The sequence below is a fragment of the Lactuca serriola genome, chromosome 9 (genome assembly GCF_051521515.1).
Source record: "Lactuca serriola cultivar US96UC23 chromosome 9, Lser_US96UC23_V15, whole genome shotgun sequence".
Classification (NCBI taxonomy): domain Eukaryota; kingdom Viridiplantae; phylum Streptophyta; class Magnoliopsida; order Asterales; family Asteraceae; genus Lactuca; species Lactuca serriola.
The window spans coordinates 143432745-143504833 of record NC_136416.1 but is presented as its reverse complement, the minus strand read 5'-3'; the positions used below and the strand labels follow the sequence as shown (position 1 = coordinate 143504833).

The following is a 72089-nucleotide window of genomic DNA, read 5'->3' as shown; positions in this document are numbered from 1 at the left end:
GCTAAGTTGAAACTTAGAAAAATCATAACTTCCTCATACGAAGTCAGATTTGGGCGTTCCTTTTATGCACGCTCTCAGTTTAACGAAATCTACGACTTTCGTTTAGATCGCTAAGGCTAAATATCGCTCTAACATAAATTCACTTTTTACGTCATTCAGCGTCGTGTCGGTTCTGTCGCGAAACTTCGACAGGTCATAACTTCTTCGTTATGATTCGGATTTCGACGTTCTTTATATGTGCGGAATTCTTGTAACATATACTGTAACCTAGTTAAGATTATTCATTCTAAATAATCTTCTATCAGAAACTCATTTTTGACGCTTATCGTCTTTAAATTGACTAGCCCTGATCTACGGGCGTTACAATTATCTCCCCCTTAGGATGATTACGTCCCGGAATCATCAACGAAATAGGGCTTGTATAATGATTCCATATGTCATCCTTCCATCCTAAGTAATCACCGTGATGCTCAATCTTGCACTTGCTCTTCGTACTATGTTGGCTTTCAATCGTAACCTTTGAGTTACAAAATAGGTCCTTATTGAGGACTCCTTTTTCTTCTCAGGATAAATACTTTCCTTTATCTGTTGTAACAGACCGATGGGTCGTGCTCTACTAACCTCTCATCGCATGATGTAATGCTTAAACTTTGGTCTCTTAGAGTTAAATTCCAAAATGGAATATACCTTCCTTCATATTCTAATGTGATATAATCACATTTCAGCACGTAGCATTTCTGCCTACAAACTTCTTTTAACAACGAGCGCGACACTATCAATCGCATTAACTTCAACCTTCTGACTTAAGTCAGATGTTACATCTAACTTGGTCCTCTAGACCACGTAACATACTCCTCGTAGTCGAACTCAAATTTAAACATGACCACTAGGTTCGGAACAAGAACCATCTTACTAGTCATTACCGAAACAATGGTAATGACATACCAGAATAAAATGGAATCAATCACTAGCTTCTTGGTAACCTTGTGACTTTCCCTGATCCAAGTGCGAGTCCTGTGCTTCCGGTAGTATATGCATCTACTACCTTTCACACCTACTCATACTCGTCCCAAGTATTGTCCCGTAGTCGACCAAGTCACCATACAAGAAAATCACAAAACAATTTAACACATACGAATGCGTCCAAGTAATCATAAACAATTTCCCTAGACTCTACTAGGACTTCTTCACTGCTCAATCTTCAATCATCAACTCTACTTCAACTCGATTGGTGATGAAAATATCAGACGATGAGACAACTTCAAGTACTTCACCAATCGTTCCATCATCATGCCAATCGAAGGTGTACTTTAGACGTACCGTACTCCTCTAAACGTACTGTTATTTCATAAGACATACTCTAAAGGCAGGATACCACTCTTATGATATCTTCCGATAGGTGTCATTCACTATCATAAGCCTTCTTTATTTCTTCCATTTACTCAATTCTCTACAAGTCTTCACCATGACCTTTTGTACATCCAAGCAGACATTCGGTGTACCAAGCGAGAATTTTAAGATAAGAAAGCTTTAATTACGATAAACGTATAAGTCTCCTTATCACCCCGAAACGTTTACATGCTAGTTCTAATATCGTAGCCATACGCTTAGAATCCTAAACACATAAGGTTTCCAGATCCGGTCGGCAACAGACCATAGATCCGAACAAATAATAGCATCAATATAGCTATCACACAAAACATTTAGCACATAAAAGCGTTTTAGGCATCATTCCTAAAATAAACTAGTGCTTGTGTCAATCTAGGTGTCTACCTAACATATTTTAGACACACTCCTTACAATCATTACTTAGCATTCTAAGTTTAAGTCTAGAAATTTCCTACAAATTCCTAGTTCGCTTAAACTAATGCTCTGATACCAACTGTGACATCCCCATTTTCACGGCCAGAAAAGACCGACTTTGTTTATGCTTTATAAAAATCAGAGTACTTCTTTAATAAAAGTGTTGCGGAATTTGTCCCCAGAAGAACATGATAAATACGTTATTAAAACATTTTCGAAGAAACGTATTTTATTCATTTTAAAACGTTTGGGATGTCATCGTCAATACAGGAACATAAGCATAAACAGAACTTACATTTATTTACACTAATGATTTACATCTCCTTTATTCTCTCAGTGAATTATGTCTTCGTATTGATACCTGTGATACAAAGAAAACTGAGTGGGTCAGGCTTGGGAGCCTGGTGAGCATATAGGGTTTTCAACCCACAATAACACATTTATTATATTCAATTATCAACAATCAACCCAAATACCCATCCCCATTATCTTCTTTAAGGTTTTACCCTAAGAATCGATTATACTTTCTTCATTCATTCCTAAGGGTTTACCTAAGGAACTGGCACACAGTCCATTTGCTACCACAGTTTATACAATAGGCACTACGTCGCATAGTCACCAGGGTTCATACAATTGGCACTACGTCTCATAGTCACCAGGGTTTACACAATTGGCACTACGTCTCATAGTCACCAGGGCTTACACAATAGGCACTACGTCTCATAGTCACCTGGGTTCATACAATTGGCACTACGTCTCATAGTCACCAGGGCTTACACAATAGACACTACGTCTCATAGTCACCTGGGTTCATACAATTGGCACTACGTCTCATAGTCACCAGGGTTTACACAATAGGCACTACGTCTCATAGTCACCTGGGTTCATACAATTGGCACTACGTCTCATAGTCACCAGGGCTTACACAATAGGCACTACGTCTCATAGTCACCTGGGTTCATACAATTGGCACTACGTCTCATAGTCACCAGGGCTTACAGAATAGGCACTACGTCTCATAGTCACCTGGGTTCATACAATTGGCACTACGTCTCATAGTCACCAGGGCTTACACAATAGGCACTACGTCTCATAGTCACCTGGGTTCATACAATTGGCACTACGTCTCATAGTCACCAGGGTTTACACAATAGGCACTACGTCTCATAGTCACCTGGGCTTACTCAATAGGCACGAAGTCGCATCGTCACCAACTATTCCATCTACCCATGTTCTACCCAACATTTTTGTAGATATAAATACAAACACAATTTAAATCATTTAACACCCGTATAAAAACATCAATTCCAAATCCATCTCAAATAGATAATTAATATACAACACATAGCACGTATTTCATAGCTAATACTTTATATTTATGTATTAGAAGAAAGTAACTATGCACTCATGCATCTAAACAACAATATATATAAATATACACATAACACGTATTTTATAAAATACTTCATATTTATGTGTAAGATGAAAGTGACTATACACTCACCTGATCAGAAGATGATCTGACAGCACTACGTCTTGCAGAAGTAGTGTCTCTTCGTAGATCTGGAAGATCTTCACATAAACCGGCTCCTCGCGGGCAGGGCTTCGGCTCGGGAATAACGCTCTTCGGGATTCTCGGGGCTTCGGATCTCGCTTCGGGGCTCGGGAATGATACCGGGGCTTTGGGATATGATTGACACGCAAATCGAGGCAAAACTTAGAGAGAGGGAAGAGTTTGAACAAGAGAAAATGGCTGATTTCGAGTTCTATTTATAGGCTGAGGGTCTGGGATTATGCGGGGCGTAATCTCAAATTACGCAGGGCGTACTCAGTACGCGGGGCGTACTCGGTTACGCGGGGCGTACTTTGACGTCACTGCATGCGTCGATATGTGGCACTCGACTATCGGTCAGGCAACTTGCATCCGCCTGAGTACGCGGGGCGTACTCAAATTACGCGGGGCGTAATTGACTCGTCGAACTTCTAAATTGCGTAACTTTCGCATACGAGCTCCGTTTTCGACGTTCTTTATATCCACGCGAAGGTCAGACCATACTCTATAACTTTCATTTAGACTCCGTCGGCTAATTTTGACTTTTATTTTTATTATTTATTTTTAGAAGGCTGGGACAGAAAAACTTCGTTATAAATTCATAACTTCTTCGTTTGACGTCCGTTCTCGCCTAACTTTTCATCGTTTCGCTACTAACAACGAGATCTTCGATTCTCATTTAGATTGTTTCGGCTAAAAACCGCTCGATCTCAAATCGAGTATTCGGGCTGCATACCGCTAAGTTGAAACTTAGAAAAATCATAACTTCCTCATACGAAGTCAGATTTGGGCGTTCCTTTTATGCACGCTCTCGGTTTAACGAAATCTACGACTTTCGTTTAGATCGCTAAGGCTAAATATCGCTCTAACATAAATTCACTTTTTACGTCATTCAGCGTCGTGCCGGTTATGTCGCGAAACTTCGACAGGTCATAACTTCTTCGTTATGATTCGGATTTCGACGTTCTTTATATGTGCGGAATTCTTGTAACATATACTATAACCTAGTTAAGATTATTCATTCTAAATAATCTTCTATCAGAAACTCATTTTTGACGCTTATCGTCTTTAAATTGACTAGCCCTGATCTACGGGCGTTACACTGACCCAGAGTTGGAACCACTCGTCCTAATGAAGCACTCAACTCATGACTCATGACCCGCAACCCACGCGTATACCACTTCTCCACTTCCCTTTGGTTGCAACAACCACAACTCAATTCAGAATATAACGATTCCCGAAAAATATGGAGACCCCAGTCTCGCCCCTGGTTCGACCACCAGGCTCCCAAAAACTCAATTATTAGGGCTACCCAAGCCTAAAACTCTTCTGTGTCATGCTCTGAACAGAGAATACTCCATCACAACACTCTCCCGCTGACTAGTGAGCACTACGGCTCCCTACAGCATCACAACAACCTCTCACTAAATAGTGATTACTACGGCTCGCCACAGCATCACAACAACTTCTCACTGACAAGTGAGTACTACGGCTCCCCACAGCATCACAACAACCTCTCATTGACTAGTGTGTACTACAGCTGCCTGTAGCACCACAACAACCTCTCACTGACTAGTGAGTAATACGGCTCCCTGTAGCACCACAACAACCTATCACTAACTAGTGAGTACTACGGCTCCCCGTAGCATCACAACACCCTACTGCGTCCACTAACTCATGCTCCGCGGACCAACATAGATAGTTGCTCACACTTATTCAATTATGCATCACAATTCCTAATGGCAACCGTCACGACCAAATCCCTTTTTCTCGTTGCAATCCATTTTCTTAAATAACCTCACTTGCTACCATTAGCCGAAGGGCTCCCACTGGAACCATAGATACTTGATACACGACTTTCCGCCTCAAACTTAAGACCCGAAATAATCCGAGATTCAAGGAATTAAACTCAGATACCTCGGTACACCATCACCGAGCCTCATTCTTGCCTCAACCACTGATCTCCTATTAACGTTATCATACTCTGATACGCAACACATCCCTACATAATTCCTTTCACCACTGATCTTCGTGTCACACAACCCGAAATTTCGGAATATTCCAATTCTCAATTTGAAACACGGAGAGATGGTCAATGACTCAGAAAATGTTGACGACACTTCGAAACTCCCTCCTATAATGCTCAAAACCCATGCAAGCATACTCATAACGAACCAGAAGTTGGTTGCCTAATCAACTTCTGCCCTTCCCAACTGCATATACCAGCCCATACATTGCACCAGAAATTCTCTACCGCCGAACTAACCTTACGAGTCAACCCCCTTGAATTCACCATTATAACCTTGATGAATTCCTAAACACCACAAGGTCTTCGACTAATAGCCACCTACTATGGAGACACTCATCCTTTCTCGAACACACACAACATGCATTACCTTGCTCTGCACCTCGCCTTGACCACCAATAACCCAGGTCTCATGAATCCATTCTGCAGGTCTCTATATCCAGTTCTCCAACTGCTCTTGAACAAATCTCTGACCCCTTCAATAAAATACCCAGTTCTCCCCCACTTGTCGTTCGACCCATCACCGATTGGCGCATTAGCAATCTATCCCACAGACTATTTCTACCAGTAACATCGCACCTACCCTTGGAAGGTGCTGCGCAACGCTCAATGATCTCCCCGCTAGAGATCAAGCAACTCCAAATACCCCGAATCTTAGATGAAATCCTTAGAAACTTCTCATCATGATTGCCTCTAGTCATTCAGAATCTCATACCATCCCATTACCGGACATCTCAATTGTCCAGTAGTAACCTTGACTCTCAGTATGGAAATAATGAACTATCATACTCCTCATCCTCGACTCCTCAACCAATGTTCCATCACACGAATTATCATAAGAACGAAGACCTCATTACCACACTCGATACCCATCATAGACAATAAGAGTCACCGCCCAGATATACTCCTCTTGATCGTCCGACGCTGCAGCTAATACATGCCCTACTATACTCAATAGAGTGCATCCTTGTCCTTAACTATCTCAGTCCCCACTGACAACATGCTCATGCTATATCGTTACCATGCGGCAGACATACTGCCCAAATACTCTGGTGGAAGATCGCCCTCAATGCTAACCCTCAGGGTTTACCCCCAAGCTCAGAAACCGAAATCTCAACACCTCTTATGTTTTCCCACTGGAAACGGAAATAACACCACTCAGGTCACAAAAGGTGACATCTCCACTATCGGCTAATTGCTCAACTCAGTCCGCAATCCTCCATAAATGCCATCTCTACTCATCCTTGAGTCTTGCGACTTTATCTGACATCTCACCAAAAATACCTTGGAATCATCTAGACTTCCCTCACAAGGGGTGCTTCGCTGAAACTTGTTCAACATGGCCCTCTGGCCTTGTTGGGTCAAAAATATGGTTTATACTTTGCTTTTCTGGGCAATTAGACTTTTCTGTAATATTTTTGGAGTTTACGATCATGTTTACGGTTGAGTTTACGGCCTGAAACCCATTTACGGACCATGTCCACCAAGCCCATATTCTCTAAGTATAAATATAGGTGTAAGGTGTGAGGAGTAGATTGATAAACACAAGAGAGTTTACGGCCTAGCGAGAGAGAAACGAGTGTGTCTGAATCTTGTATTTGGATCTACATTCTAATCATCAAATAAAACAGAGATTCATATTATTCTTCTTCTCCTTCTCTTCTATTTGATCTGACATCATCCATTTGATTGGGATTCCGCACCATCAAACGGATCTAATTGATACACATGTAGATTAGGGACTTACAATTGGTATCAGAGCTAGGTTGTATCACTCATTTTTGTCAGATCTGGAGCCGATTTTATCTTATTTTGAAGAGATTTTTGCGTTTTTGGATAGATCTCGCAAAAATAAGGGGGTTTGTTGTTTGTGATTTTCCTAAAAACGAGTTTTTGATCGAGTTTTGGAGCAAAAAAGGTGAAAAAACGATGTTTTTCGTCAAGAACCGCGATTTCTGAAGAGTTTACAGTCTTTGAAGGGTTTATGGTCAGGAGTTTATGACCGGAAACGAATTTACGGTCCGGAGTTTACGGACGGAAACAGGTCGTCGGAGTTTACGGTCGAAAACTGGTCGCCAGAGTTTACGGCCGTAAACAGGTCGCCGGAGTTTGCGGCCTCGGCTTGGATCGCCGCTTGGAGAACGGCTCGGCTCGGCTCAGCAGCATCAGTGGACTACAGGCGCGCTTCAAATAAAAAATGGGACGCGAAGCTTGGGGGAGACGGGGATCGAACCCACGACCTTTCATTCTTCAGTCATTGTGCTTAGCCAACTCGACCAACCGTCACTTGTTTCAATCCTCCGAAATATTAAACTTCACCACTCCCAGTCGCACCAAATTTCGCATTTTAACACTTTTAACCCCAAAAATCATTGTCTTTCATTTTTAAATTTCTTTTTCAACCAAAAAATTTAATTTTTAATTTTTGAATTTTATTTTTGACTTTTTACTTAATTTTTTGACTTTGACTTTTAAAATTTGACCGTTGACCTTAAGCTTCGACTTTCTCATTTAACTTTTAAATTTTCAAATTTAGTTTTTTGGTTTGACTTTTAAGTTTGACTTTTGAGTTTGGCTTTTTAAATTTGAATTTTAAGGTTGACTTTTGAGGTTTATAGTCAAAGGACATTTTTTTTGTTTGACTTTTAAGTTTGAGTTTAAGTTCTAGTTGTGCTTTTAATAGTTTTTGAAGTTTACGAGGGAATTGAAGACATGAAAGAGAGTCGTCAAGAGATGTTAAGACAAAACATCAACATGTTCGATTATATCCCTGGAGAAACCCTCGAAACTCAGTTGCAACGATTTACTACACTTACTACTGAGATGAATATAGCTGGGATCTTCTTGTCTAAGTTTGAGATAAACAAAAAGCTACTGAATTCACTTCCGAAATCGTGGGATATGAACGTGGCTATCATCAGGAAGACAAAAGATCTCAATCATCTTAGTCTTGCTGATGTAATTCAAGAACTTGATGCTTTGAAGTGTAGACAAAGAATGAGTTCTGAAAACATTCCGGTCATTGAAGTTACATGTACTCCAGCTTGTGAAGCTAGGATTAAATTTCTTCGGGAACAAATTGATTTATTAAAAAGAGAAATTGAGGACCTGAGATATGAAGGATATCAACTTAGGAAAGGACAGAAACCCCTGAAGGCTGAATTAGAAGCAAAAACCAAGGACTTTAGGAAGCTTCAGGAAGAGTATAGCAACAAGTGTGAAAATTATGACTATATTAAGAGGCAACTTGTTGCTGTAACTAAAGAACTTGACACTTTCAAAATTAAGTGTGGAAAAACAAATGTTAGTTTCAAAAATTATAATGTGTCAAGTCAGATAGTCGAGTCATTATTTGAAACCCAATTAAAGTTCAAACAAAACCAACAAAAGGGTTTAGGATACGATAATATACCTCCGCTTTTCAATCATGCATATCAGTATCACTCGTTGACCAAAGAGGAGATTGCCAACGAACCATTCATGGTTTATGGCAAACCAGCGGGATTTGTGTCAAGAGGAGTTATTAATATTGAAGATACTACTGTTGCTACTTCATGTGCAGGTAAAGTAGCAGAAGATGAGAACAAGGAGAAAACCATTGAACAAACCAACATCTCCTTGAACTCTGAATCTGTTGTTTCGAACTCAACTGCTTCTGATCAACCTGCCGTTGAGAAATACAGGCCACCAATTCCAACGCAACAGAGTTCTTGTGGCAAGTGTGCATGTCGAAACAACAAGAGAAAAGCCAAGGATACGCCACCAGGGGCAAGAAGAAACAATTTCCCAGTGAAGAAAAGGACTTGTTTTCATTGTGGAACACCTGGACACATTGCCAGAAATTGTCCTAATCGCGCATATGTTCCCTACTGCGCACAAGGATGGCAGAACGCACCAAGAGGGAGGTTTTTCAAAAGAAACCCCTCAAAGTCACGTTCAGACAATGCCGACTGGAATGCCATGAAGGCCAAGAATTCAAATCCCATGGCTAAGCATCCAACTCCCAAGGTCAAGCATCCAACTCCCAAGAACAAGAAGGGAATGTTGGCCCAAAAGTCTAGTTCAAGAGATGCTCCTGTGAAAGCAAGACCGGTTAGGTCAAAGTCATCTCGGCAGCTGGCTTCAAGTTCCAAGGCAAGTGCCGAGCCACCCATCGGATCGAACAAGAAATGGGTTAAACTCGAATATAGATGGGTACCAAAGGTGAAAACTCCCAAATCTTCTAATGACCCTAATATTTCATCGTCTTCTGTTTGTGATAAACATGATATGTCATGGGAGAGAGTACCCTGCAAGGATGAAAAAGGTCAACCCAGTTTCAAAATGGAGTGGGTTCCAAAGACCAACTGATCCTGCTCTATGCTGGAGCAGCTATGGAGGCATATCATCAGACTTCGGTTTGTTGGTAGTGGCTGCTCCTGGCATATGATTGGGGACATCTCTCAACTGTACAACATTCAGACCTTTGTTGAGAGTATGTGTCCTTTTGCGGGAAAGGAAGAAAAGAAGAGATCACAAATGGGGTTAGTGCTTAATGATATGAAGAATTTTCGTATCTGTTTTGAGATTATGCTTGCTGTTCTCAGACCTTCTGAATGCAGATTCAATCGGTGAATTACGGTTTGCATTTTCTTCTCTATACTCCTGAGTTTTTCTTAAGCTGATTCGCTTTAAAGACTAATTTTTGTTTTAGGATAGTTTAAATTTTCACATTTACTTTCGTTTCTCTCCTATGCACAAATTTAGGGGGAGAAATAAAAACAAATCAAAAATTTAAAAATTTAATTTTAAAAAAATCCAAAAACATAAGAAAACAGAAAATAAAAAAATTATGGTGTTAATGGAATGTGCTTACAGGAGATGTTTTGGGAAATGAAATTAGCAAGTGATAACGGGCAATCTGAATCGGCTTAACGTACCTAAGTTGAATTGTCTACGCTCTGTGCTTGATGCGCTGGTACGCACGAAAAATTTTAAATGGACTTGACTAGGGAAAGTTGAACCTAATGAATTTAAGGACTTGACAAACTTTGACCTAGTTAGATCCGTTTAACCTGATTTCACGACGCTCGAATAGGTTGAGCAGGGAGATATACATGGGAATCTACCGGTCACGTTAAATAACCCGTATCTAGAACTGTGGATTCACTTTTCCTCGATGTGCGGATTCTGTCCTTAATTCCGGTTGGATGGGGCGACTGATAAATTTTGATAAATTAGGTCTGTAGAATATCATTTTCTTTCTTTCCGTCTGTTAGTCATATGTTGTCTCCTTTGCGTGACTTCCAATCCGACCTGGTACACAACATTTGCAACTCTATTTCTCTGCATGTTATATATATGAAATTCCTCTCATCTGTTAGCCATATGCTATCTCCTTTTCGTGACTTCTAATCCGACCTGGTACACAGCATATGCAACCTTCTACTTCTCAACCCCTCTGAAACAATAAGTAATAGAGTTCTGAATCTATCCTCTCTCTGAATGGTTGTCTGCTCACCCGGTGTAAGGAGTACTCTGGAAGTTCTTGATGGCTGGGGCATATCAGGAAGCGGCAAACATGTTCTGGTACACTTAAAATTGAACACATACAGATTGTCTGTAGATCTCACTGCTCGATTTAGGTGGACAACAATATCCCTGGTTGTAGTCAGTTAAAAAGGTCATAAGAAAATCTTATTTAAGAATTAGGGCCAATCATGATAATAAAAAATTATAATCACCTATATAAGTATGTGTCATGTCATTGGTAAATTGTCCTATTGTCACAAATTTTTCGTGTTTAAGTGGACCACAATACTGGCGATCGATCAGACGAACATGTGAAGATAAGGGTACCGACAAGTGGAATAAGACTGTCCAACAACTTTGATCCCAAATCACTCTTAAAGTTAGCTATTATTTTTGTTTTTGTTAAGTTTATTCATAGTGTTCCTCTAATTTAAATATTAGGGGAGAATTAAAAATTTTAAAAACCAAACAAAAATCAGAAAATTAAAAAAAAAAGTTTTATTTCTTGTTCAGAAAAATCAAAAAAAAATCCAAAAATATTTTTGTTTCTGTTTTAATTTGTTCTAAGTTTTCGTTTAGTTTTGTTTTGTCTTGAAAAGTGATTTTAGGTGAAGATGAAATTTATGGAGTTTGTGTCGAAGATTTCTGAGCCAAAGGTTTCGTCCGTGAGCATCGAAGAATTCTCATTCAAAGGAGCAAGAAATGAAGATTATTCTTTCAAATTCAATCTTTCAACCCCAGAAGCAAGGTGAAGCTGAAATTGAAGATTATGTGACGGATTGCATTGAAGCCTCCTCAATCAGTCTGCTGCTGTCGTGGTACCTGCTGAAGTGATCCAGAAGATTTGTTATCTCTGAAGATTCTCAAGCTGAAAGCGCTATCTTTCAAGAATCAGTACGTCAAGCCTCCTCACCCAATGTGCGTTCAGAGTCAAATCTTGAAGAAAAGTTCAAGTGGTCAAGATGAAGTCATTCATTGAAGATTCATATGTTCATCCTGATGCTGTGAAGAAATCAAATATTAAAGCTGAAGCCAAAGCTCCCATTGAAGATTGACAAGAAGAGCCAGCTACTTTTTAGGGGGGAGCTTGTTGGGTCATTTAAGAAAAGAAAGCTATAAACCAAGGGGGAGATTGTTGGGTCAAAAATATTGTTTATACATTGCTTTTCTAAGCAATTATATTTTTCTGTAATATTTTTGGAGTTTACGGTCATGTTTACAGTTGAGTTTACGGCCGTAAACACCTTACGGCCTTAAACCCATTTACGGCCCATGTCCACCAAGCCCATATTCTCCAAGTATAAATTTAGGTATAAGGTGTGAGGAGTAGATTGATGAACACAAGAGAGATTACGGCCTAGCGATAGAGAAACGAGTGTGTGTGAATCTTGTATTTGGATCTACATTCTAATCATCAAATAAAATAGAGATTCATATTATTCTTCTTCTCCTTCTCTTCTATTTGATCTGACATCATCCGTTTGATTGGGATTCCGCACCATCAAACAGATTTGATTGATACACAAGCAGATTAGGGACTTACATGCCTCATACTCTATCGTATCCGATCTCCACCTAATCAATCACGATGAAATAACTGGAAAAACACATGCATTATCTGCTACGAATCATGGTACTCAAACCACGACATCACCTCTCAATCTACTACAAAGCATGGTACTCGAACCATGACATCACCTCTCAATCTGCTACATAGCATGGTACTCGAACCATGACATCACCTCTCAATCTGCTACTTAGAACCTTCGGAATACCCCCTGTTGCGAGTATGGGTCCTCTGATTTCGGTAGTACGGGCCCATACTACTTGCCACATCTACCCACAATTTCTACACGGTCCATCCCAGAGTTTCTAAGTAGCTGCTCAACCTTCTTGACCACCAATCCCATCACACTTCTCCGCCATCAACTGCTGAGAAACTCCTTATGATGCCAGTCATCTACCTCCTGAATATCATCACATTCACTTGGTAGTTGACTCCCATCATCGGAAGTTCCACAAAGCACAAAGCAAGCAGCATCCGGGCATCGAATAAACACGTAAAACCCACTGTAGGTTACAACCCTATTTGCTCTACTCATACTCAACATGTGTCGCAGAGCTCAAGCAACTCTACCCCACACGGGCATCTAACTAATCTCTTAGTAGGCTCCTCCAATGCCCATCTAGGTGTCTCTCCTAGATTACTCCTATACTCGAAACTTTATCTCTGTAATATTCCTGTTGGATACTCTTACTCAGCACATACTTGAAAGCTCATCACAGATAACAGCAACTCCTAGGCTAAAGCATCACAAATCAGGCCACTCTACTCCTAAAATATGAAATACCTAGCCTATCCTCTAGCATGCAGAATACACAAAATATCTCATAACACAAAAAATAAGGTATTTTCGGAAATCACTGTTCGGGCTCTGGCTGATTGTACACACTGTTCCTTCTCGTTTTCTCTCAGAAACTCTTGCTCGTTTTAGAAAAATCATTTCTTTGCAAATTTTCTCAAATCCTCAGTTTGAGTCCAAATTTACCCGAAGGTGCATCCGAATTCCTCAAACTAGGGCTCTAATACCAACTTGTAACGACGTAAATTTTCAAAAAAAAAATTCATTTTTAATCATATAATCTTCATAACACATTTCATAAAACATAATTTATTTAGTTTACATAACATAACCCCGAGTTTAATTAGTTAATAATCCAGGATCCTCGGAACTTAATTCTTTCTCTGGTGTGTACAATCAAGCCGGTGCCGTCCCGTGATCCTAAGAAAACCTGAAACACATAACACATAACACGGTAAGCACGAAGCTTAGTGAGTTCCCCAAAATACCACGAACAAGTAGTTAGCCACTCGAGGCTATAGCTCTGTAAGACCTTCCGGTCAATATGTCTTAGTGGAACCCTCTAGTCCCATAGCTCGTTGGACCCTCCGGTCAGGTCTAGCTCATTGGACCCTCCGGTCTGGTCTGGTTGGGAGCCTTTCGGCCTCATAGTTTGTTGGTCCCTCCGGTCCAGTCTATATAGCACATAGCAAAAGATCACACAAACAAAATGCATAACTCAAGCAAGCACATAAGACCCTATGGTCACACATAATTACCACTCTAGGTAAAGTATAGTGAGAAGACTCACCTCGGCTAGCAGGTGAACAAATAACCTCACGCTCGGATCTCGAACTAGCCTCCTCCTAACACAAAGGATGAATATCTCTAATTAATACGCTTTTCACGACTCGGATAATGGAAGGCAATTCTTTCTCTTTCTAACTCTTTGAAGTGGGTAAAAGACCATGTTACCCCTCCAAGGTCTTTATTATTTATGTTGACCAAAACCCCAAAGTCAACAGAAGTCAAACTCGAGTCAATAGTCCATATTTGACCCAACTCGTCGAGTCCCCTCGCATCTTCTGAATTCTTCCTAGAACTCACTCAGCTCGTCGAGTTGACTCCCAACTCGGTGAGTCAACACTAGGACAAGGCTACTCAGACAAATTCGCTACGACTCGTCGAGTCATCCCATGGACTCGGCGAGTCGGCTCCATCGGATTTCCCATCCAGCCACCTGAGGTTAGATCTGTAACTCCAACTCGTAGATCTAACCTCCTAATACTCAAAATTAACGTAAAGCTTCGATCTTGATACCCATCCATAGTGTATTTTGCTCTATATACCATTATGACTCAATTAAATCTTCATAGCTTCAAAGCTCTAAGGTTGCTCAACCATGGCTTCCTACTATCAGACTCTCTGGACCTTACAAGGACCATATCTATGGCATAACTCAGAAGGGGGGGTTCGATGCACCCAAAACCTCACCAAAATGGAGATTAAGTAGATCTGCAAGCTCTCTTCTTGATCCTTGCAACACCCTTGATCTTCTTCCTATGGAATGACCTCAAATGAGCCTCTTTCCCTCTCTTGCTCACCAATGACTCTAGGGTTTCTCTCAAGTGACGAATGACACTGATGGGGGTGTCAAGGAGGCTATAAGTGCCTTTAAATAGGCCCAGGCCCGAGAGAATTAGGGTTTCTGCCAACAACGCTGACTCGGCGAGTCATGTCTCCGACTCGTCGAGTCCATTCATTATCCACATCACCAAGTCGCGACCCTACTGGACGAGTTGAGGCACCAACTCGTCGAGTCCCTCCAAAATCCTTAAATTAAATAATTAGAACAATATACCTGGAAAAACGGATGTTACAATGCTTGTGCCTTAGCTTCTCTTCGTAACAAGCTTCCGGACGTTGACTTTAGTAGTTTTACTACTAAGGACACCACCCCCCCTAAATCCCATAATACACTAGCGAGTGCCCTTGTTAGTTTTCCCAAGATATGGAAGTGCATTTCAACATGATGGCTCGGTAGAAAGCAATTTCTCAGTGTTTACGTGCACCACATGCTAAAGATTTTCTTCTAGTTATCCCTATAAATGAGCTTGGCCAACATATGTCTTATGTGGAGTATCCTACCATCCTCAAATATTGACTCATGATTCCAATATTCCCAAACGAAGAGATATGTCCGGTGTGCCGCGAGGCATGTCTAGACTCTTTTGGAGAGCATGCAGTTCATTGCAAAAGAACTCCCGGGGTTCAAATACATGCACAATATGGTTAGGGATATTTTAGTCGACATATTTGAACGTGTCGAGGTTTCCAATAAGAAAAAGGCTCCTGTGAATTTCCTGACTGACCCAACATAAGGAACAGGGTCGGCCCAAGGCAAGTTCAAGGAGTGCTTATGAACAGGGCCCATCCTCCACCAGGGGACTAATATTTTTAGGCTTAAATAGTAGTACACCGGTAGGTATGGCCTAATTTATTGTTTAGGTTTAAAACCAGAATACATTTTCTTCCAAATCAAAATGACTGAAAACAAAATTGAAAGCGAGAATTGAAATCGATATTGCTTCAGCCTCGTTTTCAATCATAACCATTGATGGCAAGAAACGATTCAATTCTTGGTAAAGATATCATAATCTCTAGGATATCTTTGGATTTAAAAATTCGCATCCTTCAAGGTTTAAAAAAGACAACATTTTCTCCCATCTTGGTTCTTCTGTTCTTAAAAAAATTCAGTATTCAACGACCTTCTTGTTCATCAAACGCAACCTTTAACTACGACAACACCTCTCTCTTCAGAAATTGCGACCTTCAGCCTTGAACCACGACCTTCGACCTTGAAGCGCAACCTTCAAGTAACTGTGTATGCTTTGATTTTCAACAGAGTATGTTTCTGATTTAGATATTCAAAGTAATACATTTGGATTCTCAATAGTTGAAAATTTCTGATATTCTTTCTAAACAATAGAGGTATTATACGTTTTTTAATCGTTTATGCTTTATGTTTTTATTTTATAAGAGATAAATGTTGTATATGATTATGATTTTAATATGTCTTCTAATTTTAATATTTACAGAATATTGGTTTTAATCGGATAGTTATACTAAATCCAAACTACAAATAAGGTTAGTAGTGATGGATTTTACAAATTTGAAAAGGTAATCAACAATAATGATATAAAAACTACCAAATAATTAGTTTTGGATTTTAAATTTCAATCAACCATATTTTTATTTGTTGTCTTTCTTTTTCATAATTTTTCATTTCAATTTTCAGATTGATTTTTCATGGGCATGAAAAGAGAATTGCAATAAGGTAATTTCTTAATACATCTATTTTAGAGAAATAGTGAAGTTAGGTTTATATATTAAAAGGATGACAGTTTTTAAGCAGAAACGAATTTAGATTTTTGTATACTTTTTTGAATGAAATTTTGTTTTTTATAACTATTTTAAAAGAATGATATTTAGAATTTTTTGAGCCATTTTTTTACTAAATTGCATAGGGCCTACAATTTCTCGGGGCTGGCCCAGAGAAGGAAGGCCAACCCTTAGACCGGCTGATATTTTGATTTTTGGATGGGTTGGAGGGAAACATCCATGTGTGGACCTTACAGGGGTATCCCCTTGCTGGATTAGTGTCTAAGTTCATAACTATTTTGGTATGTACTTGACCCGATGGTGCATGGTCGTTTTGGGTTGCCTTCACCAAAGCAACTTGATAGGATGAATTATGGAGAGAAAGGATTAAATATGATTTATTAATATATTATGAGAATAATATATTAAAGGAGAAATCATATTGTTTAATTGATATTAGTCAAGAATTAATAAGAATTAAGTTTGTGGCTAAAAGAGATTAATTAAACTTAAGGGACTGGAATTGTAATTATAAGATAATTGCAATTGGGCTATGGATTACCTTATAATATAAGGTTGGACGAATTCTATGGGGAAACCCATTAGAAATCGTCCAAGGCTTATTAAAAAGAGGTTCATGGGTTGTTTAGGGCCTAAGCATCCAAATTAGGGTTTCCTTGTTAGATAACCCTAATAGCCTCACTATTTAAAGAACCCTTAAGCCCCAAAAACATGGTGAACTTGTTCTCTAGGGTTTCCACACGTTTTGTGCAGCCTCCTTCTCTTCTCCTCTTCATCCTCTTCCTCTTGGTGTTTGTGAACCATTAGAGGAGTGACATTTGTGACTCTAAGCTTTCTAAAGTCAATACAAGAAGGATTTGATATTGTTATTGCTACATAACAATCAAGGTATGATCTAAACACTAATTCATATGTTATATTGATTATCATATATTAGATCTAGGGTTTGAAGTCTTGGATGAATTGCATGTACAATAGAGAAATCTACATCCAAGCATTAGGGCTTGTATGAGCACATAGGATGTTCTTATGGCTAAAACCCATCAGTGGTATCAGAGCGTTGATTGTTTTCTATTGTATTGATGCCCTGTATGTTTGTTCAAGTTGCAAAATCGAGTTTTGAGCTCCCTGCCTGATGAACTCGGCAAGTACCACAGTGTACTCGGCGAGTAGGCCTCAACTCAGCAAGTACAGTGTGGTACTCGGCGAGTTCGAGCGTCAGATGGAGCTATTTTCAGGATTTCTTGTTGTTTTACTCATGGATACTTACCTTATCTGTTTTAGATCATTAAAATCTGATTTTATACATATTTATGAGTATATCCTTGATTAAACAAAAGATAATTACCAATTAATTAGATAATAACTTCCTTATATGATAAAGTTGGATTATTTGTATTAATTGGGTAACTTACTTTGCAAGAAATTGAAATTAGGTCAAAAATAGGTAATGATAAAATAAATTGTTTAATTTATATTATTTGTTATTTGATCCTTGTGTTATGAAAAGTTTCAATTTTTCCCCCTTAGGTTTTATAGTTTAAATTTGAACTAAAAAGTTTTGTTTTGAAATTTAAATAGTTGTAACCCTAATGTTTTGAAATGTTTCAAAACTTGCCCTCAAGTTTTGGAATTTAAAAGTTTATTAAAATTTTATTTTAGGAATGTTAAATTCTAAAACCCTAGTATTGTTTTGAAAAGTTCAAATCACACCCTTATGGTTTTATTAATTAATTAAAGTGTATAATTAAAAGAGATTTAGTAAATCCATAAAGTTTTGGTGTACAATTTCATTAAAAGTATAATTATTAAATTAGACCACCTAGTATTTTAAAAGTGTAAAATACACCCTATATTATATATAACATTAAAAGTCTAACATTATATATATGTATGAGTAAAAGTCGGTCTTACCGTTAGTAGGCCTCATTCACGAAGCTGGTCTATAAGGGGTGTTTAAGGAAATTGCCTATAAAATGGCGATTGAATGGGTATCCACTCTTACCCACCGCACTCTTGACTAGTGGAGGGTCGTTAGCCGAACAGGTAGGATAGGACAGAAACCTTCCATTATAAGTATAATGAACTACAAAAGTAACTAAATGCTTTTTCAAAATTCCCAATCTTAGTTACTTTAGGCAAAAGTGAATTGATGCAATTCCATTAAATTACACTTTGTACCTTTGCGAAGACGTTAGTGGAGCGTGTGTGGTTAACCAGCACACTAAATGGTTCTAAGCAAAGGTAGCAAAGGGTGACGCAATGTTTGTCATAGTTCGGTGGAGCATGTTTGGTTTACCTGCACATCGAATAGGTGACTGTAATATGTGAGGGTACCATGTAGTTTTGCATGGTTATTCACACCCGCTTTGTGATCCTCGGCATTCCAGTCACAAAGTAGAGGGGCATATCGAGATTTAAACATGCCATTGAAAAGGTTCAATGAATCTCAAAGGATCTAGGAGTTTTCAATACATTTAAGACTTAATCTGTTTTTCATTTTTCATGGTGGAAAATTAGTGAATCATCATTCACTTACCTTCAAATGTTCTGCAATTAGGGTTACGACATCCCTCTCCCGAGTTGTGGAATATTGTGTTGGGTCCTAGCCATAATATCTCATTTGGGTGATTTATTAAGGACTCAGTCGATCAGCTAACTTGAATTTGTTTTCTCCTATTTTGTAGATGTCAAAGTACGACAACTATGGTCTTCCCAAATCCCGTGGAACAAGCATTCCACATGAAGATGATATTCCACGATTCAATCGAGGAACAAGAAATCATGCTTCACTTCCTTCACCTCCTCCCGTTATTCTCCCTAACCCACAAGATCAAAGAATTTAAAGGTTCAATGTCACTAAAGCCCTATTGGAAATGAAACATGAAGATGGTAAACCCGTGTGTGCCCACGTTCTAGGAATGAAATCACACATCGATAGGTTAATAATGTTGGGTGCGTCATTCCTGGATAAGTTGGTTATGAACTAGGTTCTGCAGTCACTTCCCGAATCATATAATGAGTTCAAAAGAAAGTATTATATGATGGATCATGACGAAAACCTCATTGACCTAACGTACATGCTCATTGCTGCTGAATCAGAAATGATTTGGCAAAGCAATGGAGCGTATTTGTTGGGAAAGTCAACCAACCATGCTTCCGAGGACGTTCTAGGAGAACCGAACTGCATTTGCTGCCAAGAGAAAGGGCATTGGATACAAGTTTGCCCTATGAGCCTGAAGAGTCCAGAAGATGGGAGATTCAAAGAGTATGGCAGTGCTTCTAGTGAAATCCACTATCTAACTCCATTAAGTTCCTATTCATTGATTCTTAATACATAGTTTGATAAGATTACATTTGAATGTTTTGCAGGATCAGTGAAAAGAGAGGAAGCTTGATGAAAGAGCAAGATGAATCTAATCACGAAGAAATGGATCTCGATCGCATGGATTCAAAGATTAGATTTGAGCTTAGAAAGTTATGATAGAGTTGTTAGGATTATTTGATTACATAGTTTTTCAGTTGATTTTGCATTGTAAGGACAAATGTTTTCCGCTGCTTTTATGAATAAAATAAAGTTTGTTTGACGTATTTATTTATTTATTTCCTTGCAATGAAATCGTTATGAAAAAATTGATGTTTGCATATTTCTACAACGAATGGATGTGATTCTTATTATGATAATTGTGAAATGTCAAGAATTTGCCAAATAGGGAGAGTTTCTCATCGCCCAAGTTTCAATTGGACAAAAATTTGGAATCACACAACTTGGTTGCATGATGAATGAGAAATTTCATATTTGGAAATTAGACTAATTCATTGACAAAGTGTCAAGTGAAGGACTAGGAGATCGAGTACACAAAGGTGTGTGTTGATCAAGTCCACCACAAGAGTAACAAAGATATTCGTCATGATTTACCAAAGTTTGGTAAATATGATTATACTTATAAGATTAAGTGTAATTCTGAATTGATTGAAAGAGTTTAAATCAATAGCAGAACGAATAAGAAGAATCAAGCAGGCAGAAAGATAAAAGTTTCTCTATTCTAAGAAGAAGGGAGAGTACCTTTTATTATGTTTTATGACAGATCTTAATGATTAAGAACCATATCTCAATTGATCATCTAAGTAAATCTTAATAAAATTTTATGTCTAAGAAGAGGAATTAAGAATTGAAGAAATGGTTAAATCAAGAAGTCAATCATACTTCGTTCCAAAACAAGTCTTAGAATTAAGGTTGTGACATTGAGTGAAAAGTCTTAAGAAGGTTTACAACATTCATCAAGTGTAGAATTTGGAAAAAGGATTTTCTTATTTTCGTACATTTGAAATTGGAAATTTGTGATGTATTGGATAAGACAAAGACCAACTAGGACCAATTTTATATGGTGTTTTGTCTTGATAAAAGCTACACTAACTCTTGAATATTTGATTGTCAAGAAATGTTTATTGACAAGAAAATCTTGTATGTCAAGGAGTCAGTGGGAGTCTTAATGGTCTTGAAAGGTTTCAAGAATAAATCAAAATAAACCTTATCGATCATCACTAGCACACGAGTTGAGGTTCACAACCTATCGTGTTGACATCATCTTGTTTTCTGTACCGTTCCAATTGAGTTAATTATGCATGTGAGCCATATGGGTTCTCATTTTAATGCATAAAAGGCAAGGACCTTGATCAATGAAAAGTACATTGATAGGAAAAGGTGAGCTGCTTAACTACTTGAAAGACATGGTGGGCAGTCGTGTTACCATAAGGCAAGAAATCAAGATTAAGAAAGTTCGGTCCGTATGAGTTCGAATTTGTCGTAAACTTTGTTTTTGACAAATTCACATGGATAGGAACACATACACCATTAAAATCTAAGTGTCATAAGATTCCCTCCTTCATGAAAATGACTGTGAGGAAATGCTTTCACTAAGAAAGATTTTAAGAAGATAGTGATTGTGAAATTGTATTCTCGAATTCGATTATGGTTACGGTATCCCTTTCCATGATTCGAATTGTGAGATTTGGAAATTAGTCTTAATTATTTAGACACACATATTAGCTATCTCAAAGAAAGGTGTATAAGTTTAGGATGCCTTGACAAAAGATTATCAAAGCATTGAGTACTAGAAATATGAACTTAAAGAAATTCAATAGGCATTGTTTTTCTGAAAGTTAAGCTGTTTCTGAATACATGTCAAAGCTAGTGGGAGCATAAGCGTTATGTTTATATTAATCATCATGATAGTGGGAGCATAAATGTTATGATTGTATGATTATTAAGGCAAGTATTGCAAGTTAGCAATATTAATTATAGAAAACAAGAGTCATACTTTGCAAAGTTGTAAGGGTTGAATAGTTGTTTTGCTATAATTAAGGGAGAGAATATTATGCTTCATTTCAAATCTAAAGTCTTAGGTTGTGGAATGTTAATAAATTTAGTCAAGGATACATAGTGTGTTCTTGAATTTCGATTATGATTACGGCATCCCTCTTCATAATTCGAATTATAAAAACGTAGCACATAAAATATTATGGCAGAAGATTGATAAAGTATTAAATCTTCATGTAATACATTATGCATCGTGTCCCATACACTTCGGGTATAGGATCGATTGCAAGTGATATAATATTTGACCATTCTAAAATTTTCAAAATGTCCAGCACATTTAGAGGGAAAAGGACAAGAATCGTTTTTGACTAAGATAATTAAACAACTATCAAAGGACAATGCAGGGTTCGCCAAGGATTGGTTGCTTGTGAGTAGTTGGAAGTATGATATTGGATGGACCATATCGACTTTATTATGAATAGATAAGATTCTATTAAGAATGAGTTGTCATATGGAAAATATGGAAATGTTTCCATATTGGGAGTTGGAATTGAGAATCAATGTCTAGATTTGAAACTTTTATGCAAAAGGATGTTCAAAGGAATGTACTTTGAGTGAAAGACATCACATCTATGGAATTTTCTTGTAACAATCCCCAATAGAGGACTTTGTAATTTCGTTGGAAATAGTCATTGTGACTTTTGTGCTATGACATTACGAAAGGATCATTGCATAAAATGTTAGAATCTAGCATATTCTATAAGTGGCAAGAATTTGATATTCTTTCACTTGTGGAAAGGATTAGGAGTTGTGAAATGAGTATGATTGGAAATGTGTTCATTTGATCTATTTCACAAAGCAAGAACTGTATGTAAACATTGTGTGCATGCTAAGAGCATGGGACAAGTGTGGTAAGTAATTCAAGTAAGAAGTTGATTACCCGAAACGACAAATAATGAGTAATCGATATGGTAATAAATAAAATTTGTTTTATTTATACTCAAAGGTTGAGGCCATATGGGATTAGTATTATTCTTGTGTTACACTTTGGATTAGTGTCTAAGTCCATAACTATTTTGGTATGTACTTGACCCGATGGTGCATGGTCCTTTTGGGTTGCCTTCACCAAAGCAACTTGATAGGATGAATTATGGAGAGAAAGGATTAAATATGATTTATTAATATATTATGAGAATAATATATTAAAGGAGAAATCATATTGTTTAATTGATATTAGTCAAGAATTAATAAGAATTAAGTTTGTGGCTAAAAGAGATTAATTAAACTTAAGGGACTGGAATTGTAATTATAAGATAATTGCGATTGGGCTATGGATTACCTTATAATATAAGGTTGGACGAATTCTATGGGGAAACCCATTAGAAATCGTCCAAGGATTATTAAAAAGGGCTTCATGGGTTGCTTAGGGCCTAAGCATCCAAATTAGGGTTTCCTTGTTAGATAACCCTAATAGCCTCACTATTTAAAGAACCCTTAAGCCCCAAAAACATGGTGAACTTGTTCTCTATGATTTCCACACGTTTTGGGCAGCCTCCTTCTCTTCTCCTCTTCATCCTCTTGCTCTTGGTGTTTGTGAACCATTAGAGGAGTGACATTTGTGACTCTAAGCTTTCTAAAGTCAATACAAGAAGGATTTGAGATTGTTATTGCTACATAACAATCAAGGTATGATCTAAACCCTAATTCATATGTTATATTGATTATCATATATTAGATCTAGGGTTTGAAGTCTTGGATGAATTGCATGTACAATAGAGAAATCTAGATCCAAGCATTAGGGTTTGTATGAGCACATAGGATGTTCTTATGGCTAAAACTCATCACCCCTCTCGTAGGCTTAAGAGTTGTAGGTTTCATGGCGGGACAAGCTGCATTAAAATCTGCCACATGCAAGGTCACAAAACATGAGAAATCATGCATGGAAATTCAACACGTGTTCATTCTATTTGCATTCGATACGTTTGGTTTCCTTGCGCCGAATGCAGGACCGTCTTAGTAGAGTACAACAGATCATGCATAGCAATGTTATATCCACTAGATTTATGGATGTAGTCTTCAAGAGAATTGGCTTTACCATATAAAAAGGCTTAGCGGTGCAACTTGTTGTCTGCTTGCCTTCTCATTCGTTGTACAATGATAACTAAGATGTATCGTTTATTATGTTTTGAAACCCGAATGTTTTTAAAACCATAGCATTTTGAAGTTTGAAATAGTTTGAAAATTTTAGGGTGTTATATAACTCCTTGCGTTAATACTCTGATTAATTATTAGGGATTTAGGGCTAACATAAAAATATAAAAAAAAAATACATATCGGGGTTTTAGGGTTATTTATTTATTTACTTATCTTTTTTATTTAATTATTTTATTTTATTTATTTTAATTTAAACGGGTTGTTACAATAATGATCTTCAACTTTTGATACATGCGCTTCTTCTTGCTTGGCTTTTTGTTCCATAAATTGTGATGTAAAGTGACCAAAATTGCTACACCTACAACATTGTACTTTGGAACGATCTTAATCACTCTCTATATCAAAATGATCATAAAATTGATCATCATTCTAACATCTCATCTTCGGCCTCTAAATCTAATTTACCCAATGAATTAAGCATCTCATACTATTTAATTCATTATACTGAAACCTATATTGCATCAATTTATCCATCTCATTAGTTAGGGTTTCAATAACATCATAATCAAGCTATAAGTTGATTAATCTAACAATCTACTCAAACTAACAATTCCACCATTGAAACTATAAGCTTCACTAAAGGAAGAAATTGTTACCTTATGAGGGAAAGGGTGTTAATCCTTGTATTCCTCTATCTTTAGCTCCTCTTGGCACCTTCTTGGGTTCAAAATCGCCATCAATCCGCTCTCTCTCAAATAAAGGAAGAAAAATGATTGAGAATGAACCCTTAACAGGTTTAAAACCGTTTTTTAATTAAGAAACAGTGACCAATAAAGTGCTTACCGTGCCATACTGCCATGGTCACTACAAACAAAATGATATTTAGTGGCATACATTTTTAATGGCATATCCTTTTTATGCCACTATAGTATGTTTTTAGTGGCATATTTTATATGCCACTATAAAATTAATATATTTAATAACACTTAATTAAAAATTTATGCCACTAATATTAATAAGAAGCACCCTAAAGTTATTAAAATGTCTATTTTCAAACAGTCTTTGTGTTGTCTTTCTCGCGTCTCACCGTAGATCCATCGATCGAGATGCTTCAAGTAACTCCCTTCGAGAACTAATGATTGAGAACTATAAATGCAAGAACACTAACTGATCACCTGTTAAAGATCTCAAAGGCGGTTCCCACAAGGTAATCAATTGTAAGATTTTATTCTTCATCTTCTCTTGTTGTCATTTCTCATCGGTGTCCTCCATTATCACCGGTAATTGTTGTCCAACCCCACTCTTTGTCACTAAGGAAGGCCAAGAATCGGCATCACTTGGCGTCCCTCGGCCCCAAACCCTCCTCTCCAGTACTCGTGAACTAGGGGTGGTCAAAATTGCTTTTAGGCCGAAGGTTGTTATGGATTTCATCTATATTTTAGTTTCAGTTCGTTGCTTATTACATCTGCATCCTCTACCACTGTTCAAATTTTTTATTTTTTTCCTACTTTATTAGTCGAACACCAAGTGTTCGATGAAATTCCTTAATGAGAAATAACAATATATATGCCTTTTATTCGTCACTGTTATCACAATTGTAACTTTTTTTTTCTTTTTTTATTAATTTTGAAGGTGAAGTAGGAAAAGAAGGATGTATCATAAGAAGTTTGAGTACCCTGTACATGGTTCCCATGGATTTTTATCCAGGGAAACATGTTTCTCTCTATAGAGGGAGAAGTATACATTTTTTTTGTTGTGAACAATGATGTTTCCTCTTTAATTTGCTATTATTGGTTGCTTTTACTTAATCCTTATTGGCATAATCACTTGAGCTACTGATAATCTTAGACCTAAAAGCACATTCTGATATGATAAAGTCTTTTTGTCTTTTTCATTAGACTTTAATCAAAACCAGATTATGTAACATCTCAAAGGATTTCTTATGCAATGCCTTTATTAGTTAGGAATTTGTACTTGTATATTCAACTTATGTGTGTAATGGTCGTGACATGGCAAGCATTCGAAGATATGCAATGAGTTGTCTTTATTGAACTCATTAAAAGAAGTTTACTTTACTTACTTATCAATCATTTCTTCCTTATGTTCATTGTAGTGAAGGATTTCACCAAAGATAACCCAACCAAACCATGCAAGCTACCTACTTTCTTGGGTTACAAAGATGGGATGACTTATATTTTCAAAGATGTCGAGAAACTTGGTTCAAGTTAGTTTTTGGAAAAAAAGAGTTATTAAAATCTAGAGAGCTTCACAAGGAGACATGACTGTTACTATCATCGAGACCTTTCTCATGGTAGTGTTGGAGTGGTAGCCTGTGTCAAGACACCACGTTGTCTTTGTTCTTTGCTTGAATTTGTTAAAAGAGTAACTAATTTTGAGAATCCTTGCCTAATGCCCTATATTATAATAATAATAATAATAATAATAATAATAATAATAATATAATGTATAGTTAGTTATCTTTATTTGTAGATAAGTAGTAAAGTATATATGATGACTGTTGACTCTGGTACAGGTACATGTCCATACATGGGAGGTGGAGTAGGTAATGCCAGTCATAAAGGTAGTCTTCATCTGGCTGCATACCCAATGCCCCGTGTGGCTCTTCCAGCATATCATGGTGGCCTATTATCTCAGTCAGTCATCAGTCATTAGTGGGTGGTGGTCCATTATCTCATCCAGGATATGTTTTTAACGTTAGTATTCTTCTCCCTCCATATTTGTTAATATTTTGTCCCACTTGTCAAGTCCTGTCCCATATAACAAATGCAACCTGCCTGTTCTAGATTTTGTTGGTTGACTCATAAACTTAATTTAAGAGGACTGACTGACTTGTGTTTTTTGTGATAGATGACTCAAGGGCTAGCACAAACATTTCATAATGGCTTCTCGGTTGGAGGCATGTCACATGTAATCTCTCTCTCTCTCTCTCTCTCTCTCTCTCTCTCTCTCTTAACTATTCTTAGTTTCTTTTACCTCTAGATAATTTGTTCAATAATCATATGAGAACATGAGGGAAGAAGACTTCAGGTAAGGGGTGTGGCTTACTCATTGTTATGCCCTTCTTTCTGAAAGCATCAAGTCAAAAGAAATAGAAACACTTGTGTCATGTATATTCAAAAAGAAACAACAACTTAATTTTCTTGAAACAAAATGCAGGATTTCTTGGGTGATGATTTTTGGTAAATAACGGATTTGGACCTGGAAATCGTAAATCATCATAAGGGAATCTGAAAGAATCTTTGAGATCAATCGATCCCAGACCCGTAAATATCCGTTCCAAAGGTACGTTTTCCATATATTTCCATTGTTAAATGTTAAACTATTCATCTTTCTTACATCATCATGAAAGTAAGTTATTGAATTTATCTTGATTTGTACAGTTGTGGACTCGTTGCAGTTGATTGATCAGGATTATGTTTTCGTATCTGGTCCACTAGGGGATACTTCATTTGTAGCAAGTGTTAGTAAAGTGAGCCAAAAAGCATTTAAATCAGAAATCCCACCTGTATATTCTAGGGTGAACATTCATTCAATACCTAGTGTACCTTTGCCCATCATTGGTGGGACCTGTAGTAAAATCCGGTTGACCGGGAGCTTTGAAATTCAATGCTCTGCACCCTCTGGAACATTTCATGGATCGGTTGATATAGTTGATGCTTTAGAACAACCATCAATTGACAGCATGGCAAGAATCAAGTCATTGTTATCTCTAACTTGGTCAATGAGAAGGTGTGTTGGAAAACAGTTTATACTTTAAATGCTACTTTGATGCTCTCTGTAAATTAGTTTACTTTTTGTTTCTGATTGTTTTATTTTGGTATGTGAAGATGAAAAGCAAGCTATGGATCACAACTTGCAATAACTTTTCAGCCCATGTTGTAAAGCTGTGAAAAGTCAATTGCAAAAACGTTCATGGTGCACTTATGGTTTCAATTGTTCTTGGTGATTCATATTTAAAGCAACTGTGGCTCAAAGAAGTCAAGGTAATCATAATTTTTTTAACCTTTAATTTGATTGTAAATCAAGGCCCTCATAATGTGAAAATTACTTATTAAAATGGTCATTTACTGTCAATAGTCTAAGATGTGACCATATGGCTGCAAAAGCAAAAGATTAAAATAATTAATTTGTGCTTAATGAGTCATTAGTGATTAAGAAGCAAATACAACTTTTATTTCACTAGACAAAATTCTTTTTTATTTGTTAGTATGCTTATAAACAAAAGAAACAAAGGTGATTATAGAATATAAATTACTAAAAGTATATAACACAAAATAAAGAAATTTATCATTTTAGATAATATGATTTAAGTTTAAAAATATTAAATCTATCTATTCGTCAAAAAATTTCTTATTTTATTTTTTCATCTTAACTTGCATTTTTGTCAATATGTATTTGTTAGTTATAATATTATTTTGTTATATGCTAATCGTTGGTTAATATTGTTGTGTATATAACATTAAAATGAACCCATCTACTTTGATGTGCTATGTAATAGTATATTGTAATAATTTTCTTATTTAGCTTTTAAAAAGTTATAACTTGAAGTTGAAGTTGCTAAAGTTATAGTTTGTTTACAGGAAGAAGTCTCTAACCTTCAACAACAATTATATGAAAAGATCATGAAAGAAAGACAAGTGAGCAACTTATTTGAAGAATGACATATGCAAGTTTTTGTAGAAAGTACAAACATCTAATGCATTATAAAAAAGGAAATCTTTTACTCGATTCTTTTATCGAAATTGTAATTATTTTGTATATTATTGTTTGTTAGTTAACTTTTGTTTCAAATAATGATATTGGTATGTCCATTTATAATCTTAGTTGTATTTTTATTATTTCAATTAAATTAAAAAAAGTAATTGGACCTAATTTCTGAATATATATATATATATATATATATATATATATATATATATATATATATATATATATATATATATTGCTAGAGCATGTGCCCCTAAAAAGTAGGAAAATGACTTAATTTAACATATGTATTAGTGGCATAAAAAAGTGCCACTAAAACAAAAAATGTTATAGTGACATAATCGAAAGTGCCACTAAAACCCGCAGCGCCGTTAGTGACATTTTATTTTTGTCTCGCAGACTACAAAGTGAGTTTTTAGTGACACTTTTTTGCATTTAGTGGCACTTTTTTGTGCCATTAAATGTCATTTTATTTGTAGTGGGTGCATGCTATTAGGTTACGGTCTTCCTCTGACCACGTCGTGATGCCTTTCATGAATAACATCCTACCTTTGCCACCACATCACGATACTCCTATATCATGTTGTGGTACAAAGTACATTACCCTCTACTTACGACAAAATTTTCATCTATTTTACTTTTTCGAAGACCACACAGTAGTAAAACGCTTACCGCACAGCGGTAACTGCATATTGGCAGCTCATTTGATGATTCTATTCCAGCTTTGGGACAGTTTTCTTCCAATCTTCTAACGCTCAAAACTTCTTCGTTTCAAACCCATTTTCATAATCTTTATATCTACATGAAGGTGGGGATGAGTTCTATAATTCCATTAAGTCTTTTCTAACAAATTACTTATAGGTCTTAATCTATTAAATCACAAATTTGGCCCAAAAAATCATAAAATTCTCAAATTACCCTTTATGGTCTAAATGCGTCATCTCTTATATTTCTTGTCTTGAACTTACTTATCTCATCTTATACAAGTGACTTAAACTTAACTTGACTAATTTCATGAAGTTATACTTTCTACATTCATGAAATTCGTCAAAATGACCAAATTGCCCTTTAGGTCAAACATTCACCTAAAGTCAAATCTCTCTAAATTTTGGGTTCTTACATTACTTGGTATCGATTTTGATAGGGGTTCATATTATAGAGTTGGATGGTGGTGTGGTTTTGACGATGCTAAATATGACGGAGGAGATTTGATCATATTGCTTGGCGAGTTGCTTAACATTTATGTCGGTGTGGGACTATGATGTGGTTTGGTAGCTAGTATATTATTGATGAGGGAGGTGGATGATATGAGTTTGGATATAGTCAACGATATTGATCATAGAATCTTTGAGTGTCCGGGGACTTCATTTTGGAGGCCTGTTGAAAAGCAATGAAAACACCAATTAATAGGACCGTTTGAAATAGTAAGGTGTTGTTTGTTTTTTATGAGGCAAAATGTCTGCAGTCTGCGGACCATATCTGTAGACATCCCCAGTAGAAGAGGTGGACCAAACGTCTGCAGTCTGAAAAAAGAAGACTGTTTTTTTTAACATCTGCGGACTACTAAAATAAACTGAAATCTAAATAAATTAATTTTTTTAAACTTCAAAGTGATTTTATAATATTTCTATGACTTTGTTATAAATAATTCACGAATCTAGATCAACTTTTATGTATTATTGTATAAAAAATAAAAATAAAAATGGTATGAATTAACGTATATATTTGATAAAAACCAACAACTTTGGTTGTAAAGTTATAACTAAACATTATATTTAGTGATCAAAGAATTTGATACATACATGGATGGAAATAAACTTTGATTTTTTTCAATTAAATCCATTAAAAACGTACCATAAATATTTTCTCGAGAAATTGACGATACTGTATTAAATAATGTTTTACAAAATTTGGCAAAAAAATATAAGAATATATTATGATTTTTTTTTTCATATTTATATAAACAACTTCAACGACTATTATTTTAATAAATAATTATTATAAATTTGTCAAAAATATCATGTTTTTATCGTCGTACGTTTTTTTTTAAGTTTTGTAATTTTTTTTCCAACTGTTTATCATTAATAAAGTTGGAAAAAAATATAAATTAAAAAAAAACTTGAAAAAAATAGAGATGTATATGTTTTTTAGGCTAGAAAGATGTCTGGAGATGTTAGAAGACTCTGGTGCACATCTGCGCCAAGAAGAGGGCGCGCAGACATTTTTAGGTCTGCAGTCTTCAAAAAAACAAACAGTTTGCGAAGGCTAATATCTGCGCGGCGCAGACAGAAGAGGTCACGCAGATCTGCAGACCAAAAACAAACACTACCTAAATCTTCCAAGATTTGTTAGAGAAGAGAAGTTACGGTTGGATCAATTTTGTCGATATATATTTAAAACTAATGCAATACAATATATAAAAGAGAATCCCGCTGCGTACTAATTATTAGTTTTTTTTTTTTTTTTTTCCTTTTTTTAGAAAGAAGATCAAGAAAAGATGGAGACATACTCTATGTGGACCTAGAACCTATTCTTGGAAAAGATAACAATGCAGTCAACAAATAAATTGGTCGTCACAATTCATATGGGTTTATGACCTGAAGGTTGAAGGGTATGGATTCGAGACCCTAATCTTTGAGTGGGCCGGACGTCATGTGGTTCTAATGGGCAGTTCACTTCGTTTGGGCTGTGAATCTTGATTTAATTGCCTAACTACGTACCATTATAAATGTTTTAAATGTTCGTAACTTGTAACCACAGATCTTAATCAATGCCAACAGCGACGTACAAAACTTTTGTATGATTTTTTGAAGTACTAATTAATTCATACCATCTCATTAATTATATCTTTCTTGTCATTGAAATTTATTTATCACATTAATTCGATTTGAAATTAATAGGTTGGGTTTATTTATCACATTAATTCGATTTGAAATTAATAGGTTGGGTTGAAAGCGTTATAACTAAGGATGGTGTCGGATTTGAATCCGAGAAATACATTATACAAATTAATTAGTTGTAGCTCCGTAACTTTTAAGCAATATATTGATGCAATACTTTTGTTTTTTTTAATGTTGAATGTAAAAGAATAATAAAGTGCATTTGTTAATATATATTTTTGTGATAAATCTGTATTCTAAAAAAGAAAACAACTTTCATTGATATAATCTATAGATTTTTTATATACAATGTACTGAACAAAAAGAAAAAGAAAAAAAATGCAATATTGCAGTTATGTATATTTTTCAAAATATAATATCTTAGTAAAAATATTCAAAATTAATATAGTTGAACTAAAAATAAATAAAGGATTTTCAAACATACATATGATTATGAATTGTTAGTATTTTATACATTTAAGTATATCACAAATAAATTATTATAAGAACTTTTAGAAATTTTGAAGTTAAATATAATAGAAAAAGCATGACTTATCCAAACTGTATAGGTACATACATATATATGTTAGATGTACATATTCTGATTACCTCATAAACACGAATAGGGTGGTGGCCATGACCATCTTTGCTGCCATCGTACCTCATTACAGACTTTGATGATATCGATCAACAACCCGAGAGCCAGTGAATCATTTATATATAATATTAAGATCATTTAATGGAAAAAGTTTGAGTGAAAATGGGGGGATTAATTACTTGGTTAAGCGAAGTGCATGCATGTTCTATCTAACCTAATTAAGAAACGAGGTCGTTTCGTTTGAATAGACCTGCCACATGCACATGCAACTGTTTGAACACATGTAATACATCCACCATCATTTGATCAGTCTCTCACATGCTTTCATTATATTTATGTACATGTACATGTAGATGCAGATGAACATGTACATACACACGGGTACTTATTAACATATATCTTCAACCATATGTATGTTTTGAAGTAGACACAAAGTAAGAAACGAGTATTCAATCTCTCAATTTGTCGCTCCACTTTCACACAAATACGTACAAAAAAAGAGTGCTAAAAATCTTGTTTTGTCTTTTTTCCGTATAAAATAAGTTTTGATCATGCGATATAACATGTTATTTTAGCTTTAGTTAAATTATTTGTCAAAATAAACATTATAAGATGAATAGTGTAAAATGTTTTTTTTTGGCGAATGTTTTTCTCCGTTTTCAAATTAATAAGCGGTGGACACTTGTTATCATTACTCTTCAAAATTGATTGATTTGTTCTATCATACATATATATAACATCATGACATGATACAATCATACGTAAACCGTATTCACTAGTATCACTATAATTGTAGATCCTTGTTTCATGATGGATCAGTAATGGAAGGAATGGCAGAGCAAGCTTGAGCTTGTTTCCAAAGGTCTTCAATGATCATAACCAGTTTTGTGTTGAATCGATTCACAAAGAACTTCGGTAACCATCCAGCAGGATCCATCTTCAAAATCATATATATACCATATATTTATAAGTTTAATCGACTATAATTAATCAATAAGTATTTTGCAAAATTGTATCTTGAATCTTACCTGAACTACATAAGTCACCATGCATGAATCATCATCAAGCTTTTCGACAACCCATCCTGATTGCAGTAGCAACCCTCTTATAGAATTATTCTGCTTTGGCTGCAACCCTGCAGCTATCTCTTTTGGCAATGAAGCTACAGCTACCACCTTCAATATAACCATATTTATATCATCGCTTTCACTTTCAGATCAAATTACAAACGATAAAATGAAAACCAGAGCATTAATTAATTGATTCATCAATTACCAGAGTCCCATCATCCATTGTTTCGCGTCTCTCGTACACAATGAACTCTCGGTTACGGAAAACAGGCTTAGCGCTCTCCCCAAATCTCAATCGTATAATGCTCAGGTTTTCATCAAGATCTTTGATGTATCTTGCTTCCACCAAATCCGAGTCCCATTGCTGTTCATACATGTTCATGAGAAACAATTTCTGTTGTAGTTTCGAAAAAGGAGTTGAAGCTAGATTTCGATCATTTACCTTGGCAGCATCAATGGCGTTTGCAACTGTGATAAATTGTTCAGTCGACACGGATTTAAGCAACCATCGGCTTCTAAAAGCGTGAAAAGATCCAGATCCAGACCTACGTTTCGATATCTCAACTCCATCTTCAAAAGCCAGTACTTTCCATCCATCGTTCCCGTTTCCAGCTCTGTTGGAATCAGAAGCAGATAATAGTTCTTGTATGCAGCTCTCACTTGCGAAGAAGACGAACCTCCTCAACGAATCATCACTGATAGACCTTTCGATTATGAAATGAAAACAAGAATGTAATCATAATCATATGAAGTGACGTGTGATATATCAAAATGAATCAATGAGAAAGTACAGGAGATTATAGGGAGTTGTCGAAAAGGTACCATGATCTCGTGCTGCAAGGTGCTGGACTGCTGCTGTTCACCGTAGGCATTTCTATATGAAATTATTGTGTAAAAATCTTTTGTGAATAAATGAATGGAACATATATGATATAAGAAATGTGAAAGATGGAAATGAATACATACATATATTGTGTATAAGAGAGAGAAACAGATGGAGGGACATATGGAAGTACAGAGTTAGATTAATAGTTTAATTCGAGAATAGATGAGAAATAATGAGAAGTGGACCTAGTTGCTAGATGCACATGGCAATGCCAGATGAAGTTCTATCATTACATATAAACTCAACTTCGCACATCTTTGTTTCCCTCTCTACAATACAAGTCAATTTATTTATATTTTAATTTTACTATTATATTAATAATCGTTCAAGTTGATAAATTTTAGGAGGTTTAAATATTTGTCGATGTGTAATATTTTAAGTGTGGATGTCCATAAAAGGGTCGGAACTTGGTCGTGTAAATTGATAAAAAGATAAAATATTGTTGTATAAATCAGTCAAAGAATACTAAACTGTTCTCATGTTCTAAAATTGTTTTACATAGAAAGTTATAGGTTAATTATTATTTTTTGTAATAATAAATTAATTATTTATAAAAATCAAATACAAATAAAAATAACTTTGGCACGTCACTACCTCATTGTGATTTTGTTCTTAAGCTTTATCTATTTGATACGCTACCCAACCCATTTAAGACAATATGACATAATGACCTATAACTAAAGAATTTCAATATAGAGAAATTAAAAGCAACATGCACCAACATCCCCATGTGCTGATCATCCTATTCCCCACCCCTTTGCATCTTTTCCTTTAAGAAACTAAAAGAATCTGTCTCTTATCTCTGAAATCTAAGGGGTAGGATAGAGTTTATACTGGAAGACAAGATTAATAGATTTCAAAACAAATCAAATATAAAATGTACAAGCAATTCGTGCCAGGTTATGATTGACAAGAGAAACCTACACTGTCCCCATATCATGTGCTATTGTGCTATGCCAAAACTCTACATTTAACATCTACCAAAATGGACACATTTGTATTTCCAAGAAGATCGATAATTATTATAGGACAACTTCTGTGCTAATTTCTGGCTTTTGGCTTGTTTAGCCACCCAATTTGTATGTTTATTTTAAATCTGGATTGAAAATGAATGCATGAACAAATTGCTAATGAAGTGAGCAAACTTCAATGCAAAAAGCAACAATAGAAGGCATAGAATCAAAACCATAAAAGATTTCCACCACAGAATACTTGAAAAAAGCATACAACAGTTGGTAGTGGGGAAAGACTTCTGGGCCAAACAACAAAAGTGGCCTTCACAGAAAGGAACATGGTTGAACACCGAAGAGGACCATCTATTGAGCCAATAAGCGATCCATAAGTGGGGGGAGAGGGCAGAACCTTTTTTATTCTCCATTAAGTTGTTTGCAACGGAAAGAGGCCAACTACGGAAGCTTCTATGGTGGAAGGAGTACCTATAAAAAGAATAGGATGCCCAACTATCTGGACCACTAAAGCACTTTGTAACAACTATAGATTGTGAAATACGGGTTAGATAGGTTGGGTAACAAATTCATATTAAAAATATTTCAACCATCAGATTCACATATATTGTGTGAATTTAAATAATTTACTACCTTAATTAACCTTAGACTGTATATATGCTGTTAGAAGACAATCATGAAAACAGAAATTACACAAACATAAAGTTATAGAACAAGGACCAGATAAAATCACTATCCGTATATCAAGTCCCCTTTAGGTCGTTGATATATGGAATTGAGCCTAAGATCCTCCAATGACCTCTCTAGTTAATTAAGAGAAGATGGGCTGGAACCTTTATGTGATGGTATTAAGGAGCTAGAAAGGTGTGAATCAAATAATGAAGACAAGACACATACTTATATCACTCAAATTCCGGTAATTGCAATGCTTCATGAAAGGTCGTAGCTGTTCAGAAATTATACGGCAAACCATCTTTCTCTCCAATATTAATAACCGAAAAAAGTGTTGCTCTAATTAACAACATAAAATTTTATTAAATCACTAACTAATGAGAACCTAAGGAGAAACTGTTAGGGTGTGAAGACTTGATCAAATGTGTTTGGGTATTTGGAATCATATATGAACATCAAGAATCAGGATAGAGCATTCCAAGAGAACAATCATTGTGAGAGTACACCTTTAGGAGTAGTTTGTAAGAAAGAGTGATTCTTTTGTTTTGAGCTCAAATGAGGTGTAACAACTAATGATTATAATAGTTCTTGAAAGTTCAATAAAATTCTCTCTCTCTCTCTCTCTCTCTCTCTCTCTCTCTCTCTCTCACACACACACACACACATGAATGTGTGCATGTGCGTTTTCATGTGGATATAGATCGCTTTGACCGAACAACGCTAAATACTATGTTCGGTTTTAATTTCAGTTTTTTGGAAATTTTATTTCGCAAGTTTCATCGAATTTTTTTTTCTTTTTTCTAAAGTGTTTAACTTGTTTTACTGTTTTTCCAACAAACTAGTATCAGAGCTATGACTATAGATGGGAGAGTTAAGATCAATAAATTTAATGGTTACGATATTGGATTCTGGAAAACGAAAATCAAAGACTACATTTACCAAAAGAAATTACATGAATCATATTCTGAAAGGAAACCTGAAGCAATGAAGCATGAGTATTGGGATTTGTAAGATTGGCAACCACTTGGAGCGATGAGGTTACCATTGGCATAGAATGTAGCTTACAACTTTGTCAACGTGAAAACTACTCATGGGTTGGTTGTGAGATCCCCATTTTTCACGGCCCGAAAAGACCTTTTTATGCTTATTTTAAAACAATGTATTCTTTTGTGAATGCAGAATTTGTCTCATAAAAGTATTTCGAATAAATGTTTTCTCATTGATTATTAAAAAATTGGGATGCCATAAATAATATAAGAAACATAAGAATAAACATAGTCACTGCAGGCCTTATAATATCTTATTATACAATAGCCTACTCTTCCTCAAATCTGTTATCAAATCTAAACATCACTATCCATGTACCTAAGTACTGTTACATGTGATACAAAGAAGTTAACTAGGTCAGACTTGGGAGCCTGATGAGTACATGAGATTTTTATCCTACAATAATATAATTAATTTTTTTAATTATATATTTCACATGAATCAAATAACCCGATTACCCATTTCCGTTATTCTCACTCCATAATCCAAAATTGATGATCTCAAGGGATCCATCTTAAAGAATATCTTTGTGGACAATGATGCCTCAAGGATTCCGTAGCAACATGTGTTAATAAGACAACCATGGGGTGAACAGAGTACCCACATGAATAATTCATTCATACCTACAGTTCGTAGTCCTGTCCATATGAGGTTCCTTAACATCTACAAGTCGGGTACATGCCCATGTACAGTCTAGTAACACCTACAGGTCGTAGACCTATCCTCGCACGATTCATCAATGCCTACAGGTCATAGACATGTCTGCATACCATCTATTAACATTTACATGTTATAAACCGTCCTATGTATGAACGATTAACACCTACATGTTGTAAACATGACTATGTATGACTTATAAACACCTACAAGTTGCAACTATGTCCATGTTTCGCTCGACTTGTCTAGAATAGTTAGTGGCACATCCTTTATATCCTACTAGACGACTAATCTCTAGTAGTACAATAATACCATATTGGCTACAACTCATCATCATATTTTACTTTCTATAACCCTTCACTAACAAATATATTATAGGTATGAAAAGGCATATATGGTAAGTCATATATAAATCATCTTATATTATTTCATCTAACAGAGAACATTTTTATCACAAATAATAAGTGCATTGTAACACCCTAAATTTCAAATACACAACTTATATCAACATGGTCCCAGTAACCTCTAATATTAAAATGTAAATACTCAAATCATATTAAATAATAGCAAAAGCAAAAGAAATTTAAATAATCACTTGGAGCGTTACATCTTCTTAAAATATAGCACCCGGTTCCTCGTATGTATTTTCATTCAAGTAATTATAACATTTTGGCATGGGACTCGGCGAGTTAAAGGTCCAACTAGTCGAGTAGAATCGACTTTGGACACGGGAGTTTAGTGACCTACTCGACGATTCGGCAAACCGACTCGACGAGTAGGCGTTGTTTGGACAAAACCCTAAATCTGAGGGATTGCACCCTATTTAAATGTCTTAATGCAGCCTCCATCATCCCTTATGCTCCCATAACACCTCATACTGAAACCCTAATCTTTTTATGAGATCTAAGGCCCTTTTTGGTGATTTTGGTGGTTTGTGATCACAAGAAAGAAGGAAAAGATTGAGGAGCCAAGAGGAAACCAGAAGATTTCGAGTTTGTGCAGCATCTACAGTTCCTTAGAGGTATAAAGCTTATACCTGGTTCATTCATGTTCTAGATCCCTTTTGGAGTGAATTAGGGCTTTTTGGAACCATTTTTGGTGACCAATCATGAGTGCAAGTATGGTTGGGGGTCAAGACTCTAGATCCAGGGTCCTTAGGGACTACATGGCCTAAAGTGGCCAACTTTGTAGCCATTGAGAGCCACATGCACCTTTAGACCTCATTTTTGGGTCCATTAAGCTTATACTCCCATGCATGCACCTAAAGTTCATAACTTTACGTGCTAGATCGGTCTTAGAAGCCCAGATCTGTCTTTTGGATGAATGTTGTACATCAAAAGTCGAGATATAAGACTTGGACAACACTGACTCATTGAGTTGTTCTTGGAACTCGGCGAGTCCAGGGCTTGATTCCCCAAGTTGTTGAGGTTCAAAGGACCCAGTTGAGTGTTAGAAGGGTCTTAAAGGGGTCCATGGGAGTGACTCAACATATTAGACTTAGCAATGGACCTGGGAATCATAGGACTCGACGAGTGTATGAACAGACTCGGCGAGTCCAAGGCAATCTCCCAACCTTTTGAAGATGGACTCAACGAGTTGTTCATACAACTCGGCGAGTCGGATGAAGGTTCATTCGATGATATTATAGAATGAGAACTTGTCGAGTATTTGCTAAACTCGATGAGTAGAGTCGGGAAGGGGTCAAATGAAAGAATAAGGACTCGGCGACTTGGCGGCCCAACTCGGCGAGTTAGGTCAATTGGAAGTTGACTTTAACCGGGATATTGACATTGGCCAGGGGTAAAATAGTCATTTTACCCTAAGAGTAGTTATCAGCTTCTGACTTAGTGTCTTTATGGAAATTATAGCCGGAGAATCGCCGAAGCAGCAAACAGAGACTTCTCACTCGGATTGACAACATTCACTTCTCACTCGGATTGACAACATTCATTCATACGAGGTGAGTTACCTTCCAGTAGCGGTGGGTCTACGGCCACAATGTCGGCCCACCAGTAGGAGTTATATGTTAGAGGATTGTCTTTGTGATATTCATCTAGGTTTGCTACTACCTGATATGTTATATGCTGGCATGATATGTTATATGTGATAGTGGTAGTAGGAGAGGAATAGTCCCCCAAGTTCGGTTGTTAGGACCGAAGGGTAGGTCAGCACCCCATAATGGCTTGACACGGGTAGTAGGTCCGAACCCCAGAATAGCTTGACACAGGTAGGCCGGCATCCTAGAATGGTCGTACCGGGTAGGTCGGGCACCCCAGAATTGCCCAACAGTATGTATGTTATATGATTTTATGGTATGTGGTACGATGGGGGAACTCACTAAGCTTTGTGTTTCATTTTTCATGTTTTGACTTCTAGAATGATTGGGTTATTCGAACCTCCACAGTCGGTCATACGTTGGAAGTAGGTATAAAGGAAGACTGTCATGAATCGGTCTGTGGATTAAACCCACGCTCACTTGAATCACTTCATGAATTTATCACATGTGATTAGTGAAACGATAACATTATATATTCTTGAAACCGAGACGTGTGAGTTGTTATTTGCTGGTCGGTTGCACATTGATGATAAGTAAACACACCAGTAACTTGGTGTTATAAAACTTATTGTTGTGTGTGATTCGATTAATAGGTGGAAGCAAGCATTTGAGTTAAAGTTTATACATTCCTTTTACCCAAGGTGGGATAAAAACGATATCTGTAGGCCCCTCAATGATTTAGTGATGACACCCTAAGTGCTTGGCCAAGCCGGGACTAAGTTGATGATGGGTTTTGAGCATTCTAACACTTCCTAAGTTTGCATGCAACCCTAATAACCTTGGATCTATGTTTGTCTAATTATCATGCAAAGTTGATTTCCAAGGTTATGTTCCTATCTAGCATCCATGGGGAACAATTTTAACTTGAATGAAAGATAGAACTACATACCTTGTTGTTGATTTTGATCCTTGAAACCTTGTGAGCCTAGCACCCCAAGTGTGATGGCTCAAATGCTTCACACAACACCAAATGCTATGGAGTAAACTTGGAGAGAAACTATAACACTCTAAAAATCGGCTCTAGCCCTCAAGCATGCATGTGTAGCTGATTTTGGGAGAAACATGAGCTTTATATAGTGTTGACACATCTAGGGTTACACCATGTAAACCCTAATGTGTCATGACTCTTCATTTCCATGACCCATGGGTTTGTAACTCCCATGGAGCCTCCGTGGAGCATCTAATGGGTTTAACCCAACTTGATTATCCATAAAGCCTCTTAGCCCACTATACAAGTTATGGATGATTTACATAATCAACCCATATATTTAGTTAGTTATCTTTTTGATCACATAATTAATTCTTGATCAAACTAATTAAATAATATTGTTAATATATTAGAACTTATAATATATTAATAAACCACAAGTGTTATTTCTCTCATTTAGTCTATCCAATTGCATGGTGCCATGCAACCCATATGGACCATGCTGGGTCGGGTCAAGTACATACCAGAAATAGTTATGGACTTAGACACCTTATCCAACAGTCTCCCACTTGGATAAGTCTAATAACTATAATTGCAAGTATGACTTCAGGAACCGATCGGCAATCGTAGCTCTTTTCAAGGTTTCTCGGAACTGAGAAGATGATGGTACGCCATTTCAGATAAGTGACCATATAATCCTCTGTTCTAGATATCAGCCGGACAAATACATGGAACAATGTCTTACTTTTGTCCAGCAGTTTGTTTCCCGATTTCCGATTTGTTTGACATAGAACTTAATTGAACACATCAACTTAGTTCTAACCAAGCCCGGTACATGGGTCAAAACAAAATCATCGAGGGGCCCAGATATCACCTTCTAATCCAAGAAGGAACATATAAACTTTGACTCATATGCTCGTTCTACTACTTGTTAAATTACACACAAACGCACATTTTATAACATCGAGTTACCAATGCGATTTCGCACGATCAATGCCTAACTAACTCATAGTTAACACGTCATATCTCTAGGTTTGAAGACTTATATGATATTACCGTCTCGCGATCACTCGAGATAAATTCCATGAAGTGATACCAGCGAGCGTGGGTTGAATCCAATACTCAGAACTTATGAGCACTCATGAGTGTTGAGGCCATGTCCAACATCTTAGACCTCTACAACCAACTCATGACAGTCTTACTTCATATCTACTTCCAACATATGACTGACTGTGGATAATTTGAATAATATGTAAAACAACATAAATATTCTGGAAGTCAAAACATGCAAAAGAAATAATAGTAAACGATTGACAATGGATAGCAACACTTTACTCATAAATAAACATAACTTTTATTCATCATCAAATGTCAATTACATTTTACAAATTTCAAAATTATCTAACTACTAAAACTAATATCATCCTTCAGCCCTATGCTCCTAGCATGCTGGAGATGCTTAACCCTACCCAGTCCCCTCGTGAGGGGATCTGCCGGGTTCTCATCCGATGATACCCTCTTTGCCATGAGTAGTCCTTCTTCTATTCGATGTCTGATGAAATGATATTTACTGTCAATGTGTCTGGATCTCCCATGATCCCTTGGTTCCTTTGCTAAGGGAACTGCACTTTCACTATCATAGAAAATCTCTATGGGCTCCGATATAGCTGGTACAACTCCAAGGTCTCCAATGAAGTTCTTTAGCCATATAGCCTCTTTTGCCGCCTCGCTTGCCGCTATATACTCTGGTTCGCAAGTTGAATCAGCCACTGTCTCTTGCTTGGAACTTTTCCAAGAGATTTCTCCTCCGTTTAAGGTAAAGACCCAGCCCGACTGAAAGCGTAAATTATCCCTATCAGTCTTGAAGCTAGCATCATTATACCCTACAACTCTCAAGTCATCACTCCCACCAAGGGTAAGGAACTAGTCCTTAGTCCTCCGCAGGTACTTGAGAATATTCTTTACCGCTGTCCAGTAAGCCTTACCAGGGTTCCCCTGATACCTGCTAACCATGCTTAAAGTAAAGGCTACATCAGGTCGAGTGTAGGTCATAGCATACATGATCAGGCCTACTGAAGAAGCATAAGGTACTTGTCTCATTTCTGCTATCTCAACCTCAGTACTCGGGCTCTGAGTCTTACTCAGTCTAGCACTACTCTGGATGGGTAACTCTCCTTTCTTGGAATCTTGCATGCTGAATCTCTTCAGCACCTTCTCCAAGTATGTACTCGGACTAAGTCCAATTAGTCTTTTACTCCGGTCTCTCAGAATCCTTATCCCTAGAATATAGGCAGCCTCTCCAAGGTCCTTCATAGCGAAACACTTCCCAAGCCAGGACTTAACTTCCTACAAGGTTGGGATGTCATTTCCTATGAGTAGTATGTCATCCACATACAGTACCAAAAAGCTAACTATACTCCCACTATCCTTGACATACACACAAGATTCATCTTCACTCCTTGAAAAGCCAAACTCTTTGACTTTCTCATCAAATCAAAGATTCCATCTGCGAGGTGTTTGCTTTAATCCATAGATGGATTTCTCAAGCTTACACACTCTATTAGGGTACTCTGTGCTGACAAAACCCTCTGGCTGATTCATGTAAACATCCTCAACCAACTTTCCATTAAGTAAAGCAGTTTTCACATCCATTTGCCATATTTCATAGTCATGAAATGCAGCTATGGCTAACAATACCCTAATAGACTTAATCTTGGCTACTGTTGAAAAGATCTCATCATAATCAACTCCTGGAGTTTGAGAAAAGCCCTTTGCAACCATTCGTGCCTTATAAGTGTGTACATTACCTTCCATGTCGATCTTCTTCTTGAAGATCCATTTGCACCCAACTGTCTTACGACCTGGAACATTGTCAACTAAGTCCCAGACCTGATTGTCATACATGGATTGTATCTCGCTATCCATTGCCTCTTTCCATTTAGCAGACTCGGGGCCTGCCATGGCTTCCGCATATCTGTTAGGTTCATCCAGACTTATCAGTGTCCCATCACTGATAAGTGTCACACCTTCCGCAGTAATATGGAAACCATAGTAATGCTCAGGTACATTCTTAACCCTTGTGGAACGCCTTAGAGGTACAATTGGAGGTACAACAGGAGTTTCCTCCTCAAGTTGGCTGCTAGGGTTTGAGGTTCCTTCACCACTTGACTCTTGAATTTCTTCAAGGTCAATTAGCCTCCCACTGTCTCCTTGGCTTATGAACTCTCTCTCTCTCTCTCTCGAAAGACAACCCTCCTTGCTACAAAGACCACATTCTCACTAGGTCTGTAGAAGAGGTAACCAAAGGATTTTTGTGGGTAGCCGATGAAAATACACCTCTCACTTCGAGGTTCAAGCTTGTCATGAGTCTCGCGTCTCACGAAAGCCTCGCAACCCCAAGCCTTGATGTGGACTAGACTAGGAACTTTTCCAGTCCACATCTTGTGAGGTGTTTTGGCAACCTTCTTTGTAGGGACCAGATTAAGGATATGGGTGGCAGTCTCTAAGGCATACTCCCAAAATGAGATTGGTAGCGTAGCTCGACTCATCATGGAACAAACCATGTCCAACAAGGTTCGATTACGCCTCTCAGCTACACCATTCAACTGTGGTGTCCTGGGAGGTGTCAATTGTGAGACAACCCCACATTCCCTTAGATAGTCGAGCAACTCAGTACTAAGATACTCACCACCACGATCGGATTGAAACATCTTAATGTTCCTGCCCAATTGATTCTCGAATTCCTGTTTAAACTCTTTAAACCTTTCAAAAGTCTCTGACTTATGCTTGATTAAGTAGACATATCCATATCTACTATAATCATCTGTAAAAGTCACATAATAACGATTAGCATCCCTTACGGCAGTTTTGAAGGGTTCACACACATCCATGTGTACAAGATCCAACAAACCTTCACCCCTAGCACAAGAACCTGTGAAGTGTGACTTTGTCATTTTGCCAAGTAAGCACGATTCACAACTATCATCTGACTTTAGGTCAAATGATTCCAAGAATCCATCCTTTTGGAGTTGGCCTATGCGTTTCTTGCTTATATGTCCAAGACGACAATGCCATAATGATGCTTTATCCAAGTTATTATCATTAGTAGAATCAGTACACAACACATTATTTCCTAAATTATCTACAACAGAAACAGTTTCATACACACCATCACAAGGTAATGCTTTAAAATAAAACACATTATTAAAGAAAGCATTTATTCCACCAATTTCATTATCAAAAGAAAAGGTAAAACCTTGTTTATACAAAGTATGAAAGGAAATAACATTTCTTGCTATTTCTGGAGAATAACAACATTTATTCAATTCTAAAGTAAATCCACTACTAAGCAACAAAGTATAAACTCCAATATTGGTGACAGGTGAAACTTTCCTATTCCCCATGATCAAGTTTATCTTTCCATGCTCCATATTCTCACTTCTTCTTAGTCCCTGCAATTCAGAACAAATATGAATACCGTAACTGGTATGAAGGACCCAAGAGTTAGAATAGAGCGAATTATTAGATGAGATAGTGTAAATACCTGTTTGGTTGGGTTTCACTTTCCCATCCTTCAAATCTTGCTGGTACTTTGGACAGTTACGCTTCCAGTGCGCCTTTTCGTGGCAGTAGAAGCATTCAGCCTCTTTGGGATCAGAAGAAGGTGTAATGAAACCTTTCTTGGTTCCGCTAGAAGAGGAGCCATCAAGGGTCTTACCCTTGGTACCCTTCGAAGGGTTCTTTCTCTTCTTCCCTCTACCTTTCCCGATTGCCAGGACAGGTGTTGAGTTTGGAGTAGTAGTAGGAGTGGTCACAACCGACTTACCTTTAAGACCTGATTCTGCGGTCTTTAGGAGTCCCAGAAGTTTGCTATGTGTAACTTCCTCATTATTCATGTGGTATGTCATGCAGAATTGATCATAACACGAAGGTAAGGAGTGCAAAATAATATCTATTGCTAACTCCTCAAGGAAGTTCACATTCAACTTCATTAATCGATCCACATACCTTTGCATTTTCTGCATGTGGCTTGTGATGAGTTCACCATCTTTCATTCGGGTTGTGATCATAGAGGAGATGATTTCATATCGCTCTTGACGAGCAATCTGAGGGTAGCGGTCCATCAAATCCTGGTGCATCTCAAAAGGATAGTAGTCCTCATAGGACTTTTGGAGCTCGGCTGACATGGTGGCCATCATGATGCATGCCACTTTTGTAGCATCTCTTTCATGAACCTCATATTCAGCAAGCTCCTCAGGAGTAGCAGTTGGCTCAGGCACCTTGAGCTCCTTGTCAAGAACATATTCCTTGTTCTCGTAACGGGTGACCATCCTGATGTTTTTGATCCAGTCAGTAAAGTTGGATCCATCAAAGATGACTCTCCCACAAAGGTTCATGAGAGAGAAGGAGCCAGTAGGGTTTGAGCCAGGAGTAACATTGTTGGAAGACATCTGAAAAGAACAAAATAAGTTTAGTTTAGATATAGGGATAGTCCTTAATAAAACACCCAAATGTAATATTAAGGCTAGGATCCAATCACAATATATTATAACCTAGAAGAGGGATTCCGTAATCCAAGTTATAACATATTTGAAAGGTAGGTGAATGACGATTCACCAATTTCCACCATGAAAACGAAATATAAATTATTAGGTTTTATTTGGATTTTAGAAATTCCTAGATTCTTTGAGATTCATTGACCTTTTCAATGGCATGTTTCAATCTCGAGTGCGCCCTTCATGTTTTGTGACTGGGATACCGAGGATCACAAAACAAGGTGTGAAGTAACCATGCAAATTACTTGGTACCCTTACTGTTTTTCACTCAATCGTTGTGCCGGTAAACCACACGCGCTCCTTCTGACCTCATGAAAAACCTTAAGTCACCCTTTGCCTCCCTTGTTAAGTCCAAGTTAGTATGTCGGTAAACCACACACACTCCACCAACGACATAAACAAGGTGCAAAGTGTAATTTCATGGATTAGCACCATATTAACATTTTTCCTAAAGTAACTAAGATTAGGAATTTATAAAACATTTAGTTACTTTATAATAATCATTATACTTTTAACGAGAATTTTTAAGTCACTGTCCTACCTATTCGGCTAACGACCCTCCACCAGTCAAGGAAGCGGTGGGTGAGAGTGGACACCCATTAAGCTGTCATTTTATAGGCAGCAACCTTATACCCCCTTATAGACCGGCTTCGTGAATGAGGCCTACTTGCGGTAAAACGACTTGATCTTATACATATATATATATATATATATATATTATTAAACTTATAATATTATAAAGTATAAGGGTTGGATTTTAACTTTTAAAATTCTAAGGGTTGGGACTAAAGTTTTAATATCACTTTACTTGTTCCAAAACTTGAGGGCTAGTTTTGTAAATTTTCAAAACTTTTCATTTCTCATAACTTATGAATTTAATTGAGTATTAAAATTGAAGACACTTCATTTTTATAACTCTTGTGTTCTTTTAATGGCTTTAATAAAAATGTGACTTTTGGTTTTCCATAACTTGAGGACAAGTTATGGACTCCATTAAACACATTATGATCAAGAATTAAACTACCAAGTAGGTTACAAAGAATTCCTATGATCATCTAATCTTCATAAGTTCAAGAACATGAATATGAACAATTTCAAGAATCTTAAATTACACTTAAAAACTTGTAATTTTGATAATTGTCATTGTAAATGGATTAGCATAAACATTACACCAACTAAAACAAGTTTTAAAACACCAAAACAGTTTAGGGTAATGTTTCTAGTCCATTTCCAGCAACAAAAGTCGAAAATCTGCATTCTGAGGCTCCTACTCGTCGAGTGCATGAACCTACTCGGCGAGTAAGATGAATTTACACATGAACTCGGCGAGTCCCCCCATGGACTCAGTGAGTTCAGCAGGCAGATTGCACAATATCGACTTTTTTCAACAATTTTGCACAAATAACAAACAAACAAGCCTAGGCTCTGATACCACTGATGGGTTTTGAGCATTCTAACACTTCCTAAGTGTGCATGCAACCCTAATAACCTTGGATCTATGTTTGTCTAATTATCATGCAAAGTTGATTTCCAAGGTTATAATCCTATCTAGCATACATGGGGAACAATTTTAACTTGAATGAAAGATAGAACTACATACCTTGTTGTTGATTTTGATCCTTGAAACCTTGTGAGCCTAGGACCCCAAGTGTGATGCCTCAAATGCTTCACACAACACCAAGTGCTATGAAGTAAACTTGGAGAGAAAGTATAACACTCTAAAAATCGGCTCTAGCCCTCAAGCATGCATGTGCAGCCAATTTTGGGAGAAACATGAGCTTTATATAGTGTTGACACATCTTGGGTTACACCATGTAAACCCTAATGTGTCATGACTCTTCATTTCCATGACCCATGGGTTTGTAACTCCCATGGAGCCTCCATGGAGCATCTAATGGGTTTAACCCAACTTGATTATCCATAGAGCCTCTTAGCCTACTATACAAGTTATGGATGATTTACATAATCAACCCATATAAACCATGTAAACCCTAATGTAAACCCTAATGTAAACCCTAATGAAACATGAGCTTTATATAGTGTTGACACATCTAACGTTACACCATGTAAACCCTAATGTGTCATGACTCTTCATTTCCATGACCCATGGGTTTGTAACTCCCATGGAGCCTCCATGGAGCATCTAATGGGTTTAAACTAACTTGATTATCCATAGAGCCTCTTAGCCCACTATACAAGTTATGGATGATTTATATAATCAACCCATATATTTAGTTAGTTATCTTTTTGATTACTGAATTAATTCTAAATTAATTCTTGATCAAACTAATTAAATAATATTGTTAATATATTAGAACTTATAATATATTAATAAACCACAAGTGTTATTTCTCTCATTTAGTCTATCCAATTGCATGGTTCCATGCAACTCAAATGGACCATGCCGGGTCGGGTCAAGTACATACCAAAAATAGTTATGGACTTAGACACCTTATCCAACAGTTGATGTGTTCAATTGTAGTCTGTTGTCAGTCGTCATAAATCAGATGTCGGGAAACAATACATAGAAAAAGAGAATGATTTAAATCCATGTCTCATGTCTATATGGTATCTTGAGAATGGAGGAATGTATGATCCCTTATCTAAAGGACACGCTATCTGATCAGATCAGAGTTGACAGCGGCTTTTGAAAGCTACAACTGTTGATCAGGTTCTGAAGTTATGCAAAATAGTTATTAAACTTATCCAAGTGGGAGACTGTTGGATTAGTGTCTAAGTCCATAACTATTTTGGTATGTACTTGACCCGATTATGAGCATGGTCCTTTTGGGTTGCCTTCACCATAGCAACTTGTAGGATGAATAAAGGAGAGAAAGGTTTAATTATGATTTATTAATAAATTATGAGAATAATATATTAAAGGAGAAATCATATTGTTTAGTTAATATTAGTCAAGAATTAATAAATAATTAATTTTGTGGCTAAAAGAGATTAATTAAACTAAGTGGACTGGAATTGTAATTATAAGATAATTGTAATTGGGCTATGGATCACCTTGGAATAATAGGTTGAGCAATTTCTATGGGGAAGCCCATTAGAAATCGTCCAAGGCATGTTCCAGAAGGGGTCCATGGGCTGCTTAGGGCTTAAGCAGTCAAATTATGGATTCCTTGTTAGATAACCCTAATTGCCTACCTATTTAAGGAGCCCCTAAGCCCCAAAAATGTGGTGACTAAATCCTTAGGGTTTCTTGGACGTTTTGGAGCCTCCTTTCTCTTCTCTTCTTCATCTTGTTGCTTACTGGTGTTTGTGACTCCATTAGAGGTGCAACACTTGAGACACTAAGCTTTCTGAAGCCAAGGATTAGATTGTTATTGCTATATAACAATCAAAGGTAATTACTAAACCCTTATTTTAGTTCTTATATGATAGATCTAGGGTTTATAGCTTTGGATATTCAATTGCATGTTCATTAGACAAACTAGAACCAAAATCTATTAGGGTTTGCATGTACACCATAGGAATGATGTATTGCTCGAAACCCATCAGTTTACATCAAAGGTTATCGTCGTCTTCAAGTATGAGTCTTATCCTTTCCCTTCCCGCTACCACTTGCTAAGTTATTTCATGGGTTGCATACATTTAAAGTTTCTAATGGGTAAGCCTAGGGCCTAGTGAGTTCGTGGTTTTCATACGCATTGATGTCACTAAAATAAAAACAATGCAACAATTTATAAAATATAATTCTTTTCATTTTTCTTTCCACCATTGGTGACACATTGTAACATCCTGACTTCCAGGTATAAAGTTTAAAGTTTTAGTCATGTTCTTAGACCTACTCGGCGAGTTGGATGCCCCAACTCGTCGTGTAGAAAAGATTTAGATTGTGTGCATTTAAGGGGTCTACTCGACAAGTTAGAGGACCCCAACTCGACGAGTAGGATCTGGACAATGAAATCCTAATTTCCGGGGTTTTGCACCCTATTTAAAGGGTCATTAGCCCCCCTCAGCCTCCTTTACCATCCCTCTTAAGCTTAGAAAACCTTAATCTTGCATACTCTCCATTTTGTGTGTAAAGAAGCTTGGTAAGTGGTTTTTGTGAAGAAGGCTTGAAGTCTAAGGAGCTTGGAGCAAAGAGAAGCTTGTGGATCTGAATCTACTTCATCTTGGCATCATTTTGAAGGTAACAAGCCGTTACCTTGACTTATCTTTAGCTAGATCTCTTCATGTAAAGGTTTAGGGCCATTTTCTAGTTGGTTGTGGGTTATTTCGGGTATTGGGCATGATCTGAAGTTGTAACTTCAGATCTGGACTCCTCTAAGCCCCTATAGTCATAAAGTTATCAAATGTAGCAAGCTTTGGCTCTTCTTCTTGGTTTAAACTTTTCCCTTAGATTGGTTTTGACATTTAGGACCATGCATGTACGTAAAGTTTGAAACTTTACGTGGAAACCATGCCCTAGGATGTTAGATCTACAATTTAGAGCTTTGGGGTAGCTTAAAATTTTCTGAATGAGAAATGGACTGAAGGGACTCGACGAGTTGCATGGTCAACTCAACGAGTCGAATGAAGATTGGTCATGGTGGGTTTCTGCATGGACTCGGCAAGTCAGTGAGGAGACTTGACGAGTCAGTTAGGGTTTTCCCGACATTTGGACACGCATCGACTCGACAAGTTGTCTGGAAACTCGGCGAGTCAATTAGGGTTTTCACAATTTCTCGAGTTCTGGAAGGACTCGACGAGTCAGTAAACTGCACTCGACGAGTTGGGTCAACATGGACTGTTGACCTTGACCCTTGACTTTGACTTTGACCAAGGGTTGACCAGTTTGACTTTTGGGGGTATTTTTGTAATTTAGGAATTTATGGAAGTGGATCATTGGTGGATGTAGGTGTTGGAGTTGGAGCTGTATTTGGAGGAGTTTGACATTATCATTCCGAGCTACTTGTAAGGTGAGTTGTCCTCACTATACTAACAGGATCGAAGGCACCAATGTCGGCCCTTTTCGGATTTATATCCGGGTTTATTGCATGATATTCTTATTGATTTGCATCGTGGTAGTTAGGATGGTGATATGCTTAGTGACCTGGTTAGGTTGGTATCCTGGTATGTAGGATAATGTTATGTTAGTGACCGGTTAGGTCGGTATCGTGGTATTTAGGATAATGCTATGTTAGTGACCGGTTAGGTCGGTATCCTGGTTATAGGATGTTGCTATGATTAGCGATCTATTAGATCAGTTTGACTGTTATATACATGCTAGCGTATGATATTTATGTGCTCATGATTGTTTGATTGGGGTTGGGTTGAGGCGGACCTGCTTTGTGCTGAAGGCCAACATACCTTGGGCGGACCGGATAGACTGCAGACCCGGGAGGGCATATTAGTCAGGTCGAATGCCCGACGAGTGGTCCGAATAGGCTGAAGGCCTTAAGAGGCGGTCCAAACATGTCGAAGGCTCGGAGAGTGGTCCAGATAGACTGAAGGCCCGCAAGGCGGTCCAGTCAGGCTGATGGCTCACTATGCATGCTGTTTGTTTATATGATATGATTATGATTGTATGGCGCTGGTATTTTGGGAAAACTCACTAAGTTTCGAGCTTACAACTGTTGATTTTGTTTCAGGTACTTCTGATGATCGCGGGAAGGCGAAGGCGTGATCTTGCACTCCCTATGTTTTTATGATTTGATTCTGGGATACTCTAACATTAAACCATTTTGAAAACATGTTTGTAATAATTATCGGTTTTTGAATGATTTAAAAAGATTTTAATTGACTTGAATTTTATGGATGTTACACAGGTTAGAGAACTACTGTCATTTTCAGGAAACAAGTCCCTCGTCAGGCATAACAAATATGCTTACGACTATTTAATCAGAGCTTCAGCTCTCCACCATGTACTCAAACCCTACATACCACGACTAAGAAAAAAATTGTGTATTGATACACTCATTTCCTATACATATGTCACCCATCATTTTCACCATTTCACATGAAATAGTTCATAAAGTCCACATAAATATTTCTAGCAATAACAACAATAACATGTAACTGCAAATAATTTAAAAACAACTTTTCATGCAAACAACCACAAAATTCTATGAAACTCATCTTGTTAGCGTTAGGTCTTAACCGAAGCTTGTTATACTATACACACCCTACATTTAACCAACATATTTTTTCTAAGGCCACAATTCTAGAAAACACCCTATACGATTATTTTGGTTCAATCATACTCGGATCTCATCCGACCAACTAATACTAATACTTATGGTATAATAGTCTCCTTAAAATAATACTCCAAATAAATAAATAAATCAATAATCCGAAGCTAAAATGTTTTATGACACCTTTCGTTTACATCCATAAAATACAAAGGTGCAGGTGTTGAAACCGAAATATAATAAAATCCCAAAAACTTCAATTAAATCAGCAAGTTTATAAAACTCGGGGACTATTCCTGTGATTTTTGATTTCCTTTAATTCTAGCTTGAAATAAATAAAACTTAAAGTTGAAGTGTTAAAACTGTTATTTTCTGATTTCTTGAAAGAAGGTGACACGTTTAAGTTGAAAGCAAAAGTGTTACAGAAACTCGACTGCCATCGTCCATCCCTTTATCAAGTTGGGTTATCACTTATCATGGTCTTTAAAAATTGATTTTTTTTTTTTTTTTTTTTTTTTTTTTTTTTTTTCCTTCTTAAAGCAAAATTGACTTTTAACCCTCTCATAAAAATAAGTTATACCCGAACCAAAATCATCTCCTCTTTCACCCAAAAAAAAAAAATCCTTATTCTACCATTTATGAACTTACGGAAGCTTCAAATTTTCCTAAAATAATATCAAATAATTCAATAAAAATCACCATAATTTATCTCCACCTCTGTCTAACAATAATTCATAAACAATTATTTAAATTTCACTCCATTACAGTGTATATTAAATAATTTATTGTAAAAAAACGTTCCTTATAAATCTGTGTCGATATCAAATTGAAACAGTAGGTTGAACCAAAATATGTTTAGCATGAATATAAATCTATTTATGTATATAAACCTATCTAAGTAACTATATCAAGCTTAAATCGAATAATCATATACCTTAATTTAAAAAAAAAAAACACTGAAAATCTTCAAGGACTTCCAACCCCGATTTATCTCTTGATTCTCAACCTTTTCTTGCAATTCTAGTGGTGTTTTCACTCGATTTCTCAAGCTATTTATATTGCTTAACCGGTGAAACCCTTTTATTTGCTCGAATTTACTTACTCATACTTCACTATTTGCCTTTAATTAACCCATTAATTTTGAACTAATCATTTTAGTATAATAATATAATCTAAATTTTAAAATTTGAGTTATAACAAACTTCTCACCTTAGAAAAATTATGTCATTGGAATTTGAATTAAGCAAATAACAAAGGTATTCGGTTTTCATATCCCGCATGGTTTCCCATATCGTATCTGACAATTTATGATACTTTCAATGAACTTTCACTAGTGGTATCTCCACATTCCTTCACTTCCAAACTTTTCGATCTATAATTGTGATAGGCTCTTTTGTATATCATAGCTTTTCATCAACTTTAATTTCTTGAAATGACACTTCCATGGCATCATCTGCTAGACACTTGTTTAAATTAGAGACATGAAACGTGCTATGAATTCCCTACATTTCCCTTGGTAGCTCTAATCGATACACTACATCTCTAACCCGTTCCTTAATTAAGAAGGGTCCAACATAGCGGGGACTTAACTTTCCTCGTTTACCAATACCCATAACACCCTTCCATGGGGAAAACTTTAACATGACTTTATCTCCGACCTAAAACATTATTGGCTTTCTTCGTTTATTTGCATAACTTTTCTACCGATCTTGAGCAATCTTAATGTTATCCCTAATTCCTTGGATTTTTATAGATAGTTTGTTGAACAAGATCGGTCTAGCCAATTGTTCCTCCCCCACCTCATTCCAACATAGTGGGTACACATCCCACCATATAAAACCTCATTGAAGAAGCTTTTAAATTTTCACAATAATTATTATGGTTGCCAAACTCAACTAACGACAAGTGAGTTTCATATCTAACAAAATCAATAGCACAAGCTTATAGCATATTTGTATTTGACACTTGACTTTATATGGTTTTGGGATTGAAACAATGGTTTCTTTTAATTTAAAAATTAAATTTTTTATCGTGTTTTAGGTTGTTACAAGTTGGTATCAAAGCCATGATTTGAGAGAATTGGATGAGCATTCATGTGAATCTAGACTCAAACTAAGGATCTATAAAAGTTTCAAAATAATTTTCAAATTAAATTCAAATTGTTTTCAAAAGCAACCCAGGAAGGAGGAGATATGTACGATCAGTTGGAGCAAGAAAGTATACCCCAAGTTACCACACTATTATTTGTTATAATACGATAGAGTTGCATGCTAGTGATAGGCTAGGGATGTTCAAGAATTGTGGGATAGAATTGTCTGATATATGATGCATGATATCCTAAGAGGACTTCTTGTATGAAATTGAAATCATTATTGTAGTTGCTTAGTGTATGCTTCATAGTTATACATAACAAAGATTTTATAGTCTGATAATGTTTGATTTAGCGTTACTTCTTTTTCCTTGCTTGGTTGTGGGATTAGGGTAGAATCAAGTGTTCGGCTATATATATGATCCAACGTTATTTATGATTAGCATACACGAGTGGCTGCAGGTTGGTGGAAGTTTCATGAATGAGTATGTATGTGAGTAGAGGGCCAAATAAGGAATGATTAGCCACTATCGTTAGAATGAGGATAGGATGTATGTGTATCCTAGCTGTGTACTTGTTTGGGAAGTTTGTGATGATCCTTTGAGACAAATACGGGTAGGTATGAATTGTAGTAGGGGCCCGTACTACGGAAAGCATAGGACCTGTACACGCAGCAGAGAAGTTGCAAACCCCAAGGGTTTTGTCTGTCATGAGTGGTTATGATGGTATTACTTATGGCATTTTCTGTTATAGTCTGGTTTATTTTTGGTACGGTGTTTACAAGAGGATTTGCTTCTGGATCTGGAGAGAGTGGCCAGGATAGGCCAAGGTTGAATAATGATCAAATACATGAGATGATTGTCGTTGAGGTGCCTACTACTATCCAGGGATCGATCACGGAGTTGTTTGGGTCTATCAATATCATCATGATTGAGCTCTTTGATGACAGTTATGTTGCTCTTACTGAGGCTGCTGCCGTCGCAGTTACGACAGCTGTTGCTGTTGCGGAGGTTCAAGGGGAGAGAACTTTCTAGTACCGAGACTTCGACAATACGAAGCCCCCTGAGTTTGATGGGGTCAAGGGCCCGCTTGTAGCGATGAGGTGACTATCTGATATGGATGTTTGTTTCTTCATGTGCTCTTGCCTTGCTGACCATAAGGTCAAGTGCGCCCTGAACCTTCTTAGCTTGGGGGCGAAGGATTGGTGGAGGTTGTTGATGAGTGCTTACACTTTTGAGCAGAGAGCTGTTGTTACTTGGGAGTAGTTCTCGGAGATGTTACATACAAGATACATTCCTTTGGTGAAGAGGGAGAGGTTGGATCAGGATTACTTAGACATGAGACAGACAACTGAGATGGTAACGAAGATCGCCAAGATGTTCACTGAGAGGGCTCTATTTTGTCTTGAGTTCGTTGCTTCAGAACATGCTCAAATAACATGGTACTTGAGCATTCTCCAGATGGATATTCAGAAGTTCGTGTCCACCCAACATTATGGTTCCCTTTCTGAGCTTCAAGATGTCGCGGGGAGGCGGAAGATTGAGATAGAGATTCAGACGAAGGTGTTAGGGCAGGCTCCTGTTCAGTCACAACCAACAACAAAGCGGTTCAAGACCGCTGATTCACATTCTGGGGTATAGAGGGGACGTACTTGTGGTAATGTAGAAAGGGTCATGAGGGGGTTTTTCGGTCTTCTTTTTTTGCATGTTGCAATCGTGGCAGGTGGGACACTTTGCAAAGGACTGTTATCAGTAGGGTCCTCCGCTGAGTAGTAGGATTTCCTATCATTGTGAGCAGGTGGGTCATATGAATGCTCAGTGTCCCTTACTTGCTGTCAGACATGTGCATGCGCTAGCTACTGCTACCCCTTGGATTACAGGTAGACTCCTAGGTTAGGCGAAGCCCCCGAGGGCTTAAGTTCGTGCATTCCAACTCACTGCAGAGGAGGCCAACGTGGCGTCAAACGTCGTTACTGGTATGTTTCCATTTTTAATCTATCGGTTACTTTATGGTATACTTATGTTTTTTATTCTATTAGGTACCTTCTTAGTGAACTCCTTACATGCTCTTTTATATATCAAACTTTTAGTATGGGTTTTGACGTGACTCTAGGAGAGTTAGAGTGTCTGTTGTGGATTTTTGTCGCCAGCAAACACAGGGTCCCTATATCGAGTGTTTATCAAGGTTGTGTATTAGAGATTTTGGGGTGCCTTATCCGATTGACCTGATTCCCATTCCCATGGAAGGTGTGTACGCGATAGTAGGAATGGATTGACTAAACATGTTTGGGGCTATGATTGATTGTGAGGGTCAACGAGTGGTAGTTCGATCCCCAGGTAGGGGAGAACTAATCATTTATGGAGACGGTGATGGGATTGGATCAACCTTTTGTTCTGCTACCAGGGCTCAGCAATATATGTAGAATGGACGTATGGGTTATCTTACATATGTGATTGAGAATGGGGTTGGGGTGGAGGTTTCGGTTTCGGATGTACCTGTTGTTAGAGAGTTTGTTGATTTGTTCCCGGAGGAGTTACTCGGTGTACCTCTAGAGACGCAGGTTGATTTCAAGATCGATTTGGTCCTTGGTGCGGCTTCGATTGCTAAGACGTCGTACCGATTAGCACCACCGAATATGCAGGAGTCGTCCTCACAACTTCAGGAGCTATTGGGCAAGCAGTTTCTTAGACCGAGCAGTTCGCTATAGGGAGCATCAATTTTGTTTGTCAAGAATAAGGATGGTTTGCACCGAATATGCATTGAATATCGGGAGTTAAACAAGTTGACGGTGAAGAACTGTTACCCACTTCCGCGAATTGATGATCTCTTTGATGAGTTGCAAGGTGCATCTTGGTTCTCCAAGATCAATTGGAGGTCGGAATATCACCAGATGAGGGTGAGAGAGGAAGATGTGGAGAAGACCATGTTTCGGCCTCGTTATGGTCTTTACAAGTTCGTGGTGATTCCATTTAGGCTCACCAACACACCGACATCATTCACAGATTTGATGAATTAGGTATGTAGGTCGATGCTCAATCAATCAGTCATTATCTTTATTAATGGCATCTTGGTGTACTCCAAGACCCAAGAGCAACATGAGCAGAACCTTCAAGAGCTTCAGGGAGTATTGAGGTGGGAACGACTTGATGATGGGTTTTGAGCATTCTAACACTTCCTAAGTGTACATGCAACCCTAATAAACCTTGGATCTATGTTTCTCTAAGATACATGCAAATAATTAATTTTCCAAGGTTCATATCCTAACTAGCATGGCATGGGGAACATGAATCAAATAAGGCTAGTAGAAATACTTACCTTGTAGTAGTAGTTGATTCCTTGAAGTTTTAGAGCCTAGCACCAATAGTGTGGATGCCTCAAATGGAAATCACAAATCACCACAAACTTGGAACTTTGAGAGAATAGGCACTACTATCTTGAAATTGACCCTATTGTTTTTTCTCACTCAACTAGTGTCCACTAGTTTATTTCAAGAACCAAAGCCTCCTTTATATAGTGTGGTGGATTAGGGTTACATCCATGTAAACCCTAATACCCATGTCTCTTCATTTCCATGAGATCCATGGGTTAAAGCTCCATGGAGTATCCATGCACTTTCCATGCAAGCCTAGCCCATTTCAAATAAGCATTAGCCCACACTATATAAATATAGAAGCCCATATTTAATTAGCAATATCTTTGATTTCTAAATTAATCCTAGATTAATTATAGATCAATACTAATTAAATAATATGATCTTATATTAATATATTAGAACTTATAATATATTAATAAATCATAACTTGTACTATTCTCAAAAGATTATCCATAAATTGTTCGGGTGAAGTGCAACCTAAATGGATCATGTCGGGTCGGGTCAAGTACATACCAAATATAGTTATGGACTTAGACACTATATCCAATAGTCTCCCACTTGGATAAGTCTAATAACTATAGTTGCAAGTATGACTTCAAGAACCGATCAGCAATCGTAGCTTTTTAAACTCTGTTGAACTAGAACGCGTCATTTAAGATAAGTGATCATATAATCCTCTGTTCTAGATATTAGTTGGACAAATACGTGGAACATGGTCTTACTTATTTTCCAACATTTGTTTCCCAATTTCCGATTTGTTTGACATAGAACTTAACTGAACACATCAATTTAGTTCTGACCGGGCCCGGTACATAGGTCAAAACAAAATCATTGAGGGGCCCAGATATCGCTTCTAATCCTAGAAGGAACAGATAAACTTCGACTCATATGTTTGTTCTACCACTCATTGAATTATACACAAAGGCACGTTTTATAACATTGAGTTACCAATGCGTTTTCGTACAATCAATGCATAACCAACTCGTAAGTAACAAATCATATCTCTAGGTTTGAAGACTTATATGATATTACCGTCTCACAATCACTTGAGATAAAATTCCATGAAGTGATTCCAGTGAGCGTGGTTTGATTCCAATGCTCAGAACTTATGAGCACTCATGATTGTTGTAGCCATGTCCAACACCTTAGACCTCTGCAACCAATCATGACAGTCTTGATTCATACCTACTTCCGACATATGACCGACTGTGGAGGTTTGAATAATATGATATACCAAACATAATTATTCTGGAAGTCAAAACATGCAAACAAAATATAGTAAACGATCGAAAAGAGATAGCAACACTTTACTCATAAATAAAACACCTTTTATTCATCATCTAATGTCAATTACACTTTACAAATTTCATAATTTATCTAACTACTAAAACTTATATCATCCTTCAGCCTTATTCTCCGAGCATGTTGGACATGCTTAACCCTACTCAGTCCCTTCGTTAGGGGATCTGCTAGGTTCTCATCCGATGATACCCTCTTTGCCACGAGGATTCCTTCTTCTATTCAATGTCTGATGAAGTGATATTTTCTGTCAATGTGTCTGGATCTCCCATGATCTCTTGGTTCCTTGGCTAAGGCAACCGCACTATTGGTGTCACAGAAAATCTCCATTGGCTCTTTTATAGCTGGTACAACTCCAAGGTCTCCGATGAAGTTCTTTATCCATATAGCCTCCTTTGCTTCCTCGCTTGCTGCTATATACTCTGATTCACAAGTGGAATCAGCCACTGTCTCCTGCTTGGAACTCTTCCAAGTGATTGCTCCTCCGTTTAAGGTAAAGACCCAGCCCGACTGAGAGCGGAAACTATCCCTATCAGTCTGGAAGCTAGCATCACTATACCCTACAACTCTCAAGTCATCACTCCCGCCGAGGGTAAGGACCCATTCCTTAGTCCTACGCAGGTACTTGAGGATATTATTTACCGCAGTCCAGTGTGCCTTGCCAGGGTTCCCTTGATACCTGCTAACCATGCTAAAAGCGAAGGCTACATCAGGTCGAGTACACGTCATAGCATACATGATCGATCCTACAACTGAAGCATAAGGTAGTCGACTCATTTCTGCTATCTCAGCCTCAGTACTAGGGCTTTATGTCTTACTCAATCTGGCATTACTCTGAATGGGTAACTCACCTTTCTTGGAGTTATGCATGTTGAATCTTTTCAACACTTTTTCAACATAGGTGCTTTGACTAAGTCCAATTAGTCTTTTACTCCTGTTTCTCAAAATCCTTATCCCTAGGATATAGGCAGCTTCACCAAGGTCCTTCATAGCGAAACACTTCCCAAGCCAGGACTTAACTTCCTGCAGAGTTGGGATGTCATTTCCTATGAGTAGTATGTCATCCACATACAACACCAAAAAACTAACTATACTCCCACTAGCCTTGACATACATACAAGATTCATCTTCACTCCTAGAAAAACCAAATTTGTTGACCTTTTCATCGAAGCAAAGATTCCATCTGTGAGGTGCTTGCTTTAATCCATAAATGGATTTCTCAAGCTTACACACTCTATTAGGGTACTCATTGCTGACAAAACCTTCTGGCTGACTCATGTAAACATCTTCAGTCAACTTTCCATTAAGGAAAGTGGTTTTGACATCCATTTGCCAAATTTCATAGTCATGAAATGCAGCTATTGCTAACAGAACCCTAATAGACTTAATCTTGGCTACTGGAGAAAAGGTCTCATCATAATCCACTCTAGGAATTTGAGAGAAGCCCTTTGCAACCAGCCGAGCCTTATAAGTGTGTACATTACCATCCATGTCGGTCTTCTTCTTGAAGATCCATTTGCACCCTACAGTCTTACGACCTAGTACATTCTCAACCAAGTTCCAAACTTGATTGTCATACATGGATTGTATCTCGCTATCCATAGCCTCTTTCCATTTAGCAGACTCTGGGCCTGCCATGGCCTCTGTGTAGTTGTTAGGTTCATCCAGACCTACTAGTGTCTCCTCACTTATAAGTGTCTCACCTTCCGCAGTAATATGGAAACCATAGTAATGCTCAGGTGGATTCCTAACTCTCGTGGAATGCCTCAGAGGTACATACTTGTCAATTGGCTCAACAGGATTTTCCTCCTCGAGTTGAGGGCTAGGGTTTGAAGTTCCTTCACCGCTTGACTCTTGAATTTCTTCAAGATCAATTTGCCTCCCACTGTCTCCTTGGCTTATAAACTCTCTCTCGTAAGACTCCTCTTCTTACTACAAAGACCACATTATCACTAGGTCTGTAGAAGAGGTAACCAAAGGATCTTTGTGGGTAGCCGATGAAAATACACCTCTCGCTTCGGGGTTCTAGCTTATCATGAGTCTCGTGCCTCACAAAAGCCTTGCAACCCCAAATCTTAATGTGGTCTAGGTTGGGTACTTTACCAGTCCACATCTCGTGAGGAGTTTTGGCAACTTTCTTTGTAGGGACTAGATTAAGAATATGGGCGACAGTCTCTAAGGCATACCCCCAAAATGCGATTGATAGCGAAGCTCGACTCATCATGGAACGAACCATATCCAACAAGGTTCGATTACGCCTCTCAGCTACACCATTCAACTGTGGTGTCCTGGGAGGTGTCAATTGTGAGACAATCACACATTCCTTACGATAGTCGAGGAACTCTGAACTAAGATACTCACCACCTCGATCGGATCATAGCATCTTAATGTTCTTGCCCAATTGATTCTCGACTTCCTATTTAAATTCCTTAAACCTTTCGAAAGTCTCTGACTTATGCTTGATTAAGTAAACATATCCATATCTACTGTAATCTTGAGTAAAAGTCAAATAATAACGATTAGCATCCCTTGTGGGATGTTTGAATGGTCCACACACATCCGTGTGTACAAGGTCCAACAAACCTTCACCCCTCTCACAAGAGCCTGTGAAGGGTGGCTTTGTCATTTTTCCAAGTAAGCATGATTCACAACTATCATCTGACTTTAGGTCAAACGACTCCAATACTCCATCCTTTTGGAGTTGGCCTATGCGTTTCTTGCTTATATGTCCAAGACGACAATGCCATAATGATGCTTTATCTAAGTTATTATTATTAATAGAATCAATACACAATACGTTATTTCCTAAGTTATCAACCACATATACTGTTTCATACACGCCATCACAAGGTAATGCTTTAAAATAAAGAACATTATTAAAGAAAGCATTAATCGAACCAACTTCATTATCAAATGAAAAGGTGAAACCTTGTTTATACAATGCATGAAAGGAAATAATATTTTTGCCATTTCTGGAGAATAACAACGCTTATTCAAATCTAAACTAAACCCACTACTTAGAGATAAAGTATAAATTCCAATCTTGGTGACAGGTCAAGCTTTCCTGTTTCCCATGATCAAGTTTATTCTTCCTTGATCCACATCCTCACTTCTTCTTCTTAGTCCCTGTAAGTCAGAACAGTTATGAATACCACAACCGGTATCAAGGACCCAAGAATTAGAATGGAGTGAGTTATTAGATAAGATAGTGTAAATACCTACATGGTTGGGTTTAACTTTCCCATCCTTCACATCTTGTTGGTACTTTGGGCAGTTCCGCTTCCAATGTGCCTTTTCATGGCAATAGAAGCATTCAGCCTCTTTTGGGTTAGAAGAAGGAGTGATGAAACCTTTCTTGGTTCCACTTGAAGAAGAGCCATCAAGGGTCCTAACCTTGGTACCCTTCGAAGAACTCTTTCTCTTCTTCCCTCGACCTTTCCCGATTGCCAAGACAGAGGCGAAGTTGGTAGGAGTAGGAGTAGTAACAACCGCCTTACCCTTAAGACCACTTTCCGCGGTCGTTAACAGTCCTTGAAGTTTGCTAAGAGTGACCTCTTCCTTGTTCATGTGGTATGTCATGCGGAATTGATCATAACATGAAGGTAAGGAGTGCAAAATAATATCTATTGCTAGCTCCTCGGGGAAGTTCACATTAAGCTTCAGCAAACGGTCCACAAATCTTTGCATTTTCTACATGTGGCCCATGATGGGTTCACCATCCTTCATGTGAGTTGCTATCATGGAGGAGATGATTTCATACCTCTCTTGACGAGCACTTTGATGGTATCTTTCCATCAAGTCTTGGTGCATCTCATAGGGGTAGAAATCTTGATAGGATTTTTGGAGATCCGCGGCCATAGTGGCCATCATGATGCATGCCACTTTGGTGGCATCCCTTTCATGTGCCCTAAACTCAGTGATCTCTTGAGGAGTAGCAACTGTCTCATCAATCTCCTTAAGCTCCTTATCGAGGACATATTCCTTGTCCTCGTAGCGAGTAATCATTCTGATGTTTCTGATCCATTCATCAAAGTTGGATCCATCAAAGGTGACTTTCCCACACAAGTTCATAAGAGAAAAGGAGCCACTAGGATTAGAGCCAGAAGCAGCGTTGTTTGCAGACATCTTGTAAGAGAAGAAAGAAAGAATTAGTTTAGATATAGAGATAGACCTTAATAAAACACCCAAATGTAATATTAAGGCTAGGACCCAATCACAATATATTATACTTAGAAGAGGTATGCCGTAATCTAAGTAATAACATATTTGAAAGGTAGGTGAATGACGATTCACCAATTTCCACCAAAGTCGAAATATTAAAAATATTTAATTTGGTTTTTAGAAACTCCTAGATTCTTTTGACATTCAATGAACTTTTCAAATGCATGTTTCAATCTCGAGTGTGCCTTCCAAGTTTTGTGACTGGGATGCTGAGGATCACAAAACGAGGTGTGAAGTAACCATGCAAATTACTTGGTACCCTTAATAAATTACCCCTCAATCGATGTGCCGGTTAACCATACACGCTCCATCGATACTATGATAAATATTAAGTCACCCTTTACCTACCTTGTTAAGTCCAAGTTAGTGTGCCGGTTAACCACACACGCTCAACTAACGACTTAGACAAAGTGTAAAGTGTAATATCATGGATTAGCACCTTATTCACATTTTTCCTAAAGTAACTAAGATTGGGAATTTAATAAAACATTTAGTTACTTTATAATATTCATCATACTTTTAATGAGAATTTATAAGTCCTTGTGTTACCCATTCGGCTAACGACCTTCCACCAGTCAAGCAAGCGGTGGGTGAGAGTGGACACCCATTAAGTTGCCATTTTATAGGCAACAACCTTATACCCACCTTATAGACCGGCTTCGTGAATGCGGCGTACTAGCGGTAAGACGACTTTAATCTTATACATATATATTATTAATGTATAATATTATAAGTAGAAGGGTTGAATTTTAACTTTTAAAATTCTAAGGGTTGGAACTAAAGTTTTTAATATGACTTTACTTGTTCCAAAACTTGAGGGCAAGTTTTGTAAACTTTCAAAACTTTTCATTTCTTGTAACTTATGAGTTTAATAGAGTAATAAAAATGAAGACTCTTCATTTTTCCAACTCTTGGGTTCTTTTAATGGTTTTAATTCAAGTGACTTTTGGTTTTCCATAACTTGAGGACAAGTTATGGACTCCATTAAAACACATAATGATCATGAATTAATCTACCACATAGGTTACAAATAATTCCTATGATCATCTAAACATTATAAGATCAAGAACATGAATATGAACACTTTCATGAATAAAAAATTACACATAAAACTTTGTAATTTGAATAACAAGTTGTTGTAAATGGATTAACAAAGACATTACACCATCTAAAACAAGTTTTCAAGTACCAAAACAGTTTAGGGTAATGTTTCTAGTCCATTTCCAGCAACTAAAGTCGAAAATCTGCACTCTGTGGCTCCTACTTTCCGAGTGCATGAACCTACTCGGCGAGTAGGTTGAAGATACACATGAACTCGGCGAGTCCCCCCATGGACTCGACGAGTTCATCAGGCAGACAACAAGTTTTTCAACTTTTTCCAATATTTTGCATCAAGTATCAAACAAACAAGCCTAGGCTATGATACCACTGATGGGTTTTGAGCATTCTAACACTTCCTAAGTGTACATGCAACCCTAATAAACCTTGGATCTATGTTTCTCTAAGATACATGCAAATAATTAATTTTCAAAGGTTCATATCCTAACTAGCATGGCATGGGGAACATGAATCAAATAAAGCTAGTAGAAATACTTACGTTATAGTAGTAGTTGATTCCTTGAAGTTTTAGAGCCTAGCACCAATAGTGTGGATGCCTCAAATGGAAATCACAAATCACCACAAACTTGGAACTTTGAGAGAATAGTCACTACTATCTTGAAATTGGCCCTCTTGTTTTTTCTCACTCAACTAGTGTCCACTAGTTTATTTCAAGAACCAAAGCCTCCTTTATATAGTGTGGTGGATTAGGGTTACATCCATGTAAACCCTAATACCCATGTCTCTTCATTTCCATGAGATCCATGGGTTAAAGCTCCATAGAGTATCCATGGACTTTCCATGCAAGCCTAGCCCATTCCAAATAAGCATTAGCCCATGCTATATAAATATAGAAGCCCATATTTAATTAGTAATATCTTTGATCTCTAAATTAATTATAGATCAATACTAATTAAATAATATGATCTTATATTAATATATTAGAACTTATAATATATTAATAAATCATAACTAGTACTATTCTCAAAAGATTATCCATAAATTGTTCGGGTGAAGTGCAACCCAAATGGACCATGCCGGGTCGGGTCAAGTACATACCAAATATAGTTATAGACTTAGACACTATATCCAACACTTGATGCCCAATTCTCGAAGTGTGAATTTTAGTTACGAGAGGTCTAGTTCTTGGGGTACCTCATTAACCAGAATAGGATCTTGGTTGATGGGACAAGGTTGAGGCTATTATGTAGTGAGAGGTTCCAAAGTCCCCATCTGAGATCAGGAGTTTATTGGGACTAGAATGGTATTATCAGATATTTATTCATGACTTCTCCAACATTGTTGTCCCCCCTCACTCGTCTGACGAGGAAGGGAATGGATTTCCATTGGGGACCTGAGCAGCAGGCTGTATTTGATACTTTGAAGTGGAAGATATGTGAGGCCCCAATGTTGACCCTCCCTGAGGATATTGAGGATTTTTTAGTATTTTTGTAATGCACCCATCACCGGTCTGGGGGCATGTTGAAACAAAAAGTGACCCTCTTTCAGCTAAGGAACCACAAACCTGAAGACTTGATGGTAGCATAGAGAAGACTTAAAATGGAGATTGCTTTTTGTCGTATGTCAACTGCAAACTTGAAGACCAACTGTAGAGATGGACGCCGCATGAAGACTCTTTTGTTACTTTAACTAACATTGCTTGTTTACTTTGTTTTATCTGGCGAACCTTTCATTGTCACCATAGTCAGTTGTTTAATATTAGTTTACTCCTCAATGTAACTTTCAGGACTCTATAAATAGAGCATCACTCTTCATGTACTACTAACACCTCCTAAACTTCTATTTGAAATACAAATATCGTTCATATCTATCTCTATTATCTTCTGATAAACCGAGTCCCTCTTCACTATAAGTTGATCGTATTTACTAACTTGTGTTTGAATGCAAACCTCATTATGAATTAACGTGGTATCTACTTGATATAACTTGTTACTATTTATTTCCTTTATATTTCCGCAATCTAACTCTTCTAACTTATTATTGTTGAGCTAACAAGATCCTTCGGGATTAACTTATTATTCCGCATTATATTATCTTGTGACTAAAATTTGTTCAAGTTTTTCTCTCAATAATTGGTACCAGAGCTAAAGTGGTTGCTTTTAAACAAAACTCTAATTTTAGAAAGCCTTCTATATCACTGAAGCTCATTCTCGAAAAAAACAAGGAAATATGGCAGAAGATATTTCATTGAACGTTTCCAACAGTGTTGGAGGCTCGAATCGATCTCCTATACTCTTTTCAAAGGAGTACCACCATTGGTCTCAAGGAATGGAAAGGTATCTTAAGAGGCTCGGTAGAGATGTATGGAGGTCTGTGGAAGAAGGACTCCATGTCCCTTTCCTCGCTCTTGCTCAAGCAGATGGTGCTCAGGCATGACTCGGTGGAACTCAGGCAGCCATGAATTGAATAACAAATGATGATCTTGACAAAATTGAGAAAGACGCCATAGCCTTTTATGAAATCTCATGTAGTGTTGATCCAGATAACTTTGACATCATCATCAACTGCAAATCTGCCAAGGAGGTGTGGGAGGTGCTCAAGAATCTTTACGATGGTCAGAACAAGCTCAAGACAAAAAGCTCACCACTGCTCTCAATAAGCTCAACAACTTTAAAGCTCTTCCCGATGAAAGTCTTGAAGATTCATCCAAAAGGTTCAACCTTATCATCATAAAGCTATCAAATGTCGGTATAGTTCAAAGTAATCACGAGACAAACCTGTAATTCTTGAATGGTTTTGGTAGACACTAGACCACTGCTAAGATGATAGTCTAAGGAGATAGAAAGATCCACACTGTTTTATTTTTCAAGCTCTACGGTGAACTACAAGCGCAAGAATTGACATTGTTAAAGGATTGTGCAGAGTTGGGCGGACCACTCGCTTTAATGTCTCAAACCCCGTAGTTCAAAACTCCTCAGTACCCATATACCGTAGATTAATCATACCAACCTTCATATGACAACTCTCCACAGTCTTATGAAGCCGATGTAGAACTTGATGACGAAGAAGAGTTTCAAAATGCCATTGCCCTAGTCAACAAACAGTTTAACAGACTCCTACCACCCTAATTTTGAAAGAATCAATAGCTCACCAAACCACCTTTTAACCGGAACTTCAACCCAGAGAGTAATCATTCAAGATATCCCAAAAATCCTCATCATCCACAAATTGCCCTGTAAACAAAAGAAACCCTGCAGATCAGCCAATCCTCATACTCCAGTACCACTACCGAAGACAAATACGGAGTTCTTGTTTGTCATAGTGTCACAAAGAAAACCACTTTGCCAGAGACTACAAAGAAAATGTGGTAAAAGACAAGGCATTTTACCTCAGAATGGCTCAAGAAATGGAGGATCAGGAGAAAGAGAAGCAAGTGAAAAAGGATCATCAAGTATGGTCCTCGGGTGATGAAGAAGAAGAAGTTGACAACAACCAAAGAAAAGGAAAATTTTGCATGGTAGTAGCAAGTGCTGAAGACAGATCCTCGAAACTGTGGAAGAATTATTGCTACATGGCCAAGGATAGAACTCTCAGCATCATGGAACATGTAAAAATTATGATTCATTCTAATTATTACATCCATGATTGTGAACCTTACATAAAAAGACTTAATGATACTTGTGCTTCCGTCCTTTCAGACTACAACAATGCCCTAGATGAAAAGAACATAGCGCCCCAAGTGTTGTACCATGTGAGAGGAAGAAAAGAAGACAAAAGGCTTAAGGTCGCCATGTTAGAAAAGGATTTATTGTTAGAAAAAGATTCTAGGATGTTAAATGAAACTCAATTAGATATTGCTTTGAGTCAATAGGATCTTGCCCGAAAGAAGATTGTACGTTTAAATTTTTTAATTGAAAAAACGTTTAATGAAAGTCAAGCTATTGAGAATCTTGTTAACAATGGGACCGTAGACAACACTTATAATTGGGGATGGTCTAATGGGTTCTCAACCGATGAGACCTCCTCTCCCTGATTCAATGTTGAACATCCCTTTGTCCCACCGGATAGACCTTTTCAATATCCAATCAATAATAAGACTTATCCTGAAGACATCAAATTTCACTTCGATATACTTCATGAACTTAGCAACAATTGTCTCATTGAGGAAATTCTTCCTGAATGCTCGGGTAATTCAGATGAATTCATACACATTTTTGGCACAATTAGTCTTGGATCTCAATCAAGCTCAGTTGTTGATGAAGAAATTGTCTTGGAAGGACCTGAATTAGTTGTAGATTGTCCATATTTGTCTTCCAAGACATGTCTCATTCAAAAGCCATCTCTGAATTACTCTGCATTACTCCAGTCCTCTCTACTGCAGACTCAAGTCAAATCCATAACTACTCTTCAACCTATTTTGCATGAATTACCAATTAACAATTTTGCATTTGGCCAATGTTCTCAAAGTCATGAATTTTATAGCTCTGATGACTCAAGTCCTCGACCTTTACCTTGAACAAAGAATTTCAAAAAACTGCAGTTAAATGTTTATGATGTGGTATCACCAAAAGTTTAAGCAAAGCAGGCTTTAGAAAAGGAGATCAGATCCCGACGTGAAAAGCGGGAAACTGATTTTTAGAACAAAACTTTCAAAAATCAATTCAAGTTGTCAAACAAAAGGAATTTCGAAAAACCCATTACTGCAAAAAAAACTTCAAAACACACTGCAGTTAATGGATCGTGCAAAAAAGAATGTACAGTGACAAAATCTTTTGATTCAAACACTTCTGCAAATTTTCAAAAAAGAAGTCAAGTCACTTCCACGATATTCCTTAACAAATCCAAAATGGAAGGGTATTTTTCCAACTCCAATTCTTTCAAAATCACATCAGTCAGTCACAAAGTCAAAACCTAAGACTACACCACTTGACAAGGCTTTTTCATGTCCCACGGACACTCCAAGAAAACACACCGCAACGACAGGTCACAAGAAACAAGTCACATCCTTCGAACCTATGACCAAATATGGTCTCTGGATAAATGAGGAGAACCTTGCATTTGGTTTCTACCCACTAGAAGAGTCACATCTAATCCCAACACGTAACATTCAAAAGGTGTAAAACATCCTGGACTTGGACTGAAATCAGAAAATAAACCTATTCATAAGTCCCACATGTATGCATTTGTTAAGAAAGTGTCCCACATTACCCAGGGCTCCAAACTTGTTTAGGTGTGCAAACTAACCAACTGATTGTGTACGCAATGTTCAACGAGGAATATGAAGCGAAATGGTTAATTGACAGTGCCTGCTCGTTGCACATGACAGGAAGTTTAGAATACCTTCGTGATTTCAGGCCAATCAGTGGTGGTGGGCATGTCACCTTTAGAAACAACGCAAATGAGATTATAAGGGGTTATGGAGTGTTGACTACAAGGATCTTCTCTATTCAATAAGTTTCTTACGTAAAGGGTCTTAAACACAATTTGATAAGTGTTGGTCAATTGTGCAAAAGTAGACCATCGGGTTGAATTTGACAGTGAGTATTGTTACATAATGACGAGTGATAGAAACACATGCCTCATCAAATCTAAGGCTGAAGGGACAACGTACTCATTAGATGCCTCTCTGATCATTGGAAAACCACAACTGTGTTTTCTATCAAAGGCAGTGTCTGAAGTGAGTTGGTTATGGGACCACAAACTAGCTCACCTTAATTTTGGATACATTAACAGCCTGGTCACTGAAGAGTTACTCCAAGGACTACTAATCTTGATGTATAACAATGATACTCTATTCCTAAAATATGAATGTGGTAAAAAAACCAAGGGAATCCATCCTCTGGTTATTAATGCCTTAATTTTTGAACCTCTAGAGCTCCTTCACATCGATCTCTGCGGTGCATCCACTGTAGCCAGCCTTCACCACAAGAAATATATTATGGTCATAGTTGATGATTTTACTTGTTTCACTTGGGTCTTTTTCTTAAGAATAAAGTCAGATACACCGCAAACCTTGATTAACTTCATCAAGGACATAGAGCATCAAATCAAGTTACCAGTCAGGCGGTTAAGAAGTGATAATGAGACGAAATTTACTAATCAGATCTTAAATAGCTTTTTTGTTTCCAAAGGCATCAGTCACAGCTTCTCGGCACCCTATACACCACAACAAAATGGAGTATTAGAGAGAAGAAATAGAACATTGGTCGAAGCAGCTATATCGATGCTTACCTTTGCCAACCTTGCTCTCTACTTTTAGGCGGAAGCAGTGGCAAGTGCATGTTTTTTTCAGAATCGAAGCGTCATTTGTAAACACCTCAACAAGAATCCTTATGAAGGTCTTAACAACCATAAACCCAATGTATGCTTCTTTCATATTTTTGGTTGCAGGTGTTTTGTGATCAACAACAAGGATCACCTTAACAAGTTTTCATCAAAGTCAGATGAAGGCATCTTCCTGGGTTATTCCATCAACAAGGTTGCATGCAGGGTTCTTATACGGCATACCAGACTAATAGTCGAAAGTTTTGATGTCAAGTTCGACGACCATTATGTCCGCATCACTGCTCCTTCCACCGAAACAAAGTACATCATGGAAAGTGATATCCCCACCTCCTTGGGTCGATTGAACATAGTAGAAGTTAACTATGATGAACTCTTTGACCCCGTAAAGACAGCACATCTCTCATAAATTTTGGTGTCTCTGGTGGCACAATAATAACACGTAGTAGTATCTAGACCTATCTTTTCTGAAGACTCGTCACTCAATAATTCCACCTCGTTGGTTGAGGGGTAAAGTTCAACTCCTTTGCAAGTGACAACCATCGAGGTTCTATTATTTGAAGACGCTGCTCCAGTGCCTACCCTCAAACCAACTAACCAAGTAACCATTTTTGAAGACTCTGAGGAAGAAGTTGAATACATTGATACAAGAAGTAATCCAAGGATTGTTCATCACTCATCAGTCCAGGGGAAACCAACTTCATTTGTCTAGGGGGAACCATCATTGGTTTAGGGGGAACTCACATCTTCAATCCAAGGGGAACCTTATTCAAAAGTCGCAGAACAAATCCCAATAGTCCAATACTCATCCGCGGGATGCTCTCAGACCGAGGGTGAACCTCCCTCCTCAAATACACCCGAAGACTCCTCTGGTGTAGAGGATGTTCCTTCAAGTGCAGCCACAGACCATCAGCAATCATGACTACACGTTTGGACAAGCGATCACCCACCTGGTCAAATCATTGGTAACCTATCTTCAGGTATTCAAACTTGATTCTCTTCTGATTTAAATAAGCATTATCATTATGCAACATTCTTGTCTTCGATTGAGCCCAGAACAACAAAAGAAGCACTTATGGAGCCCGATTGGATTGTTGTAATGCAAGAGGAGCTAGGTGAGTTTGAACGAAATAAAGTTTGGAAATTGGTACAAAAGCCAAAAGGTCACACAATCGTCGGTACAATATGGGTGTATAAGAACAAGTTAGATGAATCTGGTGTGGTGGTAAGAAACAAAGAATGATTAGTCGCCAATGGTTATAGTCAACTAGAGGGTGTTGACTACGACGAAACATATGCCCCATTAAAAAGAATGGAAGCCATATGTATCTTCTTAGCACATGCACTCACAAAAACATCAAGATTCATCAGATGTATGTAAAAAGTGCTTTCCTGAATGGAGAACTGAAAGAGGAAGTATACTTACAACAACCTCTAGGCTTTAAAAGCATAGAATTTCCAAATCACTGTTACAAGCTGGAGAAAACATT

General features: G+C 37.4%; 1 protein-coding gene and 1 long non-coding RNA gene across 9 annotated transcripts; one reads left to right on the top strand and one right to left on the bottom strand.

Moving 5' to 3' along the window:
• The first annotated feature begins 25179 nt into the window (after window positions 1–25179).
• LOC145074064 (uncharacterized) lies at window positions 25180–29003 on the top strand. Of its 6 annotated transcripts, XR_013691673.1 has the most exons (9): window positions 25180–25317; window positions 25743–25847; window positions 26224–26421; window positions 26644–26824; window positions 26979–27038; window positions 27288–27413; window positions 27512–27860; window positions 27959–28114; window positions 28712–29003. It is a non-coding gene; the product is annotated as an uncharacterized LOC145074064 (long non-coding RNA). The 6 variants fall into 6 exon arrangements; XR_013691675.1 differs by lacking the exon at window positions 26224–26421; XR_013691672.1 differs by having other exon boundaries at window positions 26224–26824.
• A 3976-nt stretch (window positions 29004–32979) lies between these two features.
• Window positions 32980–34483, bottom strand: LOC145075186 (Polyketide cyclase/dehydrase and lipid transport superfamily protein). Of its 3 annotated transcripts, none has more exons than XM_079021487.1 (6): window positions 34352–34483; window positions 34208–34259; window positions 33828–34089; window positions 33591–33749; window positions 33344–33490; window positions 32980–33252 (listed from the first exon to the last, which is right to left on the bottom strand). In XM_079021487.1, exons 2-6 carry the CDS (start codon window positions 34255–34257, stop codon window positions 33121–33123), a joined length of 750 nt encoding a protein of 249 aa, XP_078877613.1. In that variant the 5' UTR covers window positions 34258–34259; window positions 34352–34483; the 3' UTR covers window positions 32980–33120. The 3 variants fall into 3 exon arrangements, with proteins under 3 accessions (XP_078877613.1, XP_078877614.1, XP_078877612.1); XM_079021488.1 differs by having other exon boundaries at window positions 34457–34475; XM_079021486.1 differs by lacking the exon at window positions 34352–34483 and having other exon boundaries at window positions 34208–34345.
• Window positions 34484–72089: the final 37606 nt, after the last annotated feature.

What these genes read in the sequence shown, in the direction of transcription:
- LOC145075186 (XM_079021487.1), bottom strand. Translation starts at nt 34,257, where the DNA reads ATGCCTACGGTGAACAGCAGCAGTCCAGCACCTTGCAGCACGAGATCA. An exon ending in CAATGGATGATGGGACTCTG is followed by an intron (nt 33,491 to 33,590) that starts GTAATTGATGAA and finishes GTTATATTGAAG; the next exon opens with GTGGTAGCTGTAGCTTCATT. An exon ending in TGGTGACTTATGTAGTTCAG is followed by an intron (nt 33,253 to 33,343) that starts GTAAGATTCAAG and finishes ATGATTTTGAAG; the next exon opens with ATGGATCCTGCTGGATGGTT.